The sequence below is a fragment of the Pseudophryne corroboree genome, chromosome 9, assembly GCF_028390025.1.
Source record: "Pseudophryne corroboree isolate aPseCor3 chromosome 9, aPseCor3.hap2, whole genome shotgun sequence".
NCBI classification, from domain to species: domain Eukaryota; kingdom Metazoa; phylum Chordata; class Amphibia; order Anura; family Myobatrachidae; genus Pseudophryne; species Pseudophryne corroboree.
The window spans coordinates 352143054-352215142 of NC_086452.1; the positions used below are offsets into that span (position 1 = coordinate 352143054).

Sequence of the window (72089 nt, forward strand, 5' to 3'; positions counted from 1 at the left end):
TTCCAAATCAAGTACCGCCATGCGCCGGCGAAGCCGACAGTTATCCCCACAGCAACTTGTGACAAAGCCCTCACACTTGTCGACTAACCGATAGTGGGTAAACAAACAGGGAAACAGTGAATCTATGTAATACAACAAGGATTATGCGTCCATTATCAATCATAATGCTATAGGACACCCATATAGCATTAAAAAACACTGTGCCCCCCCTCCTTCTTACTACACAGCAAGTCCTGGTGGGGATCTGAGAAAAATGGCACTGACTCCTCTGTGAGGGCTAAGCTCCGCCCCTTCCCGGCACGCTTAAGCCCGCTCAAATATAAATATATATAACCCTATATTGAGCCGGGGGACCCTATATACAGGAAGATTTACATCTGAGAGGGGCAACATAACACCCAAACACTATGCCCCCCCCCCCCCCCCTTTGTTTGTGCTTTACAAACTCCTTGGCAGGGACAGCAGGGAAAATGGCGCTGACTCTATGTGTGAGTCTAAGCCCCGCCCCTCTCGGCGCGCTATAGCCCCCCTGTATTCAAAAAAAACAAGCAGGTCGAGCACCCTACATAGTGTAAAACACTATACCCACACAGACACCAATGCTGCTGAGGGCGCCCCCCCCCGCGCGCCCGCAGCTCTAATGGCGGGTTGTCATATGCGGCGCCCGGGACCCCCAAAACACCTATGCTGCCCAGGGCGCCACCCCCCCCCCCCCCCGGCGCCCTGCACCCATGGAGGCCGACGGGGGAGACTGGCGCGTAGTGCGCTATAACACGCCGGCAGGGGTCTGTATACGGAGCCCTGGCAGCGCAAGCAGTCAGCTAAAAAACAAACTGACTCGCTGCCCAGAGCGCTCCCCCCTGCGCGCCCTGCACCCGTATAAGCGGCGGCGGGGAAACAAAGGCGCGTAGCGCTAAACCATGCTGGCGGGGGATGAACCACGGTGCCTCGGCACCGAAATGCTTTTATATGCCAGATCACATTAAGAAGACTAGTAACTTGCTGCCCAGGGCGCTCCCCCCCCAGCGCCCTGCACCCTGTGAGTGCGTTGGTGTGTGGGAGCATGGAGCGCAGCGCAACCGCTGTACCTCCGTTACTGAAGTCTTCTGCCGTCTGAAGTCTTCTTTTTTCCAATACTCACCCGGCTTCTTTCTTCTGGCTTCTGTGAGGGGGGTGACGGCGTGGCTCAGGGAACAAGCAGCTAGGCGCACCAAGTGATCGAACCCTCTGGAACTAATGGTGTCCAGTAGCCGAGAAGCAGAGCCTTTAAACTAAGAAGAAGTAGGTCCTGCTTCTCTCCCCTCAGTCCCACGATGCAGGGAGCCTGTAGCCAGCAGGTCTGCCTGAAAATAAAAAACCTAACATAAAGTCTTTCAGAGAAACTCAGGAGAGCTCCCCTAGTGTGTGACCCATCACTCCTGGGCACAAAGTCTAACTGAGGTCTGGAGGAGGGGCATAGAGGGAGGAGCCAGTTCACACCCGGTTTAAGTCTTAATAGTGTGCCCAAGCTCCTGCGGATCCGTCTATACCCCATGGTCCTTTTGGAGTCCCCAGCATCCTCTAGGACGTATGAGAAATTTCCTGCTGCGATCAACTTGGAATTACCCCCAATATGCTGCCATCACCATGTCCGCAGATCTTCAATTCCACTTGCTGCATGCATGCTGCGGCTGCCACCATGACTACCCCCCCCCCCCCCCCCCATATATGTTGCACTTATCCCCTATGCTGCCATCTCCTGCATGCTACTGTAACTAGCTCTGGTCTCTTACATGCTACCTGGCTGCCATCACTAGAACCTGTGATATTTTCTATGCTGCCGTCACTCGCGCTTAATTGCTGTAATCACTTGATCCCATATGCTGCCATCACTAGATCCTGTGATCTCTTGCATGCGACAGTCACCAGCTCTGCTGCAGCCACTGGTCCCGGAACCGTAGGGTTGGCCACTTGCATATATCGCAGCATGTCAAAAACACACTATAACGGGTCCCTTGTGCTCTACATTATACTGGCGCTTATTACTACCGTCTCTAAAGACCCCAGACTCCGGTAAATAATATATATAGATAATTATAGTAGAGCATGTTTGCGCTTCAGCGGCAGGACACTGCTCAGGACTGTACTGTATGGGGTGGTCTTCAGTATACCGACTGACGGGATCCCGCGGCACAGTATACCGGCGAACCCGTAGTATGTTCACCGCAGGCTGCGGTCCTCCCATCACACGGACACGTATCCCCACCTTTATGGTAATATGTACTGCTCTCTGACTGCTACAGGAACACAACTTTATGGTAATGACGTAACGTCTCCGCGTCCTCTCTGCGACACTACTGGCACGTTCTTATCCGGCTGTTTTGGGACAGTACTGGCAGCTTGGTGACGTAAACTGGTCTTCCTTGTCTCTACCCTGCAAAAAGCCGGTACCAGCAGGAAGCGGGCTGGTGATCGGCCTGGGAGGAATCTTCCGCCATCCGCCTAGGAGACCGGTGAGAACAGGTGAGAGGACACCGAGCACGGTGGGACGCGGCAGGCTGAGTGCTTAGAATGAATATTGCTGTGTTATGTCCCCGGGAATACGCGGCCCTGCTATCAGTGAGCGGCAATACTCCGTATCCGGGGCTCCCGGATCTGTAATCGGGGACGTGTTCTGGTAACAGCCGCATATTAACCCAATGAGGGGCAGCCAGATGCTGCTGTGTGACTGAGGGTGAGTGCGGCTGAATGGGTGCAGGTCTTGTATGGGAGCTCCTACTGTTACCCCGCATCAGGCCTGGCCAACCTGCGGCGCTCCAGCTGTTGTGAAACTACACATCCCAGCATGCCCTGCCACAGTTGCAGATTTCCCTAATGGCACTACTGTGGCAGGACATGCTGGGACTTTGTTGTTTTGTTGTAATAGCTGGAAAGCAGGTTTGCCAGGCCTGCCCTACATAATACAGGCACTGTCCACACTGACTAAAGCAGTAGGGGCCCCTACCTACACAGGCACCATTCACACTGGTTAATGCATGGGTACACATGCACCGTGCATACTAGTTTAGGTGCCCCCATGTAAACATGCACCGTGCATACTAGTTTAGGGGCCCCTATGTACAGAAGCACTGTGCACACTAAAACAGGGGCCCCGATGGGGTCAATTCTATTCAGCGACAGTTGAATAGCGCCGGGAATTAGCTCCCGACGCTATTCAATTCAGCTCCAGTTAAGTCGGCGATGGCCCGTTCTCGCCGACTAAACAGGTTGATTTGTCGGGAGAACGGACATTCTCCGACTTAACTCCCCGGCGCGAGGCTGATTCCCGACAGAATCAGCCGCACGGCAGCACTTTTGTCGGGTTTCTTCTCTCATTCCCCGGGGATGAGAGAAGAATTCCTGACGATTGAGGGTCACTCGTCGCTGTATTGAATAGCGCCGGGAGCAAACTCCCGGCACTGTTCAACTGTCAGTGAATTGAATTGACTCCGATGTACAGAGGCATGATGCACACTAAAACAGGGGTCCCCCATGTACACGGGCATGGTGCACACTAAAACAGGGGTCCCCCATGTACACGGTGCACACTAAAACAGGGGTCCCCCATGTACACGGTGCACACTAAAACAGGGGTCCCCCATGTACACGGTGCACACTAAAACACGGGCATTTCCCAGGAAACATAGTTGACTAAAACCCACTTACCGAGAAAAAAACAATGTTATTCTATACCCCACTGAAATATAATGTGGGCAGAGATTTTTTAAGTCATCTGCTCTGTCAGCTTCCTGAATTGTAGTGCAGCACCACATATGACTGCTTTATCACCACTGTCCACTAGTGCAATATTAAAGTAGGACCTGTATGTTGTCCGTCCCTATGGAAAAACAGGATAATTGTAGGGAAGAGATGGTAGAAAACTGGTGACTGACTTAGAGTGCTGGAATAAGCAGTGTGGAGCTTTATTAATGGAGAGTGGCCGTGTGCTCATGGGAGCAGTGAAATTTGTGAGAAGTGGCTGCATAGTGTAAAAGGCAGATCTAATGGTGTGGTGATCAGAAATATAATGAGTTTAGGGCACCAAGTGAGAGAAGGTCCACGGGAGATTATAGACTTCCAATGGATTGATTTGGAGCACTGATGGGGACGAGGGTAATCGGTACATATTATTCTTTATAGAATATTCTTCTGCTTCCAATCCTGTGGGCTTAATGCAGTTAGGAATGAGGAGAGCAAGGTACCATTGCAACTGCGTAGAAATGCTGGCAGTGGCCCCCCTCTTCCTTGTGGCCCAATCTTGGCTTGGACTTGTGGATTGTTGTGCGCCAGTCTTTGGAGCTGCAAACAAAATTCCTAGAGTCTGGTGGTACTGTAAGTGTGGCACTTAATTGCCAGCACAACATAGCTACCTAATTGAATTGAGCCCTTTGTGTGGAACTTTCTCCAGCTGTGTGAATTTGTCCAATTTTGACATCCATGTGGGAAAGCAGAGTGAATAGATTACATACCTGTAGCTATCTTTCATTCTGCAAATTCTCCAAGGTAGGTAGCTCTTAGCTTAGATATAGTTAAGTAAGGAACCATTATCATGTGGCTCCTTGCTGGTTAATCATAGACTCAGATTGGGGTAATGGAGGTGTGAGGTGTGGTGCCTCTGGATGGCTTAAGTGTGGCATACCTTTACATTCTATTAACACTTTTCACACACTAATTTCTTTAACACTATTTCTCCATTTTAATTACATCTCCTTTTTGTATCACCTTCTTAATAGCTTCGGCTTCCTAACACTAATTTTATTAACACTACAGTTTTTTCAGGTATGCTGCCCTGGGCTTTCTGGCTTATACTGGTGTTTTGGGGTGCCACACCCTGCACCTAGATATAGCGCTAGGGATCCCAAATATACAGAGACTCCTTGATGCGGCTTTGGGGCTTATGCATACATTTGCGCAAATATATGTAACCGAGATCTCTGAATTCTAGTATTGTGTGGGATTTACATCTGGTTACTGTTATCATTCAGGGTGCTGGGGGAAACAAAATGCCTTTTTTTATTTTTTTCTTGCTTAGAAAGACCCCTCCCTTTCAAGCACCTGAATGATATCACTAAGCTAACTGAGCATCTGCCACACTATATACACTGCTCAAAAAAAATTAAGGGAACACTTAAACAACACAATGTAATTCCAAGTCGATCACACTTCTGTGAAATCAAACTGTCCACTTAGGAAGCAACACTGATTGACAATCAATTTCACATGCTGTTGTGCAAATGGAATAGACAACAGGTGGGAATTATAGGCAATTAGCAAGACACCCCCAATAAAGGAGTTGTTCTGCAGGTGGGGACCACAGACCACTTCTCAGCTCCTGTGCTTTCTGGCTGATGTTTTGGTCACTTTTGAAAGCTGGCGGTGCTTTCACTCTAGTGGTAGCATGAGACGGAGTCTACAACCCACACAAGTGGCTCGGGTAGTGCAGCTCATCCAGGATGGCACATCAAAGCGAGCTGTGGCAAGAAGGTTTGCTGTGTCTGTCAGCGTAGTGTCCAGAGCATGGAGGCACTACCAGGAAGACAGGCCAGTACATCAGGAGACGTGGAGGAGGCAGTAGGAGGGCAACAACCCAGCAGCAGGACCGCTACCTCCGCCTTTGTGCAAGGAGGAACAGGAGGAGCACTGCCAGAGCCCTGCAAAATGACCTCCAGCAAGCCACAAATGTGCATGTGTTTACTCAAACGATCAGAAACAGACTCCATGAGGGTGGTATGAGGGCCTGACGTCCACAGGTGGGGGTTGTGCATTGGCAAATTCGCCACTGGCGCCTTGTGCTCTTCACAGATAAAAGCAGGTTCTCACTGAGCACATGTGACAGACGTGACAGAGTCTGGAGACGCCAAGGAGAACGTTCTGCTGCCTGCAACATCAGAATCAGCTTTATTGGCCAGGTATACTTGCGTATACTAGGAATTTGTCTTCGGTTTGCTATACAACAGCCAAGTAGGTAACATATAAGCAGGTGGGGGGGGGGGGGGGGGGGGCAAGTAAAGTCACACAGATAGGTATACCGTAGGGACACAAGTTAGTTACATGTGGCAGTACGGATGGTGTAATGGTTAGCATTACTGCCTCACTGCACTGAGGTCATGGGTTCAATTCCCACCATGGCCCTAACTGTGTGGAGTTTGTATATTCTCCCCGTACTTGCGTGGGTTTCCTCCGGGTACTCCGGTTTCCTCCCACAATCCAAAAATATACTGGTAGGTTAATTGGCTCCCAACAAAATTAACCCTAGCATGAATGTGTGTGCGGGATAGGGAATATAGATTGTAAGCTCCACTGGGGCAGGGACTGATGTGAATGGCCAAATATTCTCTGTAAAGCGCTGCGGAATATGTGTGCGCTATATAAATAACTGGTAATAATAATAATAATAATACATGTACGTCTAGTCAGTCAGTGTTCAGGAGTTCAGCAGGCGGACAGCTTGGGGACAGAAACTTTTGAGGCTTCTGGTGGACCTGGCGGGGACGGCCCTGTAACGCCTGCCTGAAGGAAGCAAGTTAAACATGCTGTGGCCGGGGTGTAGCTGGTCTTTTACTATCTTCATTCCTCCAGCATGACCGGTTTGGCAGTGGGTCAGTAATGGTGTGGGGTGGCATTTCTTTGGGGGTCCGCACAGCCCTCCATGTGCTCGCCAGAGGTAGCCTGACTGCCATTAGGTACCGAGATGAGATCCTCAGACCCCTTGTGAGACCATATGCTGGTGCGGTTAGCCCTGGGTTCCTCCTAATGCAAGACAATGCTAGACCTCATGTGGCTGGAGTGTGTCAGCAGTTCTGCAAGACGAAGGCATTGATGCTATGGACTGGCCCGCCCATTCCCCAGACCTGAATCCAATTGAGCACATCTGGGACATCATGTCTCGCTCCACCTACCAACGCCACGTTGCACCACAGACTGTCCAGGTGTTGGCGGATGCTTTAGTCCAGGTCTGGGAGGATATCCCTCAGGAGACCATCCACCACCTCATCAGGAGCATGCCCAGGCGTTGTAGGGAGGTCATACAGGCATGTGGAGGCCACACACACTACTGAGCCTCATTTTGACTTGTTTTAAGGACATTACATCAAAGTTGGATCAGCCTGTAGTGTGTTTTTCCACTTTAATTTTGAGTGTGACTCCAAATCCAGACCTCCATGGGTTGATTAATTTGATTTCCATTGATCATTTTTGTGTGATTTTGTTGTCAGCACATTCAACTATGTAAAGAACAAAGTAATAAGAATATTTAATTCATTCAGATCTAGGATGTGTTATTTTAGTGTTCCCTTTATTTTTTTGAGCAGTGTATATTCTCCAAATAGTCACAAAACAAAATCATGGAGGATAATAACAAAACCTTTTTTTCCTTGAGTGTGTTCAGTTATAAGTAATGTCCAACACACTTACATTAGTTAATATAGAACTTGTTAAAAAAATAGGAGTGGACAGATTTTGTATTATTTGATTACTGAACAGGAACGTTTTTTTTTTTTTCTTCTCTCTCAGGTCTGTCACAATGGCTAAATTTCTGGCTCCTGTGATAAATGATAACCCCCTGGGCTGGGGTCCCTGTGCTGTGCCTGATCAATTTAAAGACATGCCTTACCAACCCTTCAGCAAAGCCGATCGCCTGGGAAAGGTGCCTTATTTTCTGCATTTATCATCTCATTGATATGAATCTGAATGTATTTGCTGGTCCTTCTTTCAGGATGTAGGGGGGGGGGAAATGAAACCGCGTTCCCCTGCTTAGCACAATTGCCCCTTATATTTACATGGGCTGGGGGGTAACTTGCATCCTTTCTGAAGTGTTAATAGGGTGTGTACTTTTTGTTTTCGTTGATAAGGTTGCAGACTGGACGGGGGCCACCTATCAGGACAAGCGATATACCAGTAAGTATGAGTTTTTCCCTATTAGCCTCACACTTACAGTGAGTCAGCTCAATGTGTTTCAGTCCTGCAGTCCACATGATACCAGGGCGGGAAGCATAATCATTGTAAACAGTTTTGGGAAGGAAACTTGTGTTTCATGTATTTAGTATACAATAATGTCTGTTTTATTAATTCTGTACAGCTCCGTTAATAGAAATAAATAGGCTAGATAAGGGGGATAGGGATCGGGCTCCCATGTTGCTACTCTGACCAGGCGATATTGTAAAGGCTCCCATACATTATAGCGATTTCTCCTATGGGAGAAATTGCAGCTGATGCCCTTGAGCTGCCCGCATGCGGTCCTTTTGCCTGTGAGATATCTTGTGTGATCCCGCTACCGGGGCCCACCCGAGACGGTAGTGATCTCCAATCCGATGCGCACGGGATCGTGGATCGGATGTGAAATGCATCCGATTTGGCCACTTTTCACCCGATTTCTCGGCCTGATCCGTCGGAATCGGGTGAAAAGTGGCCATATCGTACACGTGTATGGTCAGCTTAACACTTCACCAAGCAGTTTCTATTTAATTGGTCCACGTTGTCACAGGAAGTATGCTCTTCGTTGGAGATTTTTGTGTACATTAGGACATAAGTTATAAAGCAGAAAATTACCGAAATAAATGACTGGTGGCCATTTTAATGAATGATATCTATAGTGTAGTTGTTTGTAATCTGTTGAAATAAGTTTTACAGTCCTCTAGACCATGGATATTCAACTTGCAGCCAATCCAACTGCTGTGGATCTACACTTCTAGCATGCCTTAATAACAAAGCTTTAGCAGCTCCCGTTGGAACGTGTAGGTCCACAGCAGCTGGAGGGCTGAATGTTGACTACCCCTGCCCCAGACACTTCACTCGCTTGTTTCTCATCCGGCACTCCACATGCCTCCCATGTGTAGGTTGACCCTTTTTTATATTTTATAGTTTGCTCACAGCATTTTCTTTGACCCTATGGCTAGGGACACTTGGTGCCCAATAAATAAAAGGTCATAATCAAATGATATTCTTTCCAGATAAGTATTCTTCCCAGTTTGGTGGCGGCAGTCAGTATGCATATTTCCACGAGGAGGATGAGACAAGCTTCCAGCTGGTGGACACCACCAAGATGCAAAAAACTGCTTACCAGAGGAATAGGCTGCGCTTTGCCCAGGTAATATAACAGCAATGCTAGATATTTTTGTGAGGTTGTATATTACAGGTAATAGTGGGTGTAAAGGTGGCTTACTATTGTGCCGTTTGGTACTGAGGGAAATTCTGTTTGTGGTTGTAGAGACTCGTGCTATAATGTTTCATCATGATAGAGGAAGTTTGTAGATGATGCTTTGTTACAGAATTATTCACATTTTTTTTATTCCAATCTTCTACTTGCAGAGGAATCTGCGTCGTGATAAAGACAGAAGGAATATGCTCCAGTTCAACATGCAGACATTACCGAAGAGTGCCAAGCAAAAGGAGAGGTGAGTGATGCTTTGGGGAAATGTGTGCAGGTGTATAAGGTGTTGTAGGCTGTGCATGCTTTGAGTGGGTTAGTATATTGTAGTTCTGCATTACCACAAAAACTATATATTCAACAATTTTTCAGGGATCGTCTGAGACTCCAGAAAAAATTCCAAAAGCAATTTGGTGTACGTCAAAAGTGGGACCAAAAATCTCAGGTAATGAGTGGCAGACACAGGATTTTTATTAGTATTATTGTAAAGAAGAGAGAGAAAAAGAGAGAGAGGCTCAATTCCCCTCCCCAGATCTGAGACAGAGTTAGAGGGTTGCATCAGAATAGCCCAATAATTTCACAATACCTACTAGTGTAAGGATTTATAGTGATCTGATTCTTTTCATAGCAACCAAGGATACCAAATGGAAGTAAATGCCTGGTTTTAGATGGCTAAGAACTAAATAAGATCAGCTATGACCATATAGTGATCTATACGCGCACACCACTCAGACACTGTAGGGATAACCTTTAGTGGGGGTTTCTGTACATTTTTATTTATCTATCGAGATAGATGTACTCACACATATACATCCCCCTACACTCAGTCGCAGCCTTATTCACACATGTACATCCCCCTACTACAGTGGTCCCACATGTATGTACAGCCACCTGCACTCACATCACAGAATGTCGCACTACTCACATGCCTGGTATCAGCAGGAAGCTGGATGTAGGGAGCAGTGTGTGCAGGCTGCTGCTCTCTCCCCATTTCCTGTCCACATTGTATATTTCCAGTGGATATTCTGCGCTGAAGTCTCTGTGTAGCAGCAGGAAGGTACTGCACAGGGTAATCCGTGCAGTGGCAGCACGATGTCTTACACTTGCAGGCTCACAAGAAGCAGCCAGAGTGAGGAGAGTGTAACAGCTCTGGTCACACTTGCGGTTGGTGCAGAGACTGAGACCAGACTGTTTCCATTCTCTGAAAAACAAATGTAATCCGTCAGGGACCAAATTAATAAGCGCCACTGGTATGCACTAATTAATTTCTCTTTTCTCTATCGTCCTAGTGGATGCTGGGGTTCCTGAAAGGACCATGGGGAATAGCGGCTCCGCAGGAGACAGGGCACAAAAAGTAAAGCTTTAGGATCAGGTGGTGTGCACTGGCTCCTCCCCCTATGACCCTCCTCCAAGCCTCAGTTAGATTTTTGTGCCCGGCCGAGAAGGGTGCAATCTAGGTGGCTCTCCTAAAGAGCTGCTTAGAAAAGTTTAGCTTAGGTTTTTTATTTTGCAGTGAGTCCTGCTGGCAACAGGATCACTGCAACGAGGGACTTAGGGGAGAAGAAGTGAACTCACCTGCGTGCAGGATGGATTGGCTTCTTTGGCTACTGGACATTAGCTCCAGAGGGACGATCACAGGTACAGCCTGGATGGTCACCGGAGCCTCGCCGCCGGCCCCCTTGCAGATGCTGAAACAAGAAGAAGGTCCAGAATCGGCGGCATGAAGACTCCTCAGTCTTCTTAAGGTAGCGCACAGCACTGCAGCTGTGCGCCATTTCCTCTCAGCACACTTCACACGGCAGTCACTGAGGGTGCAGGGCGCTGGGAGGGGGGCGCCCTGGGAGGCAATGAAAACCTATTTTTGGCTAAAAATACCTCACATATAGCCTCCGGGGGCTATATGGAGATATTTAACCCCTGCCAGAATCCGTTAAGAGCGGGAGACGAGGCCGCCGAAAAAGGGGCGGGGCCTATCTCCTCAGCACACAGCGCCATTTTCCCTCACAGAAAGGCTGGAGGGAAGGCTCCCAGGCTCTCCCCTGCACTGCACTACAGAAACAGGGTTAAAACAGAGAGGGGGGGCACTAATTTGGCGTTAGAAATATATAAAAAAGATGCTATAAGGGAAAACACTTATATAAGGTTGTCCCTATATAATTATAGCGTTTTTGGTGTGTGCTGGCAAACTCTCCCTCTGTCTCTCCAAAGGGCTAGTAGGTCCTGTCCTCTATCAGAGCATTCCCTGTGTGTGTGCTGTGTGTCGGTACGTGTGTGTCGACATGTATGAGGACGATGTTGGTGAGGAGGCGGAGCAATTGCCTGTAATGGTGATGTCACTCTCTAGGGAGTCGACACCGGAATGGATGGCTTATTTAGGGAATTACGTGATAATGTCAACACGCGGCAAGGTCGGTTGACGACATGAGACGGCCGACAAACAATTAGTACCGGTCCAGACGTCTCAAAAACACCGTCAGGGGTTTTAAAACGCCCGTTTACTTTAGTCGGTCGACACAGACAGGGACACTGAATCCAGTGTCGACGGTGAATAAACAAACGTATTCCTTATTAGGGCCACACGTTAAGGGCAATGAAGGAGGTGTTACATATTTCTGATACTACAAGTACCACAAAAGAGGGTATTATGTGGGATGTGAAAAAACTACCGTAGTTTTTCCTGAATCAGATAAATTAAATGAAGTGTGTGATGATGCGTGGGTTCCCCCCGATAGAAAATATGGGCGGTATACCCTTTCCCGCCAGAAGTTAGGGCGCGTTGGGAAACACCCCTTAGGGTGGATAAGGCGCTCACACGCTTATCAGAACAAGTGGCGGTACCGTCTATAGATAGGGCCGTCCTCAAGGAGCCAGCTGACAGGAGGCTGGAAAATATCATAAAAAGTATATACACACATACTGGTGTTATACTGCGACCAGCGATCGCCTCAGCCTGGATGTGCAGAGCTGGGGTGGCTTGGTCGGATTCCCTGACTAAAAATATTGATACCCTTGACAGGGACAGTATTTTATTGACTATAGAGCATTTAAAGGATGCATTTCTATATATGCGAGATGCACAGAGGGATATTTGCACTCTGGCATCAAGAGTAAGTGCGATGTCCATATCTGCCAGAAGATGTTTATGGACACGACAGTGGTCAGGTGATGCAGATTCCAAACGGCACAAAGGTGTATTGCCGTATAAAGGAAGAGGAGTTATTTGGGGTCGGTCCATCGGACCTGGTGGCCACGGCAACTGCTGGAAAATCCACCGTTTTTACCCTAAGTCACATCTCTGCAGAAAAAGACACCGTCTTTTCAGCTTCAGTCCTTTCGTCCCTATAAGAGTCATATCTGCCCAGGGATAGAGGAAAGGGAAGAAGACTGCAGCAGGCAGCCCATTCCCAGGAACAGAAGCGTTCCACCGCTTCTGACAAGCTCTCAGCATGACGCTGAGACCGTACAGGACCCCTGGATCCTACAAGTAGTATCCCAGGGGGTACAGATTGGAATGTCGAGACGTTTCCCCTGCGCAGGCTCCTGAAGTCTGCTTTACCAAGGTCTCCCTCCGACAAGGAGGCAGTATGGGAAACAATTCACGAGCTGTATTCCCAGCAGGTGATAATTAAATTACCCCTCCTACAACAAGAAAAGGGGTATTATTCCACACTATATTGTGGTACTGAAGCCAGAAGGCTAGGTGAGACCTATTCTAAATCTAAAAAAAAAAAAAAATTTGAACACTTACAAAGGTTCAAATCAAGATGGAGTCACTCAGAGCAGTGATAACGAACCGGGAAGAAGGGGACTATATGGTGTCCCGAGACATCAGGGATGCTTACCTCCATGTCCCAAATTTGCCCTTATCACTAAGGGTACCTCAGGTTCGTGGTACAGAACTGTCACTATCAGTTTCAGACGCTGCCGTTTGGATTGTCCACGGCACCCCGGGTCTTTACCAAGGTAATGGCCGAAATGATGGTTCTTCTTCGAAGAAAAGGCGTCTTAATTATCCCTTACTTGGACGATCTCCTGATAAGGGCAAAGTCCAGGGAACAGTTGGAGGTCGGAGTAGCACTATCTCGGATACTGTTACAACAGCAGGGGTGGATTCTAAATATTCCAAAATCGCAGCTGATCCCGACAACAAGTCTCCTGTGCTTAGGGATGATTCTGGACACAGTCCAGAAAAAGGTGTTTCTCCCGGAAGAGAAAGCCAGGGAGTTATCCGAGCTAGTCAGGAACCTCCTAAAATCAGTGCATCATTGCACAAGGGCCATGGTAAAAAAAATGGTGACTTCCTTCGAAGCAATTCCAGTCGGCAGATTTCATGCAAGAACTTTTCAGTGGGATCTGCTGGACAAATGGTCCGGATCGCATCTTCAGATGCATCAGCGGATAACCCTATATCCAAGGACAAGGGTGTCTCTCCTGTGGTGGTTACAGAGTGCTCATCTTCTAGAGGGCCGCAGATTCGGCATTCAGTTTTGGATGTTGGTGACCACGGAGGCCAGCCCGAGAGGCTGGGGAGCAGTCACACAAGGAAAAAATTTCCAGGGAGTGTGATCAAGTCTGGAGACTTTTCTCCACATAAATATAGCTAAGGGTAAATTTATAATGCTCTAAGCTTAGCAAGACCTCTGCTTCAAGGTCAGCCGGTATTGATCCAGTGGGATAAAACATCACGGCAGTCGCCCACGTAAATAGACAGGGCGGCACAAGAAGCAGGAGGGCAGTGGCAAAAACTGCAAGGACTTTTCGCTGGGCGGAAAATCATGTGATAGCACTGTCAGCAGTGTTTTCATTCCGGGAATGAAAACTGGGAAGCAGACTTCCTCAGTAGGCACGACCTCCACCCGGCAGAGTGGGAACTTCATGGGGAAGTTTTCCACATGATTGTAAACCGTTGGGAATTACCAAAGGTGGACATGATGGCGTCCCGTCTGAACAAAAAACGGGACAGGTATTGCGCCAGGTTAAGAGACCCTCAGGCAATAGCTGTGGACGTTCTGGTAACACCGTGGGTGTACCAGTCGGTGTATGTGTTCCATCCTCTGCTTTTCATACCTAAGGTACTGAGAATTATAAGACGTAGAGGAGTAAGAACTATACTCATGGCTCCGGATTGGCCAAGAAGGACTTGGTACCCGGAACTTCAAGAGATGCTCACAGAGGACTTATGGCCTCTGCCGCTAAGAAGGGACTTGTTTCAGCAAGTACCATGTCTGTTCCAAGACTTACCGCAGCTGCGTTTGACGGCATGGCGGTGGAACGCCGGATCCTAAGGGAAAAGGCATTCAGGAAGAGGTCATTCCTACCCTGGTCAAAGCCAGAAAGGAGGTGACCGCACAACATTATCACCACATGTGGCGAAAATATGTTGCGTGGTGTGAGGCCAGGAAGGCCCCACGAAGAAATTTCAACTCGGTCGATTCCTGCATTTCCTGCAAACAGGAGTGTCTATGGACCTCAAATTGGGGTCCATTAAGGTTCAAATTTCGGCCCTGTCGATTTTTCTTCCAGAAAGAATTGGCTTCAGTTCCTGAAGTCCAGAAGTTTGTCAAGGGAGTATTGCATATACAACCCCCTTTTGTGCCTCCAGTGGCACTGTGGGATCTCAACGTAGTTCTGGGATTCCTCAAAACACATTGGTTTAAAACCAGTCAAATCTGTGGATTTGAAGCATCTCACATGAAAAGTGAACATGCTCTTGGACCTGGCCTGGACCAGGCGAGTGTCAAATTGGTGGTTTTTTTCTCAAAAAAAGCCCATATCTGTTTGTCCATTCGGACAGGGCAGAGCTGCGGACTCGTCCCCAGTTCTCTCCCTAAGGTGGTGTCAGTGTTTCACCTGAACCAGCTTATTGTGGTGTCTTGCGCCTACTAGGAGGACTCCAAGTTGCTAGATGTGGTCAGGGCCCTGAAAATATAGGTTCCAGGACGGCTGGAGTCAGGAAAACTGACTTGCTGTTATCCTGTATGCACCCAACAAACTGGGTGCTCTTGCTTCTAAGCAGACTTTTGCTAGTTGGATGTGTAATACAATTCAGCTTGCACATTCTGTGGCAGGCCTGCCACAGCCAAAATATGTAAATGCCCATTCCACAAGGAAGGTGGGCTCATCTTGGGCGGCTGCCCGAGGGGTCTCGGCTTTACAACTTTGCCGAGCGGCTATTTAGTCAGGGGCAAACACGTTTGTAAAATCCTACAAATTTGATAACCTGGCTAAGGAGGACCTGGAGTTCTCTCATTCGGTGCTGCAGAGTCATCCGCACTCTCCCGCCCGTTTGGGAGCTTTGGTATAATCCCCATGGTCCTTTCAGGAACCCCAGCATCCACTAGGACGATAGAGAAAATAAGAATTTACTTACCGATAATTCTATTTCTCGGAGTCCGTAGTGGATGCTGGGCGCCCATCCCAAGTGCGGATTATCTGCAATACTTGTACATAGTTACAAAAATCGGGTTATTATTGTTGTGAGCCATCTTTCAGAGTCTCCGCTGTTATCATACTGTTAACTGGGTTCAGATCACAGGTTGTACAGTGTGATTGGTGTGGCTGGTATGAGTCTTACCCGGGATTCATAAATCCTTCCTTATTGTGTACGCTCGTCCGGGCACAGTATCCTAACTGAGGCTTGGAGGAGGGTCATAGGGGGAGGAGCCAGTGCACACCACCTGATCCTAAAGCTTTACTTTTTGTGCCCTGTCTCCTGCGGAGCCGCTATTCCCCATGGTCCTTTCAGGAACCCCAGCATCCACTACGGACTCCGAGAAATAGAATTATCGGTAAGTAAATTCTTATTTTCGTGACGCATAATGGTGCTTTCGTGTTTTATTGTACTGTCTCCTATAGACCCAGCTGAAACCGAGAGATTCCTCTGTAGAGGTGCGCAGTGACTGGGAGGTAAAAGAAGAAATGGATTTCCCCCGGCTGATGAAGATGCGTTATCTCGAGGTGTCTGACCCAGTAGACATGTGAGTTACTGTATAAGGCTTCCCCATTGATTTTTTTTTTTTTTATTTTATTTTTTTCTTTAACAACTAACAGCCAGTGGCAGGAGTAAAGTCTGACATTTCGACCAGTATTTATTGTCTGCGATAAATACATTAATCAGGTATACAGTACTGTGAAAAAGTTTTAGGCAGGTGGGAATAAGAAAGATTCTGCAATGCTGCACAGTAAGAATGCTTTCAAAAGTAGAAGTGTTAATAGTTTATTTTTATCAATTAACAAAATGCAAAGTGAATGAACGGAAGATAAATCTAAATCCAATTAATATTTGGTGTGACCACCCTTTGCGTTTAAAACAGCATCAGTTCTTCTAGGTACACTTGCAAACAGGTTTTGAAGGAACTCTGCAGGGAGGTTGTTCCAAAACATCTTGGAGAACTAATCACAGATCTTCTGTGGATGTTGCTCAAATTCTTCTCTCTTCATGTAATCACAGACAGACTTGTTGATGTTGAGACCTGGGGGAGCTATATCTTCACTTCCAGGACTCCTTGTTCTTCTTTTACCCTGAAAAAACTGCAAGTGTACCTAGAAGAATTGATGCTGTTTTGAAGGCAAAGGGTGTAGTTGATTTGATTTAGATTTATTTCATTCACTTTACATTTTAATTGATAAAAACAAACTAACACTACAGTGTTCTTTTCATTCTTACTTTGTAGCATTTCATCCACACCTGCCTAAAACTTTTGCGAAGTACTGTGTATGTGTTTTATATTGATCACTCCCCAAATTTGTTTTGGGTACAGATTTGGTATGAGTGTATGTGTGTGGATAGTATCCTATTGCGTTAGAAAGTACAGAAAATAAACACTTCAAAGCGATCCATTCCACAACTGCTAAATAACTGATAAGTTGCTTACATGAAGTCGTTGCATAGCCTGTCTGATCTGCTTGGAGTGCCATTGCTGTCCTGCCACAATTATTTCTACTTTTGGAATGCACATAACGTTGAGAGTGGTTCAGTTTCTTTTTAAGGCAAGCATCCACATATCGTATAAATCTACCTAGTGTACAGGGGTGCAAAACGTAGGTCTACTTAAGTTGTGTGTGTGTGTGTGTGTGTGTGTGTGTGTGTGCGTGTCCTCAATGAGTAGAAGACTTTGGAACAAAGTTGCTGTTTTTAAAGACTGTCAATAGGTCATTCTATCAATGTTATTCACAGAATACCCCCTTTATGTTCTAGTATTTATTTAATGGTTGTTGTTGTTGTTGTTGTTGTTGTTAATAAGACGTTTGTTGGTGGAGTCATTAGTCTTTTTCGGTCTAGATGCACTTGTGTTGAGAATTTTGTTCTGGGAAAGGGTTATTATCCCTGGTTATTGGTTAGGAGAAAGTTGGAAAAAAGGGGCAGACTTTATCACAGGCTGCTTATTTTTTCTGTGTGCTACTGTTGTGCTAATACGTAGTGTTCCTTCTAGGCTGTTTCAGCAGGGTGCTGCACCCTGCCCATTTTTGAAATGTGAAAAAGCACCCTGCCCTTTTTCAGTGCACCCTGCAGGACCATAAATCGCCCCCTTGTATACAGAATGCAACAGTCAGTGCATGTTACAATGTAGTTCTCTACTCCTTGCCTACTTCTGAAATTGGAAACAATTTCTATCCTTAATGAAATGGATGGCAGAGGATGCACTGTAAATGGCATTACTGCAGTGGCTGCCGGCATAACACAGCACTCTGATATAGAGGGAAAGAACAGGGTAAGCAGTGAGCATGTACTGCTTACACTATTTCCTTAGTAGAAGAACAGATTTTTATTTTGTACCTATACTGTATATTTTAACCCTCTGCTTAACTTTTCTGTTTTATAATGCGTAAGGATTGTAACTACTTCAGCAGTGGAGGAGACATTTATTATTATCTACTTAATAAATAAATATAAATATATATATATATATATATATATATAATATAATATAATTTTTATTTTATTTTTCTTATGTTTTCTCCCAATGCCAGAGAGTGCTGTGGGAGCATAGAATATTATGACAAAGCTTTTGATCGAATCACCACAAGGAATGAAAGACCATTGAAAAGCATTAAGAGGATCTTCCACACTGTGACCACAACAGATGACCCAGTTATCCGAAAGGTGGGATCCAGTATTTATACTTTTACTCTGACCAAGTATTTCATTGTAATCCATCCAGATCTGAATTATCCTCCCTATCTAATGAAGTAGTAAAATGTATTTATTTTGTCTGTACACAGCTGGCTAAGACCCAGGGCAATGTTTTTGCCACTGATGCAATTCTTGCCACTCTCATGTGCTGCACCCGTTCAGTCAACTCCTGGGACATCGTAGTCCAAAGAGTGGGATCCAAGATTTTCTTTGATAAGAGAGACAACTCTGATTTTGGTGAGAATCCTGATCTTGGTTTCTTGGGGAAGTACACGTTTTGTACAATGTATGTACAGGATGTATGTATAACCCATCTATTTGTTGTAGAGCAAAATGTTAGCAGTCTTTAACCTGGCCAATTGTTGTATTTACGGTCATATTAAGCCCTTCCTTTTACCTTCCTTTATGTCTCTAGATCTGCTGACAGTCAGTGAAACAGCTAATGAGCCCCCGCAGGATGAGGTCAACTCCTTAAACTCTCCCAGAAATCTGGCCATGGAGGCTACATACATAAACCATAACTTCTCCCAGCAATGTCTACAAATGGTAAGCTTGATAGGAGTATAATACTGTTTGAGGTAAAAATGTGCTTTTATAGGGTTATTTAATAATTCAGCGCAAAAGGTAATTGTAACCCAGCGCAGTGAACCAGGCAGCAGTGGATTTGTAAGGCTTACTGACTGACCACATAACGTTATGGCAAGTGGTTTGCTATATATCTCTATTTGTCATGATTGTATACTTTTAACCAGTAAGTATCTATCTCTCTCTAATGCATTGGTTCCCAAACTTTAAAGTATTTTTTTGTTTTGTTTTTACGGCACCCCTAGGCCAAATGTTTCTTAACCCTCAGTCAGGTGCAGCTGGCCTGACAGGCGCTGCAAAGCTGTTCTTGCTCCCCTCTCCGCCCCAAGGGAGCGCAGGGGCCTGTCCCTCCTAGTACCTTCCTATCTCTAGGTGCTGTTCGAAACCCCCTTAGTCAGTTTTCCCGCCGCCTGCGTGGAGTGCAGTAGTGACCCTCCTGGCCTCTCAGGCACACTGCGCCCAAACTCCTCCGACTTTTTTGAAGGTTCGTTTTTCCTTTTTATTTTCATCTATTAATTGTTTATTTTGCTCATTTTATGAATGAAAATGACAAAGGTTGTGGATATTTTGCGGAAATATGTAGGTTTGTCCAGGGGGGCCTCTCAGGCACACTGTGCCCAAACTTATACTCATGTTAGTGTTTTACTCTTTTTTTTTTTTTTTTTTTGCTTCAGATCTGCTGAAATGGCCCGTAACGCCTACGATTTCTCTCTTTGTACGTCCTAATGAAGATCACTGATCACTTTAAGAGCGTTAGAATTGAGTTAATTAGGTGCTAATTACTATTTTCTAACAAGCGCCTGTCAGGCACACTGCACCTGAACCTGGGAATCCCAGAGGTGCGCCTGACGGAGGGTTAAGACATTCAGAGAAAGTAGTTTGTGCTTACTTGTCATTCTTGGGTTTAGTTATGTTGTGGACAGGGTTGCGGTTCTGCATGTCCCCATAGTTTATAATTGGCAGTCACCATCACTGGTTTTGCCTATGAAATTTACCATAAGTTAATTTGATTTGGTCTTGGACCACCAGTTCGGCATGTTTGGGAACCACTGCTGTAAGGTATTTTGTACATGCGGTATATTTCCTGTCCACTAATACAGTCAGCTGGGGTTATGTCTGGTAATATTCAGAATCTCTAGTGAAATGTGCTGCTCTTGATGTCCAAGTTGTCATAAATATTGCTTCATCAAACCTCTTTCCGACTTTTCAAAACTTTGTATAAAACATCCCCATCTTAGCTGGTCCTTTTTATAATTCTCTGAGGTAAGTCTCACAGCCCAAGTATTTTGGTGGGTTCAGGAGAATCTGCAGTCACCCCTGTTCTGCAGCCACTTTTAAAGTTATGACCAAAAATGTAGTGTAGCTTCAAATAGGCTACTAAATCCAAAATACTAGTTGTCTGATATATAATAACGTTCACAATTTGTTTATGTAATGCGTCTCTTACACTGACAGCATTTGAGATACTTTTTAATACTGAATATATCTGTCTTCATGGTTCTTGTTTGAGGAGCACCAAGTTTCAGACCTCTTTACTGAATCTGATCACTAAATGCTGACTTACTTCCACAGGGCAAAGAAAAATACAAATTTCCCAACCCAAACCCCTTTATAGAAGATGATGTGGACAAAAATGAGGTGGCCTCTGTCGCTTATAGGTAAGTTTTCTGCCGCAGTGCTGCGACTATAACAAGGTGACAAATTCCCTTTTTCTATTATTGTACTCCGTGAATGCCGGGTTGAAGGGTCTCTTACCCCCGCTGCTCTTAAGCTGAGTACACACTGGACGACTTTTTGAGCGATATGACCGATTCCGACATTTCTGAATGACAGTGTTGAAATCGGACAGTGGGTACCCACTATATCGTCAACGATGCGCGCTCCTGCGGGTTGCTAGCGGCATCGCCCCTGTTGGCTGTACATGCAGCTTAATCTGGGGATGTTGCAAGCAATGCGCCCCGCTCCGCCCCCACTCCCTCCCAACATGGGCAGATGTGTATGCACTTGACTCTGTCAGCACCCCACCAGGTCCCATCGCAGCCTATATTGCCGGGTACATACATCTTTTAGTGTGTACCCTCCTTAACACTTTGGTGGCACTTTCCAGCAGTACCTACTACCATCTCTCTGTTCCCTGCAGTGGGAGCCACTCCCACTATTCATGTTGTTCTCAGGACCTGCCATAGCTGGTTATTATATAGATACTGAATTTAGTATGTAAGAATGCCAGCACTTGTTCGTGATTTTATTATGGAATATGGTTGAAAGATTGGGAACATCAATTGCAATATTTATTTTTCATCCACTAGGGGTCACTGGAGTACTCTTGGGATATGGACGGCTTCCGCATGAACAGGGCACTGAATATTTAAATTTAGAACACGCCACCCCTCCATATCCCAGAGTACCTCTGTTTTTTCTGTGCTCGACGTAGCAACAAGGCTTGTGTGGAGCTCCCACACTTCTTTTGAATATATTTTTATTTTATTTTTGATTTTTCTTTTTCACTTTATCCACATCCCTTCCCCCCTTCCAAAAGGCGAGGGTCCGGGATAGTGGAAGCTGCTACAAGCAGCTACTGGCGTGTCGGTCCTCACTACAGAGCACCCTCACAGCCAAGTGCAGACTACCTGCAGAAAAGGCTGGACGGAGCTTGCAGAGAAGCCCCGTCATAGCCCTCACCACAGGCGTCCAGGTATGTTGGGGGACAGGGCGGTCAGCTCACGCTGCCGCCCCGCTGTGTGGGGACACTGTTCTGTGAAGCGCCGCCCGCCGCTATGTGAGCCGCCTGCCGCTGCTGATTGATGTTGTGAGCGGATGCCGAAGCTGCTCAGAGCCGCGACAGCCGCACTTTTTTAATCCATAGACGCCGATTCACGGCTCTATGGAGCGCGCTCCCCGGCTCCCTCTAGACGCGCCCCGGTAACTTGTAAGTTCCCTGGTGCCGTGTACTAGACAGCGGTACATGGAGCACAGGGGGGGGGGGGGGGGGGAATCTCACAGCACACGCAGCTGCACGGGGGGGGGGGGGGGGGGGGGGAGTACCCATAGCAGCAGCAGTATACAAGGTTATGAGACAGCATAGGCTATTAAGCCTTTATTAACAGACTTTGTTAGTAAACAGACACTTCCCAGGTTATATATGTGTTTCACAAAATTATAACCTGTACTGTGATTATAACTGTAAGCATGGCATGGGGGCCATTTTAACCATGCTTCCTGTTCTTCCTGTTGATTCCAGAACGTTCCTGTCCTAAATCTATACTCCACCGGAGGCGCAGGGGTGTTAGTGGGAATTTGGGATCACATTTCATATAGGACTGGCCACGTGTACTGCACTTGGCCAGATATATATATATATATATATATATATATATATATATATATATATATATATATATATATATATATATATAGCCACACCTTAGTACTATTTTACTGAGTCGTGCAAGTTGTCTGTTTTTTGGGTATTGTATTGTCTGTCTGCATAATGAGTAAGGCACCAGCAAAAACTAAAAAGCAGTTTCACTGCAATGTCTGTAAGAGTGTCTTACCAGATGGATCTACCACATGTACAGTATGTTTTGTGAATTCAGCTACGAATACAATTTCCGCTCCGGTTTCAAAGCCGGTTTAATTTCCGGACCCTCCATGCTAACATATGTCACGGCTGGATTGCAATCAGAATTGGCCGCCGCTCGACAAGAGCGGGAAGCTGCAAGATCTGAGTCTCGGCTGAGACCGCCAGAACTACTGGAGGCGTCTCAGCCTTGCCAAAAGTCCAAATCCATTTTGGGTAGAAGGGATAAATTTCTTTTGTCTTATGATTTACCAGTTTCTGCTATGTTGCATTCTGACGATTCTATGCCAGACCTCACTGCACAAGAAGAGGGTGAGGAGGGCGAAGTAGACCAGCAGTCAGATAGTGAAGATTTTGACAGCCCAGGCATTGATAATCTCATCAGAGCGGTGCGTCAGTCTCTGAAGTTTACGGAAACTGAGGAACCTCTGACAAATGAAGTCGTCTTTACTAAACGAAAGAGATCTCCAATGTGTTTTCCTGTTTCGGAATCTCTTAATAAGATGTTAGTAGAAACACGAAAGAATCCAGATAAACGGGTTTCTATACTTCGCAGATTTAAGTCTAGTTACCCGTTTCCAGAGTCTGTGACATGTACATGGGAGAATCCGCCAATGGTGGATTCGTCTGTGTCAAAACTTACAAAGAAATTAACCATACCAGTACCAACGGCTACTACACTTAAAGACCCTTCAGATCGTAAAATAGAAGCTATGCTAAAGTCCATGTATATAGCAGCAGGAGTGTTGCTTAGACCTGGGTTGGTTGGCATTTGGGTCACTAAGGCGCTAATTGTATGGATAACAGAACTCAAGTCTGCCCTACATGACGATCACCTTATACTTCTTGCTGATCAAATCTGTGAAGCTGCTGAGTATCTATGTACAGCTTCTACTGACGTCTGTCAGCTCACTTCTGGCATTTCATCGTCGCTAGTTACAGTACGACGAGCACTCTGGCTGCGTTCTTGGCAAGCGGAGGCAGAGGTCAGAAGAGGTATAGAGGCGTAACCTTACGGTTGCGAGAAGTTGTTTGGTCCTGAATTGGACAAATGGATTTCTGAGGCCACGGGAGGAAAGTCTGTTTTCTTACCATTGCCTCCAACGGTACCTAGACGGAAATACTCTGGCCCGGTGTTCAAATCCTTTAGACCTCAGCCCTTTCGAGGCCGTGGTAGAGGAACAGCCACGCCTGGTAGACGAGGTCGAGGACGTGGTTTCCAACAAACCAACACCAGTCGTCAGGACGCTAAGGTCACCGACAAGCCAGTGGCATGACGGGCTCCCAGCCCATCTCAGATCTCCAATTGTGGGAGCACGCCTTCAGACGTTCCATTTGGCGTGGTTCCAGACATCCACAGATGGGTGGATCCGCAATTTAGTGTTAAAAAGTTACAAAATAGAGTTCGACTGTCTCCCGCCACTGCGGTTTTTCAAGACAGGACCTCCTCTGTCGGACGACAAGAGGGCGGTTCTGCAAATTGCCATTCAGTCCCTGCTGGATTCAGCAGTTTTGATTCCGGTCCCTGTACAACAACAAGGTCAAGGTTATTATTCCAGTCTGTTTGTGGTACCAAAGCCGGATGGCTCCGTCAGGCCAATATTGAACTTAAAGGGTCTCGATCAGTACGTCACTTACTACAGATTCAAGATGGAATCTCTGCCGTCAGTAATTGCAGGTTTAGAGCCACAGGAATTCATGATTGCGCTAGATCTCAAGGATGCGTACTTACACATTCCGATTTGGCCACCTCATCAGAGGTTCTTGCGTTTTGCGATACGGCAGAACCATTACCAGTTTCAGGCTCTACCGTTTGGCCTCTCGTCAGCGCCTCGGGTATTCACCAAAGTGATGTCTGTGATGATAGCTCATCTCAGATCCCTGGGAGTGATAGTAGTTCCGTACTTGGACGATCTGCTCATCAAAGCTCCGTCTCAACAGATGCTCCTCGAACATGCGTTGCTAACGTACAATGTACTAGTTCAGCACGGTTGGATTGTCAACTTCAAGAAATCACATCTAATTCCGTCTCAACGACTTCAATTCCTAGGTATGATTCTCGATACGGTAAATCAAAGAATTTACCTACCAGAACAGAAAGTACAGATTATTCGTCATCTGGTACAATTAGTGCTCAAGCCACGCACAGTCTCGGTACATTTGTGCATTCGCCTCTTAGGCACAATGGTGGCGGCTTTCGAAGCGATTCAGTTCGAAAGATTTCACTTGCGTCCTTTTCAACTGGATGAGCTCGCACAGTGGTCGGGCTCGCATCTGCAGATTCACCACAGGGTGAGGTTGTCGCCACGGGCCAGGGTATCTCTACTCTGGCTCAAAGTACACAATCTAACCGCATGAAAACGGTTCGGCGCCTGGAATTGGATAATTCTAACGACGGACGCGAGTCTCAGAGGTTGGGGAGCTGTAGTTCAAAATTGTCAGCTCCAGGGTCTCTGGGCGGATCACGAAAGATTGCTGTCTATAAATGTCCTGGAATTCCGGGCAATTTACAATGCGCTACGACAAGCAGTACACATGCTTCGGTCTCTGACTGTCCAGGTGCAGTCAGACAACGCGACGGCGGTCGCGTTCATCAACAAACAAGGAGGAACGAGAAGCCGCATGGCAATGCGGGAAGTAGCTCGAATCCTAAATTGGGCCGAGCAACACCAAGTGATATTGTCGGCAGTGTTCATTCCGGGAGTGGACAACTGGGAGGCGGATTATCTCAGCCGTCGGGATTTTCATCCAGGAGAATGGGCATTAAATCCAGAAGTGTTTCACATGTTGGTCCAGAGGTGGGGTTACCCTCAAGTGGACCTGATGGCATCTCGACACAATCACCAAACGCCCCAGTATGTCTCCAGATTACGAGATCCAAAGGCAGTGGCGGTGGATGCTCTCACAATCGCGTGGCCTTACAGCCTCGTGTATCTGTTTCCGCTGCTCCCTCTGTGACAGACTCTCTTTTGATCCGTTTTAGCAACAGTCATACTAGTGGCCCCTTATTGGCCTCTGAGAGCTTGGTTCTCGGATCTCCGCAGACTACTCGCAGACGATCCTTGGCCGCTCCCACTACATCCGGACCTGTTACAACAGGGTCCGTTTCTTTACCCCGATTTAGCGCGGCTGCGTTTGACGGGGTGGCTGTTGAGACCGCCATCTTAAGAAGAGAGGGCATTCCATAATTGGTTATACCAACCAAGTTACGAGCTAGGAAGCCAGTTACGGCAGCTCATTATTACAGAATTTGGCATGCCTATATAGGTTGGTGTGAAGCTCGGAAGTTTCCGACATCATCTTTCAAGTTATCCCGTCTTTTGTTATTTCTACAGACTGGATTAGATGGAGGACTGCGTTTATCTACACTAAAGGTGCAGGTATCTGCTTTGTCAATTTACTTTCAAAGACGATTGGCTCTATTGCCGTCTGTGCACACTTTTCTGCAAGGTGTCCTCAGAGTACAGCCTCCATTCATTCCACCTACAGCGCCATGGGACTTGAATCTGGTTTTAGATTTCTTACAGTCTTCATATTTTGAACCCTTACAACAAGTGGATATTAAGTTTCTCACTTGGAAAACAATTTTTCTCCTAGCCGTAGCTTCGGCAAGGCGTATTTCAGATTTTGGTGCCTTGTCATGCAAGCCACCGTATTTGGTGTTTCATGATGACAGAGCGGAACTTCGGACGAATCCCGCTTTCTTACCAAAGGTAGTGTCATCTTTTCACATCAATCAACCAATAGTAGTTCCTGTGTTAACAGGAGATTCTGGAACTTTAGATGTAGTACGCACACTACGCGTTTATGTATCCCGAACGTCTACAGTTCGTGAGACGGATACGTTGTTTGTTCTCTATGATGCTGCCAAGATGGGTTGGCCAGCTTCTAAGCAGACCTTATCCAGATGGATTAAACTGACCATACGTCAGGCTTACCTTCATGCTAGGTTACAGCCGCCTACATCAGTAACAGCTCATTCCACACGTTCTGTGGGAACTTCATGGGCAGCTGGTCGTGGGGCTTCTACGACGCAGCTTTGCCGTGCGGCTACATGGTCATCAGTGCACACAATTGTGCGCTTTTACAAGTTTGATACGTTTGCGGCATCAGCATCTAGCTTTGGCTGCCTAGTGTTACAGGTGCCAAACAACTCTCCCGCCCAAGGGGGAAGCTTTGGTACGTCCCAAGAGTACTCCAGTGACCCCTAGTAGATGAAAAAGAAAATAGGATTTTGGTACTTACCAGGTAAATCCTTTTCTTTGAATCCATAGGGGGCACTGGACGCCCACCCAGAGCAGTTTTACCTGGTTTGTGGTAAGTTCAGGGGATCTTATGGTAACACACTCTCACCGACTGGTTCAAATTATCAAGTTCTATCGGTTATGGTGTCAACTGTTTAGTTGTCAGTAACGTTATGTGTCAACTTTATTGTTGTCAGTAATGTTATATGTTATTCTCCATTGTCAAGCTCTCTATAGCTCCTGTTCGGCTCAGTAAAAAAACACTGAGGTACTCTGGGATATGGAGGGGTGGAGTGTTCTAAATTTAAATATTCAGTGCCCTGTTCCTGCAGAAGCCGTCCATATCCCAAGAGTACTCCAGTACCAAAATTCTATTTTTAATACCATCTATTCTACTCACTGGCATTACTGCTAGAAGAATATATAAAATAGCCTCTAAGAGGTCGCTCTGCTTCATTCTGCACGTACTAATTACAGGTACCGGCGGTGGAAACTTGGAGATGACATTGACTTGGTTGTGCGGTGTGAACATGATGGAGTGATGACTGGTGCAAACGCAGAGGTGTCATTTATAAATATCAAGACCCTAAACGAGTGGGACTCCAGAGTAAGTGATGGTGTCTTATACCTTTTGTTAGAATTCCTGCAATTTACTATGCAAGTCATGATAGAATTGTGGTTTACTGCTAATACATTTTCATTCACCTGTTCCAGCACTGTAATGGTGTGGACTGGAGGCAGAAGCTGGACTCCCAGAGGGGAGCTGTGATCGCTACAGAGCTGAAGAACAACAGCTACAAATTGGCCAGATGGACTTGCTGTGCTTTGCTGGCTGGGTCAGAGTACCTTAAATTGGGGTGAGTTTCTAGTAGTCAACCCTGATATCTTTAGCACTGATTAATACTTTCATAAGGAAAGGAAGCAATTTTCAGCAAGGGTTTTCCACATGTATAATTTATTTATATTTCCTTTTCTAAGGTATGTATCCCGTTATCATGTGAAGGATTCCTCGCGCCATGTAGTCCTTGGCACTCAGCAGTTCAAGCCCAATGAGTTTGCCAATCAAATTAATCTGAGCATGGAGAATGCCTGGGGAATCTTGCGCTGTGTGGTTGACATCTGCATGAAGCTGGATGAAGGCAAATACCTCATCTTGAAGGACCCTAATAAGGTGAGTGTGGACATTGCTGCAGTGACTGATCTCCAGGCTCTGAGCAGGCCATGTATATATTTGGAGAGGAGGCTTTCAATATAAGAGAAGTAATTACCCACAACGGGCCATGCTCTACAGATAATCATGTAGAACAACCTCAGAAGAACTACTGGCCCATTCTATTACAATAATTGCGTATGGTTAAGGAGGGTCGACAAGAGTTAGGTTGACATGGGTTCTAAGTCGACAGGGACTCTAGGTCGACATGAGGGTCCCCCCCCCCACCCACTTTTTTGGATGTCGTTATCTTCGTAAAGTGACCGGGAACCCCAATTAGTGCACCATGTCCCATCGCTTCGCTCGCCATGCTTCGGGCAAGATGCCTTGCTCGGTTACCGCTGCGCTCGGCACAGGTCACCGTTCCCAATTGTAGTCCACGTGGACCGTAAAGTATGAAAAAGTTCAAAGAATGAACAGAAAAAAATGTCAAAAACTTGTGTCGACCATTTGTCATGTCGACCTACTTACTGTCGACCTCGAGATCGGATACCGGGTACGGACAACACCATGGCATGTCTGTAGGATGTTTTGGTATTCAAATGTATTAGATTCGTTTTGAAAACTGGACGCTTTTTTTTTTTTTTTTTTTTTTTTTTAAACCCACTTTAATCAGAGCGCAGGTCAGGATTACATTACGTAGGATATTGTGTAAACATTGAACAAGCCTGACATAGCAGGACCCGAGTTGCCGCCCCCTCAAGCCTTTCTCTGAGATTGTTAAGAAATCTATGGCCTGAAATGGCTCTTAACAAAATGTAGATAAAAGATTAACCCTAATTAGTCCTTCACTAATGGCCCCTGAGTCAGGATTTTAAGATGTACAATTCGGTGCTACTTGCACAGACCGTTCTTATAGTGTGGCTCCATGTTAAGTATATCTAGACTCCTCTTGAACTATTTCTCTCTTACAGCAAGTCATTCGGGTATACAGCCTGCCTGATGGCACATTTAGCTCTGATGAGGATGAGGACGATGATGATGAGGAAGAGGAGGAGGAAGTGGAAGGTAAAAACAGCACGTTTTACATTTTAGCCTGTTCTGTTTGTTTTGCACAAAAAAATTAAGAAAAAAACCTTATTCCAGGGTTCTGAAAAATACTTTAGGGCTGGGTCATTTATTAACATTGGGTTCCATATCTTCACTTAAATCATAGCAACTAATAAAATATTCTAATTGTTCAACTTGCTTATCGCTTAGTGATTGCTGTGGTTTTAGTGTGTATTGATGAATTTTAATAGCCCTCTAAAGTGTTTATAGCATCAGTGATCGTGCTGAGCGATTAAAAAAATTTGGGTCCCAGGGGTCCAATCTCATATGGTGGATGAGGGCAGCCAGCAGTTGGGACAGGTAGAGGCAGGGAGTGGTTGGGGTAGAGGGGGGTAAGGGCAGGCAGCATTTGGGACAGTTCGGGGGGGGGGGCGACTAGTGGCAAGCAGTGCTGGGAATAGGTAGGGGAGAAAGGTAGATAGCAGCTGGGGCAGTACTGGGTGGCAAGGCGGGGGATAGGGTCAAACTACTGTGGGTATGAAAAAGGTAAGGCTAGATATGTATTGGGGGCAATGATTTGGCTATCGGCAGGCAGTGCTGGGGTTAGGGAGGAGGTGGTAAGGGTAGATAGCAGCTACTGGGTTTAAAAGTGGGCACCATAAAAGGGGAAGGGGGGCTCCTGGAAAAGTGGGTGTGGCCTCGCAACAAGGGGCGGTAGGTGGTAAGGTTTGGTAGCTAACAGTGTGAGTGTACGGGGGACATGTCTGGTAGATGATGGTGTCTGTAGAGCGACGTTGTGGGCAGTGGTGGAAGTGGAGAAAACGACTTAGGAAAGTGGCCACTTGAAACAGGAGCGTGCCAGCATGAAACGCCACACGTTTCTCGTCACTCTGGCTGTATTTCTCTCCATTCTATTCCAAATACACCTTACCTACATGGTGGTATCACTGCAACGGGGAACCTCTGGAGAAATGGATCCTCCCTGGGCAGACAGTGCCTTCAATCTCTATTTATTATTCAAGTAGGAGATAACCTGGACGGAAAATGCCTGTTTGTGTAGGCATATAACAGATGTCATCATCAAAGGTTCACCCGGACTTGTTCTCCCTATCTCACTCCCTGCCCCCTGAATCGACTCCAGCCTCTTGTGTCTCTCCAGCCCCCTACCTTTCCAGCTTTCTGCCCCTTGTGTCAAGGTAGCATCTGGGTCCTTTCCAAGATCGAGGAAGTCAATCCAGCCTCCTGTCATTCCAGAACTCCCTCCCGTGTGTCCCTCAGCCTTCCCCCTCACTCTTTGTCTCAGTGCCACTCTGCGTCCCCTTTCCCACCCTGTGCCACTCTGTGTCCCCCCAGCGTTCCTCCAGTCGTCCACCAACCCCCCTTCCTGTTCATCCAGGTGTCCGGCCCCCCTTCCCCTTCCCTTCGTCCAGATGTCTTAAATCCCCGTGCCTCAAGGAGTCCACCCGCCTGTGCCTCCGTGTGATGTTTCATCCCCCCCCCCCCCCCCCCCCCGTGCCTCCAGTTGTCCGTCCACACACCTGTGCCTCTTAGCATCCCCCTGTCACCACACACCAGCTTTCCCGGTTCACTTCACGGTGGTGACGGGCCAGTCCAGGATGCGGAAAGTCAACACTGCGCAGGAAGCCGTATTGCACTGGGATGGAGAGCGCCTGGGCCTAGTGCCGAAGTCCTCCGCTGAGATCATGTATAGCTGCACGGGGAGGGCTGTCAGCAGCAACCTCCTCCATGCAGCTGCGGGAACAGTCTGCAGCGCACCCGACCCACTCGGCTTTGTGATCAGTCGGCAACTGCTCCTCACTTTCCCCTTGCTGCGGGAACACTCGCCCCCCGCTGCCGGGACTGGCTACAGCTGATCGCGTCCTGTGCCCCCCCTCCTTTTGAAAGTGTGAGTCCCCAGTCCTCAAAAGTGGGTAAAATACGCGTTTTTGCAATCATTGTAGCATTGCTAAAAAATTACTCTCAAACTGACAGACTGAAAAGTATTTCCTTCATAAGGAATCTTACTGTTAATAAGACATTGCATGTATTATATATTTTACCTCCTGTATGGTTAGCCACATTGATGAGACTGTATATGTCAGCTAGAAGACCTTACTAATAGGGTGCTTGCTCTGTTTCCTGATGGGGGAAGTACTTACAGGGATCACTGAAATGTCTGTTTTGCCTGGATTTTTTTTGTCTTTATGCGAGGAACGCACACACACGTCTTTGTGTATCACAGATCCAGCAAATTGTTAGACCTGTCAGTATCCTCCTATAAAACAGCAGTTTATTTAGTGTTAATTTTTTCGTTTGTGGCAATACCGTGTCATAGTTATTAGTTGTACCAGACAAGCAGGGACACTTAGCACACCATTATAATGTGCAGAATTTGTGTTCTAATTCCATCCTTTTCTACTTACAGAGGAAGAGAGCGAAGTAGTACTAAGATGTATCTGAATGATCCCTCCTCAGTGTGACATCACGTGCAGACCTTCAACAAGACCTATAATAGACAAATAAAGATTATATACAGACTTAGCCCGCCTTGTGTTTAGCATCATTTCAAAACTTGTGTTCTGCCAACATTATTCATCTGTGTACTATACTACACTGTTTCTAGGATCAGCAGTTCAAATTACCAGCCAAAAAAGTGTGTTTTTACAGTGGACGTTTTATTAAATCCATGCATGCCCAAATTGAATGTGTTTTCGATGCGTAATCTAGTAGTGTATATAGAAAAGTTTATCTTATTTAAAAATTATTTTCATTAATAAAACTCGAGATGCACTCTCTTGCATATGGCTGGGACTAAAGCTGTATATACACGTAAGATTATCGGTCAAATCTTTCTGGTTGGAGTGAAAATCTGGTTATGTATGAGAGAAAATGACAATCAACCATTTGCACCCAAAAGCCGGCAAATGGGCAAAAATGGTGGTTCGGATAAATTGGTTAAATCAAATGGATTTAACCAATTTGTCTGAATGTCCATTTTTGACTGTTTTCCAGTGTGTGGGAGAAAATTGTCAATTTGCTCCCATACAGTATCAGATTTCTTACATCCACTAGGGGACACTGGAGAACTTAGACAGCTGGGGGTGTGAAGGATGCAGACTGGAGGTAGCACAATCTAAATAAAGTATGCACAGCTGGCTCCTCCCCCTTCACGCCCCCCCTGTCTCTCCAGTTCGTAAAATTGTGCTAGGAGGAAGTAGCACAGACTATTCTTTTATTTAAAATAAATTGTTTTTTAGCCCAATCCCACCGTTCTCTGGCTGGGTCCACAGGATAACATTGGGATATTGTCGAGCGACAGCGAAAATGGCACCAACACGGTCACGAGCTTTCTGGCCTCCCAGGATGCATTGGGGCCTCCACTATATAGTCCCGCCCACTGACTCAGTCAGATCAGTTTTTTGCTTGGTGCGGCAGGAAGCCGCATGGTCACAGGGCTGCTGTGAAAGCAGCCTTAAGTTTTCATTAATTTATTTTTATAGACTTACTGTTTTGGTTTTTTGAGCGACTTCTCTTAACAGCGTCTTAAACGCATATTAGACAGAGTCGCAACAACGCTTACCTTCGGGTATCGGTGCTGTCTCGACGGGCGTCTGTGTCGGATGTTCTAGCAGGTCCAGCAGACGTAACCAGGCTGTGGCCGGAGCATGGGGAGACGGTGAGTCTATGGACTTCCTCTTACTAGAGGGGTCAGGACACAGCTACACTGATTTGGGGGAGACTACAAACAGTGTGTTGATGCGCAGAACATCCCGGTGTGACAGCGCTACGCTCTGGGGATCATAGGCGCCAGGACTAGGTGAGGCCGCGATCCTGGGAGTTTAAGTCAACAGGGGGTTTCAGACGCTCTCCTGGCCATCCCTCCTCCGAGTTCATGGCCAGTTCCCGCGTGTCTCTCGTTTCATGAACTGAATGACCTCATTTCCGGCTCAGACGCTACCACGAGGGTACTCGGTCGCAGCTTAGACGCTGCGGTTGTGTACACTGGATATAAACCCGCCCAGACCGAGTCGCAGGCCTTTAGCGTCTGCATACACGTGGAGTCGCTCAGCGTCCGTGTCCGTTGGTGAGCGTCCGTGTCCGTTATCAGTTACCAAAAGCGGCAGTGTACACCAGTAGCGTCTGAATCCACTCAGCGTCTTACGAGCGTATTTGCTTGGATATGGAAGTGTGGTGAGTCTCCCTGTATCCCGCTCTCTGGAGGCAGGGTATACAGTACTAAAAATTCCTTCTACTTTTTAGTATGCATTGTTAATTTTTAGTACCTATTGCATATGAGACCTGTATATTACTGTGTTTTCTGCATGGTATGTTGAAATTAGAACCAGTTAAAACAGAAGTACAATTTTCCTACTTATGTATAAGTTATTATGGAGGTTGTATTCTCATATGACAATGTCTAATGCTTTAACATGTGACTGACTGCTAGTATGTGTGCTGACTTTTCTGTGTAATGTCAGTCCTGTTCTGACCCTCAAATCAGGTGCACTGTGGTCAGATTGATCTCACCTCTATATACTGACATATAGGGTGTTTTTCAGTCACAAAGTGTGTAGTCGATAACAGGTTAATACCATGTCTATGAGCGGCAAAAGTGATGAGGAGAATTTACCAAGCACTCCTATAACCCTAACATGCTTATCTTGTAAGTCAGGGGTAATTGATATGAATCAATTGGTCACTTATGAGGGTTTGTGTGCAAACTGTTTCGCTTTTCAGCGAAGTAAAAAACAGGAGTTAGTTCAACCTCCAGTAGAGCCACCATGGAATATGTTCGCAAAGACTGTCTTCAATAGCGGACAGGTTAGCTCCGGTAGCACCACCTCAAGGGTTAGGTTACACTATGAACCCATACATGCAGCTCCCTTCCTATGGTTTGGTTCCAGTAGCTTCTACAAGCAACCAAGGGGCAGGTAAGACTAAGACAGATACGTCTGTATGGCAGACTACACAAGATGATACATCGGATGATGATGCGGAAACAATAGATTCAACTCCGTATGATGATCAGTCGCAGAGCTTTAGTTCAGAAGATGTAGCTGAACTTATTAATGCAGTGAAGGCTGTGCTTTCTCTGGAAGAGCCAGCCAAGACAGCGTTAAAAGCAAAAGCACCTGTATTTAAGCGAACAAAATCAGTGAAAGCTGAATTTCCAGCGTCAGATGAGTTGACGGAAATGATGGATGAGTCTTAGGCAGCGCCCAGTAAAAAGTATAAGATTCCTAAGAGATGGGATTCTTATTATCCATTTCCTGCTGTGGATTGTTCGAAGAGAGAAGTTCCTGCAAAAGTAGATGCACATGTTCTGCGACTCGTGCATAAATCTGCTTTACCACTGTCATCTACCTCATTGAATGATGTCACAGACAGAAGGGTAGAGAGCCTATTGAAAAATATTTTTTCTCTAGTAGGAGCAGTGGTAAGACCTGCTATGGCTTCGGCCTGGGTAGCAAAGGCAATGGGCGAATGGATAGAGGAACTAGAGAATGACATCCCTTCTCCTACTAGGGAGCAAGAGGATCGTCTTTGCCGTTTAAGACAATCTGCCCAGTATTTAAAAGAAGCAGCAATTGATGTAGGCACTGTTGCTTCTAAAGCTTCAGCCTTGACCGTAGTCGCTCGCAGAGCAGTTTGGCTACGGACCTGGAAGGCGGATGCGGAGTCCAAGAAAGAATTGGAAGCATTGCCTTTCGTGGGTAATATATTATTTGGAAAACCTTTATCGGATATCCTAGAATCAGAGGCTGAATCGAAAAAGGTCAGATTTCCGGCTACCTATAACCCGAAGTCCAAGGGTTTAAAATTTTGCTCATTTCGCTGGCAAAGCTAAAGATGAGCCTAAACAACCCCAGTTTAAATCCAGGGGTAGGAAGCAGTGGACTAGCAAAAAGCCAGCTTCCAAACCTGAACAGAAACCCTCAGCCTGAAGAGACAGGCCTCCGCCTGGAGGATTCCAGGGTTGGGGGCCGACTCCTGCAATTTGCACACATATGGCAACAGTCAACAGCCGATGCCTGGGTGCAGAAGGTAGTATCTCAGGGGTATGGGTTCCCATTCAGGAGGCAGCCTCCTCAAAGATTTTTTTGCACCAGCCCGTCTCGTATAGAGTCGAAGGCCAATGCCCTGCAAGAAGCAGTCCAAAAATTACTGCAGTCAGGTGTGATTGTCCCAGTACCTCCATCACAAAAGGGACAGTGGTATTACTCCAATCTATTTCTAATCCAGAAACCAAATGGGTCATATCGACCAATTCTAAATCTGAAGATGTTGAACAACTACATATGGATCCCGAAGTTCCACATGGAGACGTTACACTCCATAATGTTGGCTATGGAACCGGGAGACTATATGGTATCTCTGGATGTACGGGATGCTTACCTACATGTGCCTATAGCACTATCACATCAGTGTTACCTCAGGTTTGCCATCCTCAAGGAACACCTCCAGTTCCAAGCTCTGCCCTTTGGGCTAGCTACAGCACCCAGGGTGTTTACCAAGATCATGGTGGTTATGGCAGCTTGTCTGCGCAAACAAGGGAAAAGAATATTCCCATATCTAGATGACCTATTAATCTTAGCACAGTCGCAAGATTTACATTTGAGCCATCTCCGACAGACGATAGTTTGTTTACAGAGACACGGGTGGCTCATAAATTGGGAGAAGTCGTCCCTGAATCCGTCACAGCGGATGGTTCATTTGGGAGCCATATTGGATTCAGACCTACAGAGAGTTCTCTCACCAGAGAAAAAAAAATAGTCAAGGTGCAGGTCATGGCTCAGGAAGCGTTGCAAGCCCAGACAATGTCAGTCCATGCAGCAATGCGACTGTTGGGTCTGATGGTATCAACCTTTGACATGGTGGAATATGCGCAATTCCACTCCAGACCGTTGCAGCATCTCATTTTGACCAAATGGAACGGAAATCATCAAACGATAAAGAAGCAGATGATAAAGATTCCAGTAAATGTAAAAAGGTATCTAGCATGGTGGCTACAGACAGACCATTTAAACAAGGGGAGACCCTTTTGGATAAAAGAGTGGCAAGTCCTGACAACAGATGCCAGCCTGCAAGGCTGGGGGGCGGTACTCGGAAGCCTATGGTTCCAGGGAAAATGGACCGCAAGGGAAAGTCACCTGCCGATAAATCTGTTTGAAATAAGAGCCATTTACTTGGTTCAGGCAAAGGACAATCTACAAGGAAGACCAGTCCAGATCCGCTCAGACAATGCGACGGCAGTAGCATACCTCAATCATCAAAGAGGAACTCACAGCAAGAGTCTGATGGAGGAAGTAACCCCCATTCTAAAATGAGCAGAACTCCATCTCCCGGCATTGTCAGCAGTTTTTGTCCCGGGTGTACTAAATTGGGAAGCAGATTTTCTCAGTCGGCACACCATTCAGGAAACCGAATGGGCACTACACCCAGAAGTGTTTCAGACACTGGTGAACAGATGGGGTCTACCGGAGATAGACCTTATGGCGTCTCGTCTAAACAACAAAGTTCCGAGGTACGGATCAAGAACAAGGGACCCAGGAGCGGTCCTGGTAGACGCACTGTCAGTAGAATGGAGGTTTCAGCTGGCATATCTGTTCCCTCCAATATCTCTGTTACCCAGAGTAGTGAGAAAGATAAAACAGGCAAAAGGAGCAATCATTCTAATAGCTCCAGCTTGGCCAAGAAGGCATTGGTACACAGATCTGTTGAGAATGTCCGTGGAAGCACCGATACTGCTCCCTCAACGTCCAGATCTGTTAATGCAGGGTCCTTGTTGTCACAGTCATCTGGATCGCCTGTCTTTGACGGCGTGGCTGTTGAAACCTCTATCTTAGAGGCTAAAGGATTTTCAAAGCAAGTAATCCAAACCATGCTTAGAGCAAGAAAGCCTTTTTCGGCCGTGTATATCATAGAATATGGCAAGCCTATATTCATTGGTGTTCTGGGAAAAATTACAATCCGAGATCTTTTAAAGTAGCTAGAATTTTGGATTTCCTGCAGCCTGCAGGCAGGATTGGATAAAGGGTTGAAGGTTGCTTCCTTGAGGGTGCAAGTCTCAGCGTTGACTGTATGGTTTCAGCAGAAGATTGCTGACCTACAGGATGTACGTACGTTTTTCCAAGGAGTAGTACATATTCAACCTCCATTTGTTCCTCCTGCAGCTCCCTGGGATTTGAATTTAGTTCTTAAATTTCTCCAGGGTCCTTTGTTTGAACCACTTGAGAGAGCAGATCTTAAGTGGTTAACGGTTAAAGTTCTTTTTTTACTGGCAATGGTGTCAGCCAGAAGAGTGTCAGATTTAGGAGCATTATCATGCAAGTCTCCTTTCCTAAGTTTTTTTCCAGACAGAGCAGTTCTCAGAACGAGATCTAGTTATCTTCTAAAGGTGGTATCAAAATTTCACCTGAATGAAGAGATTGTAGTCCCAGCTTTTCAGGTATCGGGACTATCTGCGGGAGAAGCGTCGCTAGACGTGGTCCGGGCTTTAAAAATCTACATAGATCGTACTAGTGCCATCAGGAAAACAGATTCCCTTTTCATCCTCTACGGATTCCATAGAAGAGGATGGCCTGCTAGTAAACAGACGCTGGCGAGATGGCTCCGAATGGTAATATCTGAAGCTTATTCTCATGCAGATCTCCCTATTCCGGCTAATGTCTCTGCACACTCTGCACGTAAGGTAGGTCCTTCTTGGGCAGCACAACAGGGTGCATCAGCAGAACAGATATGTAGGGCAGCCACATGGTCTTCCATAAACACATTCATCAGACATTATGCCTTGGATACTTTTGCCTCTCATGACGCAGACTTCGGGCGAAAGGTCCTCCTGTGCAATCAGGAGCGTCCCCACCACTAAAATGGCTTTGGGAATCCCAATGCTATCCTGTGGATAATCCTGTGGACCCAGCCAGAGAAATGAACGTTATGGTAAGAACTTACTGTTGATAACGTGATTTCTCGTATGTCCACAGGTATCCACAGGGATCCCACCCTGACGCATCTGATTTGAGGATCTAGACAATCACTAAAACCTCTTCCTTCTTGTATGGAAGGGTGTGCATGTGTGTTCTTATCGCCTGTACAGGTCTCTACCTAATGTTCCTGCCTAAAATCGCTGTGGAAAGAACTGATCTGACTGAGTCAGTGGGCGGGACTATATAGTGGAGGCCCCAATGCATCCTGGGAGGCCAGAAAGCTCGTGACCGTGTTGGTGCCATTTTCGCTGTCGCTCGACAATATCCCAATGTTATCCTGTGGACATAAGAGAAATCACGTTATAAACGGTAAGTTCTTACCATAATGTTCATTTCTGAAAGGAGGGTACAGGATGGTACTTGTGAGATAACGATACCGTATGAAGGTATCTGAGGCTCACCCAGTGGATTCCATAACAGTCAGTAGCTAAGGGTAAAACAAGTGCGTAATCTAGTTAGGAAAGGCACATGTGGTTGCAGGATTTAGAGGCTTCTTGGTGCAGGGGCTTGGTCAGGCTCAGAGAACGTTCTGGCAGAGCGGCAGGCAATGGAGCTCTGCTGAGGCGCTGAGCAGCAGAGTCCAGTGGTGACGGCTGTGCTAGCTGGAAATGGAGCTCTGGAGCAGCGATGGGCAGCGGGTTCTTTTGCAGGGGCTCACTTGCGGGCGGCAAGGTCTCAGGATGGCTGGTTGTGACAGCGGTGAGAACAACAGAAGCCGCGGCTATAAGGGGGCGGCAGCCTAATGTTAATCCCTAGGCTGGCAACGAGGTGATTGTAGAATTTCAGGTTTGGACATTTTGTTTTCTGTGATTAGGTGCGCTGGCAGAGCGGGAATCCCCTCAGTAAGGGGGAGGAGTGATATGGGGGACATTTTACACTGCATAGGGAATGGCAGGCTGAGAGAGTTAGACAGGCAGCCATAGATGTTTATAGTTTTTCACTATATTATAGTTGCTCTGGTGCTGGAGGAGGTTAGAAATACTTGGCCTTATTTACCAATGAGTGATAAATTTCACCAGCCAATCCTCTCCTAACTCATTTTTCAAGCACAGCCTGTGACATGGAAGTGAGGAGCCGATTGGCTGGTGCAATTTATCACTCATGGTGAAATGTATCACTCATTGTTAATTAAGGGCAACTGTTTGAGTCCATTTGAATCACTTTGTGATATTAATATTAATTATATATTTCTGCAGCAGGGTACACTGTGTTCCACAGGGAAAACATTGGGTGTAGAGTGTATCTTGATCCAGAGGCACCAACAGGCTAAAGCTTTAGGCCGTCCTAGGATGCATTGGTGCCTCCTCTGTAACCCCACCTCCAGGCACTGTGAGCTCAGTTTTTCAGTTGGTGCTGCAGCAGCAGGTCACCATAAGCCCTGAAAAAGCTTTTTCTGACAGAAAATTTCTTCAAGACTGAGCTATCAGCGCTGTATGTCATGGTGACACTTCAGCGCAGCAGCTCCATCACCTCCCAAGCGGCGTCCCGGGTGCTTGCGGCGGAGACTCTCCGGCTCTAGGCACACGATTGCAGATGCTCTCCTGGTTCACGTGGCTACTACGGGGAGCAGGTAAGATGGTCCCCCAGGTGGCACCCGCCATTAAATCGTGTTCTGATCACTTCTATGGAGACAGACTGCGACGCTGGCATGGACACTGTCGCCGAGCAGGGACCCCACTATATCTGCCAGGGCATAGGAGTACAGGTCGGGTGTACTAACGCCCCTGATAATAAGGTTCTGTAGTACTGGCGGAGAGGCCCAGCATAGGGGAGTTGGCGCTTGACCTGTCGCCCCTCCCAGGGTGACGTCTACTCCAGATTTTCCTGTCCTGGAGCTTCCTCACACACTCCCTGACTGAGATGCTGGGCGCCATCTTAGGTATAGCTGCGGCTGGTCTCCGGGACTGCAGGGCAAGGTCTCCTTTGTAAAACCGCCTGTATACAGCGCTGTGACTTTACAAATACTTGAGAATTCTACATGTCTTTATACAGACAGTGTTAGTTAAGAAAGTGTACCGATTACAGAAGATATTGGCCCTCATTCCGAGTTGTTCGCTCGCAAGTGAATTTTAGCAGATTTGCTCATGCTAAGCCGCCGCCTACTGGGAGTGAATCTTAGCATCTTAAAATTGCGAACGATGTATTCGCAATATTGCGATTACCCACCTCGTAGCAGTTTCTGAGTAGCTCCAGACTTACTCGGCATCTGCGATCATTTCAGTGCTTGTCGTTCCTGGTTTGACGTCACAAACACACCCAGCGTTCGCCCAGACACTCCTCCGTTTCTCCGGCCACTCCTGCGTTTTTTCCGGAAACGGTAGCGTTTTTTCCCACACGCCCATAAAACGGCCTGTTTCCGCCCAGTAACACCCATTTCCTGTCAATCACATTACGATCGTCAGAACGATGAAAAAGCCGTGAGTAAAATTCCTAACTGCATAGCAAATTTACTTGGCGCAGTCGCAGTGCGGACATTGCGCATTAAGCGGAAAATCGCTGCGATGCGAAGATTTTTACCGAGCGAACAACTCGGAATGAGGGCCATTGTACAAGTATTCTGATGTATACCTCTGGTCTAGGACCGCGCTGTGTGTATATAGGTGTGTAAAATATATATATAATTATTATACGTCCTAGAGGGTGCTGGGGACCACATCAAGACCATGGAGTATAGACGGGATCCACAGGAGACGGGCACTCTTAAGACTTTTCATTGGGTGCGAACTGGCTCCTCCCTCTATGCCCCTCCACCAGACCTTAGTTTTAGAAATGTGCCCAGGCAGACTGGATGCACTCTGAGGAGCTCTACTGCAGGCCTGGCCAACCTGTGGCTCTCCAGATGTTGTGAAACTACACATACCAGCATGCCTTGCCACAGTTTTAGCATTCCCTAATAGCAAAACTGTGGCAAAGCATGATGGGACTTGAAGTTTTACAACAGCTGGAGAGCCACAGGTTGGCTAGGCCTGCTCTACTGAGTTTCTCTGAAAAGACTTTTGTTAGGTTTTTTTATTTTCAGGGAGAACTGCTGGCAACAGACTCCCTGCTTCGTGGGACTGAGGGGGCAGAAGCAGAACCAACTTCCTAAAGAGTTTCATGGCTCGGCTTCTGGCTGATAGGACACCATTAGCTCCTGAAGGGTACTGAACGCTAGCCGTGTCTAGATGCTCACTCCCACAGCACGCCGTCACCCCCCTTGCAGAGCCAGAAGACAGGTGAGTATGAGAAGAATGAGCTATCAAGTAAGTGACTGCTGAGGTACGGCGCGGCTGGCGGGAGCGCAGCACGCCATTGCTGCCCACACACACAGGCACTGCTGGGCGCGGGGGGGGGGAACGCCCTGGGCAGCAAGAAATATACCTCAAACTGGCTAAAAGGGGGCATAAGATGCCGCTGGTACAGCCCTACCCCCGCCAGTGTAAATATCATGATGTATGCTGAGTGTAGGGACGCGCCGTTACGGGGGCGGAGCTTCTTCCTCAGGCAGCCAGCACACTACTCAGCGCCATTTTCTCTCCTCAGGCTGCGGAGAACACGCTGGTCCTCTCCTCCACTTCTGACAAGTACAGGGTGCTATTAAGGGGGGGCACAAAGCGATTATGGTGCAATTAATAGTGTGAATTACTGTTTAAAAGCGCTGTTTGGCTATGGGTATTCTGTGTTCACAGGCATACCATGCTGGCGCTGGGATTGTGAACTGGCTGCTCCTATACTGTGTCCCTCTGACAGATTTTACTGTGGATCTACCCCCAAATAAGTCCCAGTGTGTCTGTGAGTGAGCTGTACACGTGTGAGGCATGTCTGAGGCAGGGAGTTCCTCCCCGGAGGAAGCCATTTTAGGGACACAGAGTTGGTGTGCCGGTAGCGCCACCACATTACAAGAGCCTTCATAGGTGAAAGAGATACGTGACATTATGCATCTGATTAACCGAAGATTAGATAAGTCTGAATCTAAGGCTGCATGCTGGAGAAAATCTGTGGAAGATGTGATTTTTCAGGATGCTGTTATTCCTTTTGTAGGCGGCCCCTCTGGGTCACATAGGAGACCATTTGCGAATGTTGTACACACGGATACCGACACGGACTCTGATTCTTGTGTCGACGATAGTGACTCCAGAGAGAGAGATCATAAATTGGCTAAAAGTATACAATATATGATTGTGGCTATAAGGGACGTGTTGGAGATTACAGAAAGCACTCCTGTACCTCAGGAGAAGGCTTATTTATGTAAGGAAAAGAAATCCAAAGTCACGTTCCCTCCTTCACACGAACTAAATGCTCTTTTTGAAGGAATGTGGGTGAATCCTGATAAGAAATTTCGTATTCCCAAAAGGATTCAGATAGCTTACCCTTTCCTGGCTCAGGACAGGAAAAAATGGGAGTCACCCCCTGTGTTAGACAGTGCGCTTTCCATGTTGACAAAGAAGGTAATTCTCCCTGCACCTGGCACGGCTTCACTTAAGGAGCCGGCAGACCGCAAAATGGAAATGACATTGAAATCCATTTATGTTACCAATGGTACACTGCTCAGGCCCACTATTGCCTGCGCGTGAGTGAGTAGCGCTATTGAAAAATGGTCAGAATGCAAGTCATCAGAGATTGACATGATTGATAAAGATGACCTACTCCTTAAGTTAGGGAATATCAAGGAAGCTGCCGCCTACATGCTGGAAGCAATGAAGGATATTGGACTCTTGAGTTTACAAGCCGCTACCATGGCAGTATCGGCTAGGCGGGCGCTGTGGATTCGCCAGTGGAATGCGGATGAAGATTCCAAAAGAAACATGGAGGCGCTCCCATATAAAGGTGAGGCCTTATTTGGCGATGGCCTGGATGCGTTAGTCTCGGCGGCTACCGCAGGTAAGTCGACATTTTATCCCTCTGCGCCTGAACCGGCAAAAAAGACCTATCACCCACAAATGCAGTCCTTTCGGCTCAATAAATACAAAAAGACGAGAGGTTCCCCCTTCTTTGCAGGTAGGGGAAGAGGAAGGGGAAAGAAGCCCACAGCGGCTCCAGGTTCCCAAGAGCAGAAATCTACCCCTACTTCTGCCAAATCCTCAGCATGACGCTGGAGCTCCTTTGCGGGAGGCCGCTCGGGTGGGGGCACGTCTTATACTCTTCAGCCAGGGTTGGATTCTGTCTGGCCTGGATCCCTGGGTGTTGCAAATATTATCCCAGGGATACAAACTGGAGTTTCAAGACGTTCCTCCATGCCGATTTTTCAAATCGAGCTTGCCAGTTTCTCCGCCAGAAAGAGAAGCGCTAACAGCGGCAATCCAAAAATTGTCAGGACCAGGTCATAGTCCTGGTACCGTTTTCACAAGGGCGGGGTTTTTATTCAAGCCTCTTTGTTGTTCCGAAGCCGGACGGCTCGGTCAGACCGATCCTAAATCTAAAAGACCTGAATTACTACCTGAAAAGGTTCAAGTTCAAGATGGAATCACTTCCGGTGGTGATTGCCAGTCTGGAGGAGGGGGACTACTTGGTGTCGGTGGACATAAAGGATGCTTACCTGCATGTTCCCATTTATCCTCACCAGGCTTATCTGAGATTCGCGGTTCAGGATTGCTATTACCAATTCCAGACGTTACCTTTCGGTCTCCACAGCGCCAAGGGTATTCACCAAGGTGATGGCGGTGATGATGGTCCTCCTTCGTCAGAAAGGAGTCAATATAATTCCTTATCTGGACGATCTCCTGATAAAGGCGAGATCCAGGGAGCAGTTGTTACAAAACATATCACTCTCTCTGTCAATACTCCAACTACACGGGTGGATCATAAATTACCCAAAGTCACAATTGGAACCGTCGACAAGGTTGTCTTTCCTCGGGATGATTCTGGACACACAAGCTCAGAGAGTATTTCTTCCGGTGGAAAAGGCTCTGGAAATCCAGAAAATGGTGAAACAGATATTGAAACCATCGAGGGTGTCGATCCATCAGTGCATTCGGTTGTTGGGGAAGATGGTGGCGGCCTACGAGGCCATACAGTTTGGCAGGTTCCATGCCAGAGTATTCCAGTGGGACCTGTTGGACAAGTGGTCGGGGTCACACCTACACATGCACCAAAAGATAATCCTGTCGTCAAAAAACAGGATTTCTCTAACGTCCTAGTGGATGCTGGGGACTCCGTCAGGACCATGGGGAATAGCGGGCTCCGCAGGAGACAGGGCACATCTAAAAAGCTTTTTAGGTCACATGGTGTGCACTGGCTCCTCCCCCTATGACCCCCCTCCAAGCCTCAGTTAGGTTTTTGTGCCCGTCCGAGAAGGGTGCAAACTGGATGGCTCTCTTAAGGAGCTGTTTAGTAAAGTTTTTTTTTAGGTTTCTAATCGGTGATTCCTGCTGGCGACAGGATCACTGCAACGAGGGACTTAGGGGAGAGACTTGCAACTCACCTGCGTGCAGGAGGATTGAAGTTTTAGGCTACTGGACACTGAGCTCCAGAGGGAGTCGGAACACAGGTCAGCCTGGGGTTCGTCCCGGAGCCGCGCCGCCGATCCCCCTTACAGACGCTGAAGAAAGACGGCGGAACGGAGGTCCGGAAACAGGCGGCAGAAGACTTCACAGTCTTCAGAGAGGTAGCGCACAGCACTGCAGCTGTGCGCCATTGTTGCTACACGGCTCACTGACACGGTCACGGAGGGTGCAGGGCGCTGCTGGGGGCGCCCTGGGCAGCAATATAAATACCTATTTGGCAAATAAATACATCACATATAGCCATTAAGGCTATATGTATGTATTTAACCCAGGCCAGTTTTCCTAATAACCGGGAGAAAAGCCCGCCGTGAAAGGGGCGGAGCTTATTCTCCTCAGCACTCAGCGCCATTTTCCTGACCAGCTCCGCTGGTGAGGAAGGCTCCCACTCTCCCCTGCACTACAGAAACAGGGTTAAAGAGAAGGGGGGCATAAATTGGCGATATAATTATATATTAAGAGCCCATATATAGAAACAACACCTTCTAGGGTTGTTATATACATTATGGCGCTTTTGGTGTGTGCTGGCAAACTCTCCCTCTGTCTCCCCAAAGGGCTAGTGGGTCCTGTCCTCTATCAGAGCATTCCCTGTATGTGTGTGCTGTAGGTCGGTACGTGTGTGTCGACATGTATGAGGAAAATGTTGGTGAGGAGACGGAGAAAATTGCCTGTAATGGTGATGTCACTCTCTAGGGAGTCGACACCAGAATGGATGGCTTACTTATGGAATTACGTGATAATGTCAACACGCTGCAAGCCGGTTGACGACATGAGACAGCCGGCGGACAAATTAGTATCGGTCCAGGCGTCTCAGACACCGTCAGGGGCTTGTAAAAACGCCCAATTACCTCAGTCGGTCGACAGACACTGACACGGACACTGACCCCAGTGTCGACGGTGAAGAAACAAACGTATTTTTCCTTTAGGGCCACAAGTTACATGTTAAGGGCAATGAAGGAGGTGTTACGTATTTCTGATACCACAAGTACCACAAATAAGGGTATTTTGTAGGGTGGGAATAAACTACTTGTAGTTTTGCCTGAATCAGATAAATTAAATGAAGTGTGTGATGATACGTGGGGTTCCTCCGACAGAAAGTTATGGGCGGTATACCCTTTTTCCCGCCAGTAGTAAGGGCGAGTTGGAAAACACACCTTAGGGTGGACAAGGCGCTCACACGCTTATAAAAAACATGGCGTTACCGTTTCCAGATACGGCCGCCCTCAAGGAGCCAGCTGATAGGAAGCTGGAAAATATCATAACAGTATATACACACATACTGGTGTTATACTACGACCAGCAATCGCCTCAGCCTGGATGTGCAGCGCTGAGGGGGCTTGGTCGGATTTCCTGACTGAAAATTTTGATACCCTTGACAGGGACAGGATTTTATTGTCTATAGAGCATTTTAAGGATGCATTTCTATATATGTGTGATGCGCAGAGGCATATTTGCATTCTGGCATCAAGAGTAAATGTGATGTACATATCTGCCAGACGAAGACACGACAGTGGTCAGGTGAGGCAGATTCCAGACGGCATATGGAAGTATTGCCGTATAAAGGGGCGGTCCATTGGACCTGGTGGCCATGGCAACAGCTGAAAAATCCACCTTTTGTTACCCCGAGTCACATATTGGCAGAAAAGGACACAGTCTTTTCAGTCTCAGTCCTTTCGTCCCCATACGGGCAGGCGGGCGAAGGCCAGTCATATCTGCCCAGGGGGAGAGGAAAGGGAAGAAGACTGCAGCAAGCAGCTCATTCCCAGGAACAGAAGCTCCTCACGGCTTCTGCCAAGTCCGCAGCATAACGCTGGGGCCGTACAAGCGGACTCAGGTGCGGTAGGGGGTCATCTCAAGAGTTTCAGCAACACTCGCAAGGGAACTCCGGGATCCTACATGTAATATCCCAGGTGTACATTGGAAATTCGAGACGTCTCCCCCTCACACAATTCACAGGCTGTATTCCCAGCAGGTGATAATCAAAGTACCCTTCTTACAACAAGGAAGGGGGTAGTATTCCACACTATATTGTGGTACTGAAGCCAACCGGCTCGGTGAGATCTGAAATATTTGAACACTTACATACAAGCGTTCAAATCAAGATGGAGTCACTCGGAGCAGTGATAGCGAACCAGGAAGAAGGGGACGATATGATGTCACTGGATATCAGGGACGTTTACCTACAGGTCCAAATTTGCCCTTCTCACCAAGGGTACTTCAGGTTCCTGGTACAGAACTGTCACTATCAGTTCAGACGCTGCCGTTTGGATTGTCCACGGCGCCCCGGGTCTTTACCAAGGTAATGGCCGGAATGATGATTTTTCTTAAAAGAAACATGGACGCTTTCCTGATAAGGGCAAGGTCCAGAGAACAGTTGGAGGTCGGAGTAGCACTATCTTAAGTAGTTCTACGACAGCACGAGTGGATTCTAAATATTCCAAAATCGCAGCTTTTTCCGACGACACGTCTACTGTTCCTAGGGAAGATTCTGGACACAGTCCAGAAAAACATGTTTCTCCCAGTGGAAAAAACCAGGGAGTTATCCGAGCTAATCGGGATCCTCCTAAAACCAGGAAAAGTGTCAGTGCATCATTGCACAAGAGTCCTGGTATAAATGGTGGCTTATTACGAAGCAATTCCATTCGGCAGATTTCCCGCAAGAACTCTTCAGTGGGATCTGCTGGACAAATGGTCCGGATCGCATCCTCAGATGCATCAGCGGATAACCCTATATCCAAGGAAAAGGGTGTCTCTCCTGTGGTGATTACAGAGTGCTCATCTTCTAGAGGGCCGCAGATTCGGCATTCAGGATTGGATGCCGGTGACCACGGAGGCCAGCCTGAGAGGCTGGGGAACAGTCACACAGGGAAAAAATTTCCAGGGAAGTGTGATTAAGTCTGGAGAATTCTCTCCGCATAAATAAGCTTAGAGCAAATTTATAATGCTCTAAACTTAGCTAGACCTCTGCTTCAAGGTCAGCCGGTATTGATCCAGTGGGATAACATCACGGCAGTCGCCCACGTAAACAGAAGGGCGGCACAAGAAGCAGGAGGGCAGTGAAAACTGCAAGGATTTTTCGCTAGGCGGAAAATCATGTGATAGCACTGTCAGCAGTGTTCTTTCCGGGAGTGGACGACTGGGAAGCAGACTTCCTCAGCAGGCATGACCTCCACCCGGGAGAGTGGAAACTTCATAGGGAAGTTTTTCAACATGATTGTGGACCGTTGGCAAAGACCAAAGGTGGACATGATGGCGTCCCGCCCGAACAAAAAACGGGACAGGTATTCCGCCAGGTCATGAGACCTTCAGGCGATAGCTGTGGATGTTCTGGTAACACCGTGGGTGTACCAGTCTGTGTATGTGTTCCCTCCTCTGTTTCTCATAACCAGGGTATTGAGAATTATAAGACATAGAGGAGTATGAACTATACTAGTGGCTCCGGATTGGCCAAGAGGGACTTGGTACCCGGAACTTCAAGAAATGCTCACAGAGGACTAAGGGCCTGGGGAGCTAAGAAGGGACTTGATTCAGCAAGTACCATGTCTATTCCAAGACTTACCGCGGCTGCGTTTGACGGCATGGCGGTTGAATGCCGGATCCTGAGGGGAAAAGGCATTCCATAAGAGGTCATACCTACCCCGGTCAAAGCCAGGAAGGAGGTGACCGCACAACGTCATCACCACATGTGGTGAAAATATGTTGCGTGGGTGAGGCCAGGAAGGCTCCACGACGGAAATTCAACTAGGTCGATTTCTACACTTCCTGAAAACAGGAGTGTTTTGGACCTCAAATTGGGGTTCATTAACATTTAAATTTCGGCCCTGTAGATTTTCTTCCAGAAAGAATTGACTTCAGTTCCTGAAGTCCAGATTGTAAAGGATGTATTGCATATACAGCTTTTTTGTGCCCCTAGGGGCACCGTGAGATCTCAACATAGTGTTGGGATTTCTTAAAATCATATTGGTTTGAACCGCTCAAATCTGTGGATTTGAAATATCTCACATGGAAAGTGACCATGCTGTTGACAAATATCTCACATGGGAAGTGACCATGTTGTTAGCCCTGGCCTCGGCCAGGCGATTGTCAGAATGGGCGGCTTTGTCTTACAAAAGCCCATATTAAAATTTTCCATTTGAACAGGACAGAACTGGGACTCGTCTCCAGTTTCTTCATAAAGGGGTGTCAGCGTTTTCACCTGAAACAACCTCTTGTGGTGCCTGCGGCTACTAGGGACTTGGAGGACTCCAAGTTACTAGACGTGGTCAGGGCCCTAAAAATATATATATATATATATATATATATATATATATATATATATATATAGTTAGGACGGCTGGAGTCAGAAAGTCTGACTTGCTGTTTATACTGTATACACCCAACAAGCTGGGTGCTCATGCTTCTAAGCAGTCTATTGCACGCTGGATTTGTAGTACAATTCAGCTTGCACATTCTGTGGCAGGCCTGCCACAGACGAAATATGTAGATACCCATTCCACAAGGAAGGTGGGCTCATCCTGGGCGGCTGCCCGAGGAGTCTCGGCATTACAACTTTGCCGAGCAGCTACGTGGTCAGGGGAGAACACGTTTGTAAAATTTTACAAATTTTGATACTCTGGCTAAGGAGGACCTGGAGTTCTCTTATTCGGTGCTGCAGAGTCATCCGCACTCTCCCGCCCGTTTGGGAGCTTTGGTATAATCCCCATGGTCCTGACGGAGTCCCCAGCATCCACTAGGACGTTAGAGAAAATAAGAATTTACTTACCGATAATTCTATTTCTCGTAGTCCGTAGTGGATGCTGGGCGCCCATCCCAAGTGCGGATTGTCTGCAATGCTTGTACATAGTTATTGTTACAAAAAATCGGGTTATTACTATTGTTGTGAGCCATCTTTTCGGAGGCTACTTCGTTTTGTTATCATACTGTTAACTGGGTTCAGATCACAAGTTGTACGGTGTGATTGGTGTGGCTGGTATGAGTCTTACCCGGGATTCAAGATCCTTCCTTATTGTGTACGCTCGTCCGGGCACAGTACCTGGCTGAGGCTTGGAGGGGGGTCATAGGGGGAGGAGCCAGTGCACACCATGTGACCTAAAAAGCTTTTTAGATGTGCCCTGTCTCCTGCGGAGCCCGCTATTCCCCATGGTCCTGACGGAGTCCCCAGCATCCACTACGGACTACGAGAAATAGAATTATCGGTAAGTAAATTCTTATTTTCTCCGTCCTAGATGATGCTGGGGACTCCAAAAGGACCATGGGGTATAGACGGAATCCGCAGGAGACATAGGCACACTATAAGACTTTGAATGGGTGTGAAATGGCTCCTCCCTCTATGCCGCTCCTCCAGACCTCAGTTAGATTCTGTGCCCAGAGGTCACACACTAGGGGAGCTCTACAGAGTTTCTCTAAAAAGACTTTTTTGTTAGGTTTATTATTTTCAGGGAGCACTGCTGGCAACAGGCTCCCTGCTTCGTGGGACTGAGGGGAGAGAAGCAGACCTACTTCTGTGAGTTGATAGGCTCTGCTTCTTAGGCTACTGGACACCATTAGCTCCAGAGGGTCTGATCACTTGGGTCGCCTAGCTGCTCGTTCCCGGAGCCACGCCGCCGTCCCCCTCACACAGCCAGAAGATAGAAGACAGGTGAGTAACCGAAGCAAAGAAGACATCTGAAGGCGGCAGAAGACTTCAGTCTTCCTGAGGTACCGCGCAGCGCGCCATTGCTCCCGCTCACACAGACACTACATGGGTGCAGGGCACGGGGGTGGTGCCCTGGGCAGCAATAAAAACCTAATTTATAGGGACTGGCAGCTATATACAGTGCATAGGCACTGTTAGAAGACCCCCGCCGGTATAATTAATAGCGGGAACGAAGCGCGCCATGTAGGGGGCGGGGCTTCGTCCTTCAGCTCTGACCAGCGCCATTTTCTCTCCACAGCTTGCTGCAGAGACGCTGCTCCCGGCCTTTCACTGCTGTCACAAGTAACAGGGTGCTAAAAACAAGGGGGGGGCACATAAATTTGGTGTTGGTTATTTATATATAACAAGCGCTTATAGGTCTGGGGCATTGTTGTTTTCTTCAGACCGGTGGGGTGCTGGGTGTGAGCTGGCAAACTCCTTCTCTGTCTCTCTGAAAGGCCTTACTGTGGGTCTGTCCCCTTTAGCCCAGTGTGTTTGGGGGTGTTTAAAAGTGTGTGTCGACATGACAGAAACTGAATGCTCTTCCCAGGAGGAGGTGCGTATGGGAGCTGAACAGAATGAAGGAGTGACTCCGTCGGCACCGCCGACTGCTGATTGGGTTGAGATGTGGAGTGTGTTAATAAGTGTGGCTTTATTGCATAAGAGGTTAGACAAATCTGAGTCTCACAACCAAGCATGGAGACCATCCATGGGTGACGTGGGGCCACACACTCAGACCCCCTCAGGGTCCCAAAAACGTTCATTCACTCAGCTAGCAGACACGGATACCGACATGGATTCCGACAGTGTTGACTATAGTGATGCGAAGTTGCATCCTAAAGTGGCTAAGAGTATTCAATACATGATAGTGGCGATAAATGACGTGTTACATATTATGGAAGACCCCGCTGTCCCTGAGACGAGGGTCTGTATGTTTAAGGGGAAGAAACCGGAGGTAACGTTTCCTCCCTCCCACGAACTGAATGCCCTTTTTGAAAAAGCCTGGGAAACACCAGACAAGAGGTGGCACATTCCCAGGAGGATTGCTATGGCATACCCGTTTCCTTCTCAGGATAGGGTTGGGTGGGAGGCGACACCCACGGTAGACAAAGCTCTGGCGCGATTGTCCAAGAAAGTAGCACTACCGTCTCCTGAAATGGCGACCCTTAAGGATCCTGCTGATCGTAGGCAGGAAGCTACCTTGAAATCTATGTCACGACAGGTACGCTGCTCAGGCCGGCTGTGGCTTCGGCGTGGGTGAGTAACGCGATTTAAAAGTGGGCAGATAACTTGTCATCGGACTTAGACACCCTGGATCGGGATAGCGTGCTTTTGACTCTGGGTCATATCAGGGACGCTGCAGTCTATCTAAAGGAGACGGCGAGAGATATTGGCCTTTTGGGATCAAGAGCCAATGCCATAGCAGTCTCGGCCAGGAGGGCGTTGTGGACTCATCAATGGAATGGTGATGCTGATTCTAAGAAGGCTATGGAGGCTCTGCCCTATAAGGGTGGAGTTTTGTTTGGTGAAGGCCTCGCGGACCTGGTTTCTACAGCTACCGCGGGTAAGTCCTCTTTTCTGCCTTTTGTTCCTCCGCAGCAAAAGAAAACGCCTCCATATCAGATGCAGTCCTTTCAGTCGCAGAAATTCCGGAAAGGACGTGGGTCATCCTTCCTTGCGGCGAGAGGTAAGGGAAAAGGAAAAAGATCGCCGGCTGTGCAAGCTCCCAGGAGCAGAAGTCCTCCCCGGCTTCTGCCAAATCCACCGCATGACGCTGGGGCTCCCCTGCGGGAGTCCGCACCGGTGGGGGCGCGGCTTCAGCTTTTCAGTCAGGTCTGGGTTTTCTCGGGCTTGGATCCTTGGGTGCTGGAAATTGACCCAAGGATACAAGCTGGAGTTTCAAGACGTGCCCCCACACCAATTTTTCAAATCGGCCTTGTCAGCTTCTCTTCCGGAAAGAGAGGTAGTGTGTACGGCAATACAGAAGCTGTGTCACCAGCGAGTCATTGTCGAGGTACCTCCATTACAGCGGGGAGAAGGTTTTTATTCAAGCCTGTTTGTGGTCCCAAAGTCGGATGTCTCGGTAAGGCCGATTCTGAACTTAAAATCCCTCAATGTGTATTTGAAAAGTTTCAAATTCAAGATGGAATCTCTCAGAGCGGTGATCTCCAGTCTGGAGGGGGGGATTTTATGGTGTCAGTCGCCATAAAGGATGCTTACCTACATGTCCGCATTTATCCTCCTCATTAAGCGTACCTGAGGTTCGCTGTTCAGGATTGTCACTACCAATTTCAGACGTTGCCGTTTGGTCTTTCCACGGCCCCGACGATTTTCACCAAGGTAATGGTGGAAATGATGGTGCTCCTGCGCAAGCAAGGGGTCACAATTATCCCGTACTTGGACGATCTCCTGATAAAGGCGAGGTCACAGAAGCAGTTATTAAAAAACGTTGCGCTTTCCCTACAAGAGCTGTAACAGCATGGCTGGCTCCTAAATTTACCAAAGTCGCAGCTGATTCCGACAACTCGGCTGTCGTTTTTGGGCATGATTCTGGACACCGAACTGCAGAGGATCTTTCTCCCGTTGGAAAAAGCTCTGGAAATCCAGAAAATGGTCAAGGAACTTCTGAAACCGCCAAGAGTGTCGATTCATCACTGCACTCGAGTGCTGGGAAAAATGGTGGCGGACTACGAGGCCATTCCGTTTGGCAGGTTCCATGCAAGAACGTTTCAGTGGGACCTGCTGTACAAGTGGTCAGGGTCCCATCTGCAGATGCACCGGAAGATAAGTCTGTCCCCCAGGGCCAGGGTTTCTCTCCTGTGGTGGCTCCAAAGTTCTCACCTTCTAGAGGGTCGCAGGTTCGGGATCCAAGACTGGATTCTGGTGACCACGGACGCGAGTCTCCGAGGTTGGGGAGCAGTCACACGGACAAAATTTCCAGGGAAAATGGTCAGGCCAGGAAGCTTGTCTGCACATAAACGTGCTGGAGTTAAGGGCCATCTACAACGACCTGCGGCAGGCAGAACATCTTCGCGACCTGCCCATCCTGATTCAGTCGGACAACGTCACGGCCGTGGCGCACATAAACCGCCAGGGCGGAACAAAGAGCAGAGTGGCGATGGCGGAGGCCACCAAGATCCTTCACTGGGTGGAAAAACATGCAAGCGCTCTGTCAGCGGTCTTCATTCCAGGAGTGGACAACTGGGAAGCCGACTTCCTCAGCAGACACGATCTCCATCCAGGAGAGTGGGGTCTTCATCAAGAGGTCTTTGCAGAAGTGCCAAGTCGTTGGGGACTTCTTCAAATAGATATGATGGCGTCTCGTCTCAACAAGAAGCTTCAGACATATTGTTCCAGGTAGAGGGACCCTCAAGCAATAGCAGTGGACGCACTAGTGACACCGTGGGTATTTCGGTCGGTCTATGTTTTCACTCCACTTCCACTCATTCCAAAGGTGTTAAGGATCATAAGAAGAACAAGGGTTCAGGCGATATTCGTTGTTCCAGATTGGCCAAGGAGGCCCTGGTATCCGGATCTCCAGGAATTACTCACAGGAGATCCCTGGCCTCTTCCTCTGAGAGAGGATGTGTTACAGCAAGGGCCGTGCGTGTTCCAGGACTTACCGCGGTTGCATTTGACGGCATGGCGGTTGAACGCCAAATCCTAGCTATGAAAGGTATTCCCGGGGAAGTCATCCCCACTCTACTTAAAGCTAGAAAGGAGGTAACGGCGAAGCATTATCACCGTATTTGGAGAAAATATGTGTCTTGGGGTAAATCCAAGCAGGCTCCTACGGAAGAATTTCAGCTGGGGCGTTTTCTCAATTTTTTGCAAGCAGGTGTGGATGCGGGCCTGAAGTTAGGCTCCATTAAAGTGCAGGTGTCGGCTTTATCAATTTTTTTTCAAAAGGAATTAGCCTCGCTTCCAGAAGTACAGACTTTCATAAAAGGCGTACTTCACATCCAACCTCCCATTTGTGCCCCCAGTGGCACCGTGGGACCTTAACGTGGTGTTACAGTTCCTTACATCACATTGGTTTGAACCATTACAAAAGGTTGAGTTGAAATTTCTCACTTGGAAAGTGGTCATGCTTTTGGCCTTGGCGTCCGCAAGGCGGGTGTCCGAATTGGCGGCTTTGTCTCACAAAAGCCCCTATCTGATTTTCCATGAGGATAGAGCGGAGTTGAGAACTCGTCAACAATTTCTACCAACGGTGGTTTCTTCGTTTCACTTGAACCAACCTATTGTGGTGCCTGTGGCTACTGAAGCCTTGGCTGATTTCAAGTCTCTTATTGTGGTCAGAGCCTTGAAAATTTATGTAGCCAGAACGGCTCGGGTTAGGAAAACAGAGGCGCTGTTTATCCTGTACGCGGCCAACAAGGTTGGCGCTCCTGCTTCTAAGCAGACTATTGCGCGCTGGATCTGTAATACGATTCAGCAGGCTCATTCTACGGCTGGATTGCTGTTACCGAAATCGGTGAAAGCCCATTCCACTAGGAAGGTGGGCTCATCTTGGGCGGCTGCCCGAGGCGTCTCGGCATTACAGTTTTGCCGAGCAGCTACTTGGTCGGGTTCAAACACTTTTGCTAAGTTCTACAAGTTTGATACCCTGGCTGATGAGGACCTCATGTTTGCTCAATCGGTGCTGCAGAGTCATCCGCACTCTCCCGCCCGGTTTGGAGCTTTGGTATAATCCCCATGGTCCTTTTGGAGTCCCCAGCATCCTCTAGGACGAAGGAGAAAATAGGATTTTAATACCTAACGGTAAATCCTTTTCTCTTAGTCCGTAGAGGATGCTGGGTGCCCGTCCCAGTGCGGACTCTATCTGCAGTACTTGTATATAGTTATTGCTTGTGTTACACAAAGGTTGTGTTTGGTAGGGGTCAGCCTGTTGCTGATCTGTTTGGTTCACACTGTTAACTGGGTTTAGTTAAATGCCATGTTGTACGGTGCGTTGTGGTGTGAGCTGGTACGTGTCTCACCCTTAGTTTAACAAAATCCTTTTCCTCGAAATGTCCGTCTCCTCTGGGCACAGTTCCTATAACTGAGGTCTGGAGAAGGGCATAGAGGGAAGAGCCAGTTCACACCCATTCAAAGTCTTATAGTGTGCCCATGTCTCCTGCGGATCCCGTCTATACCCCACAGTCCTTTTGGAGTCCCCAGCATCCTCTACGGACTAAGAGAAAAGGATTTACCGGTAGGTATTAAAATCCTATTTTCGCTCCTGTGGTGGTTACACAGCTCTCACCTGCTAGAGGGACGCAGGTTCGGGATTCAGGACTGGGTCCTGGTAACCACGGATGCAAGTCTCCGAGGCTGGGGAGAGGTCTCTCAGGGAGAAAACTTCCAGGGACGTTGGTCACATCAGGAAGCCTGCCTTCACATAAACGTGCTGGCGCTAAGAGCCATTTACAACGGCCTTCAACAAGCGGTACATCTTCTTCAAGACCGTCCCGTGCAGATCCAGGTGGACAATGTAACAGCAGTCGCGTACATAAACAGGCAGGGCGGAACGAAAAGCAGAGCGGCAATGGCAGAGGCGACAAAAATCCTCAGCTGGGCAGAAAAACATCTACAGGCTCTGTCGGCAATATTCATTCCGGGAGTAGACAACTGGGAAGCAGACTTCCTCAGCAGACACGATCTCCATCCAGGAGAGTGGGGCCTCCACCAAGAAGTCTTCGCAGAGGTGACAAGTCTTTGGGGAGTTCCTCAAATAGACATGATGGCGTCTCGCCTCAACAAGAAGCTTCAGAGATACTGTTTCAGGTCGAGATACCCTGAAGCAGTAGCAGTGGATGCACTGGTGACCCAGTGAGTTTTCCAGTCAGTGGTATGTCTTCCCTCCACTCCCGCTTATCCCAAACGTACTCAGGATCATAAGAAAAACAAGGGTTCGAGCAATCTTCATTGCCCCAGACTGGCCGAGGAGGGCTTGGTACCCAGATCTTCAGCAGTTGCTCATAGAAGATCCTCGGCCTCTTCCTCCTCGAGAGGACCTGCTGCAGCAGGGGCCGTGCATGTACCAGGACTTACCACGGCTACGTTTGACGGCATGGCTGTTGAGCGCCGTATCCTAGCCAGGAAGGGTATTCCCAACGAAGTCATCCCCACCCTATTCAGGCCAGAAAAGGAGTAACGTCGAAACATTACCACCGTATTTGGAGAAAATTTGTGTCTTGGTGTGAATCCAAGAAAGCTCCTACGGAAGAGTTTCACTTAGGGCGTTTCCTCCATTTTTTGCAGGATGGTGTGGAGGCGGGCCTCCGATTGGGATCAATCAAGTTTCAGATTTTGGCCTTGTCAGTGTTCTTCCAAAAACAATTGGCCTCTCTTCCAGAGGTTCAGACCTTCGTGAAAGGGGTTCTGCACATCCAGCTTCCATTCGTGCCTCCAGTGGCACCATGATCTGATGAAACCGCCATCTTTGTGGGCGGAGAAACGCGTCAGGTGACTCATTTGCAAGTGAACCGCAAGTGGAACGCAGATCCGGAAGCCCGAAACCGGAAGCCGCAGCACGCGGCATACACTGGCGTTTCCACCATCCCACAGCTGTCGTGGTTATACACGATCCCGTGGATACAGCTACAACCCTTCCATCCCCTGCATTAGACATCAGGGCCCTGGTCATTGGGAACTACTAGGAGGACACACGGGCATCTGTATTACAGGAGCGCTCCTGAGATTCACATATGGGTGAAGTATCCCTCACACCTTCATAACCAGTAACACCCTTCTCTAAGTGGTGTATGCACACTCTAAATCCTGTGATCATTCCAGCTTGAATCAGTGTTAAGCTGGTGTTTTGAGCCAATGTTTACATGTGCGCATGAAATCAAATTAATTTAGCTGAAGGAGAACTATCCTGCTATTCTTCAATTACATAGGTGCATGCAACTAAACTCTCTTTATGCTCTAATCTTTGCACAACTAACAGTCTTTGCTTGGGACTAAAAATCATTTCAACTCTATACATATGTGCATGGAATTTGGCTCTATCTGTTGGAGGAGAATTACCACTTTTTAGATTAGGTGCATGTGGTCAAGTGATTTTTTTGAAGGAGTAATTCACTAATTAATCATTAGCCTGTGTGGATTCTTAACATCATGCGGGATTAATACTTATTACTTGTTGGTCTTATGGTAAATATACCAATTTTGTTTTACTGTGTGTATTTTAAGATTTTACATCTAATTAGCAATAAATTTATAATTTGTATCAAAACAGCAGTCGGTTTTTCTATTTATCTGTGCGCCTTTACCTATTTTTTCTTGGTTGCATATTGCATGTTGGGTGGATCCCCAGGTCCACATTGGGAAGGCAGCCGATTATAGGTTGTCCTCTCTCTTTTTTAAGAGATTAAGTATATATTAATCAGCGCCAGACACTTTGGTTTTGTTGTTTCTTTTTAACGTGGTATTGCAGTTCCTTCAATCGGATTGGTTTGAGCCTCTACAAAAGATAGAGTTGAAGTTTCTCACTTGGAAAGTGGTGATGCTTTTGGCTTTGGCATCTGCAAGACGGGTGTCTGAATTGGGGGCCTTGTCTCACAAGAGCCCTTACCTGATCTTCCATGAAGATAGGGCAGAGTTGAGAACTCGACAACATTTTCTTCCTAAGGTGGTTTCATCTTTTCACATAAACCAACCTATTGTAGTGCCAGTAGTTACTGACACATTCACTGAATCGAAATCTCTAGATGTGGTTAGAGCTTTGAAAATCTATGTTGCTAGAACGGCTTGTATACGGAAAACAGAGGCCCTGTTTGTCCTGTATGCTCACAACAAGATTGGGTGTCCTGCTTCCAAGCAGACTATTGCACGGTGGATCAGAAATACGATTCAGCAAGCTCATACTACGGCTGGATTGCCGTTACCGACGTCGGTGAAGGCCCATTCCACTAGGAAGGTGGGCTCATCCTGGGCGGCTGCCCGGGGGGGTCTCGGCATTACAATTGTGCCGAGCAGCTACTTGGTTGGGGTCAAACACATTTGCTAAGTTCTACAAGTTTGACACCTAGGCCGATGAAGACCTAAAGGTTGGTCAATCGGTGCTGCAGAGTCGTCCGTACTCTCCCGACCGCACTGGAGCTTTGGTATAAACCCCATGGTCTTGATGTGGTCCCCAGCATCCTCTAGGACGTGTGAGAAAATAGGATTTTGATACCTACCGGTAAATCCTTTTCTCCTAGTCCGTAGAGGATGCTGGGCGCCCGTCCCAGTGCGTACTTTACCTGCAGTTTAGTTATTAGTTACACAAGTTGTGTTATCTTCGTTTTTCAGCATGTTGCTGCAATTGTTTCATGCCTGTTGGCATGTGTTATGTTGAATGCCATGTGTGCGGCATGGTTGAGGGTGTGAGTTGGTATGTATCTCACCACTAGTTTTAAAGTAAGTCCTTTCCTCGAAATGTCTGTCTCCCTGGGCACAGTTCCTATAACTGAGGTCTGGAGGAGGGGCATAGAGGGAGAAGCCAGTTTGCACCCAATGAAAAGTCTTAAGAGTGCCCATGTCTCCTGCGGATCCCGTCTATACCCCATGGTCTTGATGTGGTCCCCAGCATTCTCTACGGACTAGGAGAAAAGGATTTACCGGTAGGTATCAAAATCCTATTATGTATGTGTGTGTGTGTGTGTGTGTGTGTGTGTATGTATGTGTGTGTGTGTATATGTTACATACATACATACATACATACAGAGAATGGAAGTGGATCGGCACTCCGTTTTCAATATTCAAAAGTGCGCCGGTGCCCTCTCAGCAGTAATGGATAAACAAACAAGGAAGGATAAGCGGCACTCAGCGTCTTAGTCAAAAATAGAAAAGTGTATTTATAACACTTAGGTTTAAGATGGTGTTATAAATACACTTTTCTATTTTTTATTAAGACGCTGAGTGCCGCTTATCCTTCCTTGTTTATATATATATATATATATATATATATATATATATATATATATATATATATATAAAATATGGCAAAGTGACAGCACTCTATGTCTAAAGTCAAAAATTAATTGGTGCAAGGTCCTAATGATTGATATACACACTCACTTTTCCCATGGCTGAAAAAAGAATTAGACCAGCACTCACGTTTTAGTTGAAGAAAAAAAGGGGGCCCCTGATGAAGACCACCAAGTGTTGAAACGGCTGTTGGGCGTACTGTAAACAGTGGGGTGTATCCTTGACGTATCCTTGATGTCTTATCAGGAATAAAAAAAACCTTTTTTTCTTCAACTAAAACGTGAGTGCTGGTCTAATTCTTTTTTCAGCCATGGGAAAAGTGAGTGTGTATATATATATATATACATATACATTTATTTATGTTCAGTGCAGTTTTATTGTACTATAATTATCTGCATAGCTAATGTGACTGTGCCCATATCTGCTGTGAGGTTTCACTTTCAGTGTTTTCCAGAGATCGATCACTATATTCTGTATCCTAAGGGACTAGGTGCGTCAGGGTCATTTTATATAGTGCGTCACAGTATTTACCTTTTACGTGTATTCTGCTGCGTACTCGGTCACATACTATTGGATTTATTTGTAGGTATTATACTCTAGCTTCATCGTAATAAACCGCTCTGTGTTGCATTTGTGTACAATGTCTAACAGAAAGGGCAGTAAGTCTGTGGACGCTCCTGCATCATGCAGGGTATGCGCCAAGGATTTACCAGATGGGGAAGCTGTGTATGATGGTCTGTGTACTGTGTGCCATACACCCTTAGTCAGTCCACGGCTCCTGTAACCAAACAAGAGCCACCTTGGGCCGCGTTCTCAAACCTACTGGGTACTCTAGTGGAACGTCTAACGCCCCCTATGGGACCACCTGTACTATTACAGCCTCAAATAGTCCCTATGGTCAATCCGCCTTGGGTGGACAACCTGTCTAACCAGTTGCAGCGGTTGACTCATTCCATGGTAAGACAAAAATCTACCCCAGGTCAATTCCGTGTCATCTAAACGGGCTGCTTCCTCCTCACAATCCACAAATCTCTCAGATGTTTTATCTGAAGAAGAGGGGGAACATACTTTCTTGTCAGACACTGAATCAGGCGTTTCTGATGAGGATTCTACAGTGCATGTTAACGTCCTTGCTCTAGTGGTTGCTATTAAGCAAATTCTACCAATCGCTGATGATGATTCCACTACTGTCACCAAGAAAACTGACATGTTTAAACGGCAGAAGGTGGCTAAAAATCTATTACCCCATTCTGACCATTTGGTAGACATCAGGCAGGAACCCTGGTCTAATCCAGGGATGAAATTCCCTCTCTCCAAACGGGCCTTAGCTCGCTATCCTCTCCTGTCAGAGTTATGTAACAAGTGGGAAAATTCACCGCCGGTGTATTCTCATGTCACCCGCCTAGTGGTGTCATCCATTCTGCCTGTCACCACTGTCACTTCACTGAAAGAACCAACAGATAAGCGGGTGGAGGCATGCCTTAAATCTATTTACTCCCTGACAGGTGCTGTACATAGACCCACTATTGCTGCTAAAGGTATTGAAGCATGGGTTCAGGCATTAGAGGGAGAGCTGCCCGAGGATATATCTGACAATGCCAGACAATATCTGTCTCTCATCACCACCGCCTCTTATTATATTCAAGAGGCGTCCTCTGAGGCGGGTGTGTTGGCGGCCAAGGTGTCGACTATGTCCTGGCTCGCTGCATTCTGTGGTTGAGGTCATGGAAGGTGAACCTGGGCTCCAAAAAGACCTTGGAGGTACTGCCTTTTAAGGGAGACATCTTGTTTGGGGAAGACTTGAATTAAATTGTGTCTGAACTGGCGGCTACTAAGACTGTGTCACAACTGAGGGCCTGAGCTGACGGGAGGCAGCCTCAGTTGTAGGGGCTGAGATGTACCGGAACCTGGGAGGTTGTATCAGACCCCTGGACATGTAAGTAACATGAATAATAACTGCCCGAAGGCGTGACCACGACAACTTGGATAAAAGTCAATGATGTTTATTATGACAACTCCGCAACACAGCAGCAGTAAAAGAAAACGTAAAAGTCAGCAAAGAATAAATACAGTTCCTGGGTACTACAGGATGGCAGGAGCCACAGGGCACTGGTAGTGTGAGATAGTTCTTATGATCTTCTAGATGGAAAGTCCTTACCAGGCCCGACTGTAGCAATGGAGATAACCCAGGATTGTGCCAGCTGGTGTTCCAGGAAAAGCTGGGTTGCTGAAGATAAAACAGCTGCTGTGGATACTGGCTGGAACCAGACTGTTGTTAGCACGGAGTGGATACTGGCTGGAACCAGTTAAATAATAAATGAACTTGGGAGCGATGAAATATGAACTGAAATGTAGAACTTGAGAGCGGAGAAATAATAATACCGGTGGAGAGTGGTAAAGTGTAGAAAGGACACCGGCCCTTTAAGGGAAGCTGTACTCTGCTGGAAGCTGAGCTGGAAGCAGGTAATGTTGTAGCTGGAAACAGATGAATCCACAATGGATTGGAGAGTCAGGCTACACCGCAGGTGGAATGCTGGTGCGGGTCTCTATGGTGGAAGTCTTGAGACAGGAGCTGGAACCTGGAAGACAATCACAGGAGAGAGACAAACAGGAACTAGGTTTGACAACCAAAGCACTGACGCCTTCCTTGCTCAGGCACAGTGTATTTATACCTGCAGCAAGGAAGGGATTGGCTAGGCAATTATGCAGATTATCAATACTGAGAACAGATTGGTGGAAATGATCAGCTGACAGAATCCAAGATGGCTGCGCCCATGCAGACACTTGGAGGGAAGTTTGGTTTGTAATCCATGTGGTAATGAAAACAGTAATGGCGGCGCCGGCCACCGGAGACAGGAGGCGCCAGGCTGACAGATGCACATCCAACCACGCGGACACAGCGGAGGCCGCGGCTGACGTAATCGCCACTCAGACACTCTGCATGCAGAAGTTCAGGGACGGCGGCGGAGGCCGCGGGAGACGCCATGCCAGGTGTAATATGGCGTTTACTGTGACAGCGTCCCAGAGTGACAGGAGAGGATACAGGAATGTACACATCAGGATAACAGATGGGATCCGGTCCTGGAGCGCTGAGCCAGCCTTAGGAGGCATCTGATGGGTAAGAAATGGCGTCCAGATACCCGGATCGTGACAGCACCCCCCCCTTTAGGAGTGGCCCCAGGACACTTCTTTGGCTTTTGAGGAAACTTGGAATGGAATCTCCGGACCAAGGCAGGAGCATGGACATCAGAGGCATTGGTCCATGAACGTTCCTCAGGACCATAACCCTTCCAGTCAATAAGATATTGTAGTTGACCGTAACGGTGACGTGAGTCCAGGATCTTGGCCACTTCATACTCAACGCCTCGTTGAGTTTGGACTTTCGGAGTTGGAGGAAGTGAGGAATGAAACCGATTCAAGATCAGCGGTTTCAACAGGGAAACATGGAATGTCCTGGGTATTTTTAAGAAGGGAGGCAACTGGAGTCTGTAAGCAACAGGATTGATGACTTGTTCAATCTTGAAAGGACCGATATAGCGAGGTGCAAACTTCATACTGGGAACTCTTAACCTCAAATTCTTCGTGGATAACCATACCCGATCACCCACCTTGAGAGCAGGAACTGCTCGACGCTTCTTATCCGCAAACTTCTTGTACCTGAACGATGCCTTGAGCAGAGCTGATCGTACGCTCTTCCAGATATTGGCAAACTGATGCAAGGTGATATCCACTGCGGGAACAGAAGTTGCTGGAAGCGGTTGGAACTCAGGGACTTTAGGGTGGAATCCAAAGTTAGTGAAGAATGGTGTTGAAGCAGATGAAGAATGATACTGGTTGTTATGACAGAACTCGGCCCAGGGAAGTAATTGAACCCAGTCATCTTGAGAGGAGGACACATAGATGCGGAGGAAGGCCTCCAAGTCCTGATTCACCCTCTCGGTTTGACCATTGGTCTGAGGATGGTAAGCCGTGGAAAACTTTAGCTTGACTTGGAGGACTTGACATAAACTTCGCCAGAATTTGGCTGTGAATTGAACTCCTCGATCTGAGATAATTTCTTCAGGAAGACCGTGGAGTCGGAAGATCTCTTGTATGAATACTTGAGCCAACTTGGAAGCTGACGGAAGACCGGTGAGAGGAATGAAGTGTGCCATCTTGGTGAACCGGTCAACTACCACCCAGATGGTATTGAACTTGTTGCACATGGGTAAGTCTGTAATGAAATCCATCGACAAGTGGGTCCATGGTCGACGGGGAACGGATAGTGGAACCAGTTGCCCCGCAGGCGACTGGCGGGATACTTTATGTTGGGCACACTTTGGGCAAGATGCAATAAACTCCAAGACGTCCTTTTTCAGAGTTGGCCACCAATAGGACCTAGAGATAAACTCAAGGGTTTTTTGGATACCTGTATGTCCGGCAAAACGGGAAGCATGGGCCCAATGCATGAGCTTCTTCCTTAGCATCGGCTTCACAAAACTTTTCCCTGATGGGGGCGTAGAGTCCATCCCTACCGTGGAGAATGCCAACAGATTTATAATAGGATGCTTGTCTGAAGACCCTGACTCATTTTCTTGCTCCCATGAGCGGGAAAGGGCATCGGCCTTGCGATTCTGAGAGCCCGGACAGAACTGGAGTTTAAAGTCGAACCTGGAAAAGAAAAGTGCCCATCTGGCCTGACGAGGGTTGAGACATTGTGCGCCCTTCAGGTATAAAAGGTTCTTGTGGTCTGTAAGTATGGTGATTGAATGAGAAGCTCCCTCCAACAGATACCTCCACTCTTCTAGAGCGAGCTTGATGGCTAGCAACTCCTGGTCGCCAATGGCATAGTTGCGCTCAGCTGGGGAGAACTTCCGGGAGAAGAAACTGCAAGGGTGTAAATGGCCATCTTTAGCCCTCTGAGATAACACCGCTCCTACTCCAACGGAGGAGGCATCCACCTCTAAGATGAAAGGAGAGTCGATGTCAGGCTGTTTCAGAACAGGCGCAGAGATGAACCTTTGTTTTAAAAGATGGCTTCTTCAGACCACTTGGACGGGTTAGCACCCTTCTTAGTGAAAGCAGTAATAGGCGCCACAATGGTGGAAAAGTCTCGTATAAACTTTCGGTAATAGTTGGCGAACCCTAAGAACCTTTGGACCCCTTTGAGGGTTAAGGGTACCGGCCAATTTTGGATTGCTTGTAGTTTCTCAGGATCCATCTCTAGTCCGGAACCGGACACAATGTACCCTAGAAACGGAATGGACTTGACTTCAAAGACGCATTTTTCTAATTTGCAATAGAGATGATTGACACGGAGACGGGACAGAACCTCTTTAACCCAAAAACGATGTTCCTCTAAATCGTTGGCAAAAATGAGGATATCGTCTAGATAGACCACGACATGACGGTATAGAATGTCTCTGAAGATCTCATTGACAAAATGCTGGAAGACAGCTGGAGCATTGCTCAATCCGAAGGGCATGACGAGGTACTCATAATGTCCGTCACGGGTGTTAAAGGCGGTCTTCCACTCGTCACCCTCACGGATCCGGATGAGATTGTATGCACCTCGCAAGTCCAGCTTTGTAAAGATGGTAGCTCCGCTAACTCTGTCAAAGAGCTCAGTAATCAGGGGTAAAGGATAACGGTTCTTGATGGTAATGTCGTTCAAACCTCTGTAGTCGATGCACGGCCGCAGACCACCATCTTTCTTTTTTACAAAAAAGAAGCCTGCGCCGGCTGGAGAAGAAGAAGGTCGAATGAACCCCTTTGCTAGGTTCTCTTTAATATATTCCTCCATAGAATGCGTCTCAGGCAGAGACAACGGATAAGTTCGGCCTCGAGGTGGAACCTTCCCTGGAACGAGATCAATCGGACAGTCCCATTCTCTATGAGGAGGAAGGATATCAGCAGAAGCTTTACTGAACACATCCGTGAAATCTTGATATGGAGGAGGTGGAACATCAGACGACCTGGGGGAGGAAGAACAGACAGGCAATACTTTAAACAAACATGTCTCAGCACAGGAGGAACCCCATGCCAGGATTTGCGTAGTCGTCCAATCAATTGTAGGATTGTGAAGACGGAGCCATGGAAGGCCCTGGACCACAGGATGTGTGGCTCTTGGAATCACTAAAAAAGAAATAAGTTCGGAATGAAGAACTCCCACTCTCAGACGAACTGGTAGAGTCCTTAAAGAAATAACTGCATCAAAAATTTTGCTGCCATCCACGGCAGTTAAAGAAATGGACAAAGGAAGTCTCTCGGTGGGTAGGGACCACCGTTTAACATAGGCTTCGGTAATAAAGTTCCCAGCTGCTCCGGAATCAAGGAGGGCAATGACGTTCCGATAACGTTGAGCAACTTGAAGCGAGACTGGGAGATTACAATCTTGAGGAGATGGAGAGGAGATCATTACTCCTAGCCGGCCCTCTCCTTGGCGAGCTAGGATTTGGAGTTTCCCGGACGTTTGGGACAGGCATTAATGGTGTGAGACGGAGCTGCACAATAGAGACAGAGAAACTCGGAGAGACGTCTTCGGCGCTCAGCAGGAGTTAAACGGGAACGGCCAAGTTGCATGGGCTCATCTTTAGATGGTGACAGTTGACGAGGAGGAGGAGCAGAAGATTTTGGAGCAGATGATCTTCCACACTCAGTTGCTCTCTCTCTGAAACGTAAATCAACTTTCGTGCAGAGTGAGATTAGCTCATCTAACTTAGAAGGTAAGTCTCTGGTAGCTAACTCATCTTTAATACGCTCAGATAAGCCATGCCAGAATGCAGCATACAGGGCCTCGTCGTTCCATGCCAGTTCGGATGCCAGGATCTGGAACTGTATCAGATATTGTCCTACAGTACGTGACCCCTGGCGTAAACGGAGAATCTCGGATGAAGCTGAGGTTACCCGGCCTGGCTCGTCGAAGATGCGCCTGAATGTTGACACGAAGGCAGTGTAGGAAGATAGCAGGGTGTCGGACCTCTCCCATAACGGTGATGCCCAATCAAGGGCTGAGCCACTGAGAAGAGAAATAATGTAGGCAATTTTTGTACGGTCACTGGGAAAATTGCCAGGTTGTAGCTCAAACTGAATCTCACACTGGTTGAGAAATCCCCTGCAGAATCTTGGAGATCCGTCAAATTTTGCTGGCGTTGGAAGATGAAGACGTGGAGCAGAAATGGGTAAGGTGGGTGGGGTTATAGCTGGAGTCACTGTGGTTGACGCACCAGACGCGCCTGATCCACGGAGAGTTGTCTGAATCCCATCCAGCCGAGTAGAGAGATCCTGGAGACAGCGGATGATGTGGCCCTGTGCAGCCTCCTGATGTTCTAGTCGGGCTGCCAGTTCTTGCATCGGCCTGGCCGCTTGATCCTGGTCTCCGGCTGGATTCATTAGGTCAGTGCTTACTGTCACAACTGAGGGCCTGAGCTGACGGGAGGCAGCCTCAGTTGTAGGGGCTGAGATGTACCGGAACCTGGGAGGTTGTATCAGACCCCTGGACATGTAAGTAACATGAATAATAACTGCCCGAAGGCGTGACCACGACAACTTGGATAAAAGTCAATGATGTTTATTATGACAACTCCGCAACACAGCAGCAGTAAAAGAAAACGTAAAAGTCAGCAAAGAATAAATACAGTTCCTGGGTACTACAGGATGGCAGGAGCCACAGGGCACTGGTAGTGTGAGATAGTTCTTATGATCTTCTAGATGGAAAGTCCTTACCAGGCCCGACTGTAGCAATGGAGATAACCCAGGATTGTGCTAGCTGGTGTTCCAGGAAAAGCTGGGTTGCTGAAGATAAAACAGCTGCTGTGGATACTGGCTGGAACCAGACTGTTGTTAGCACGGAGTGGATACTGGCTGGAACCAGTTAAATAATAAATGAACTTGGGAGCGATGAAATATGAACTGAAATGTAGAACTTGAGAGCGGAGAAATAATAATACCGGTGGAGAGTGGTAAAGTGTAGAAAGGACACCGGCCCTTTAAGGGAAGCTGTACTCTGCTGGAAGCTGAGCTGGAAGCAGGTAATGTTGTAGCTGGAAACAGATGAATCCACAATGGATTGGAGAGTCAGGCTACACCGCAGGTGGAATGCTGGTGCGGGTCTCTATGGTGGAAGTCTTGAGACAGGAGCTGGAACCTGGAAGACAATCACAGGAGAGAGACAAACAGGAACTAGGTTTGACAACCAAAGCACTGACGCCTTCCTTGCTCAGGCACAGTGTATTTATACCTGCAGCAAGGAAGGGATTGGCTAGGCAATTATGCAGATTATCAATACTGAGAACAGATTGGTGGAAATGATCAGCTGACAGAATCCAAGATGGCTGCGCCCATGCAGACACTTGGAGGGAAGTTTGGTTTGTAATCCATGTGGTAATGAAAACAGTAATGGCGGCGCCGGCCACCGGAGACAGGAGGCGCCAGGCTGACAGATGCACATCCAACCACGCGGACACAGCGGAGGCCGCGGCTGACGTAATCGCCACTCAGACACTCTGCATGCAGAAGTTCAGGGATGGCGGCGGAGGCCGCAGGAGACGCCATGCCAGGTGTAATATGGCGTTTACTGTGACAGCGTCCCAGAGTGACAGGAGAGGATACAGGAATGTACACATCAGGATAACAGATGGGATCCGGTCCTGGAGCGCTGAGCCAGCCTTAGGAGGCATCTGATGGGTAAGAAATGGCGTCCAGATACCCGGATCGTGACAGACTGCCTTTCTCCCAAATCCTAATCCTTCTGCACAGAAGGCAAAAGGTACCACTTTTTGTTCCTTTTGACCTCAAGGGAAAGCAAAAGGTCAGGCATATCCGAGACAGTCTCGTGTTTCCAAAACCGCTAAGCCCAAGGCAAAGCAGTCCTGGGCGGCCCATCAGCCTGCTTCTAAACAAGACAAGCCTTCCGCATGACAGGGCGGACCTCCCCTTGGGGGACCCCAGGATGGGAGGCCGACTACTGCAGTTCACCCAGGTCTGGTTAAAGACCACTTCAGACGCATGGGTGTGAGAAGTTCTCTCTCATGGGTACGCACTCTCTTTCAAGAGATGTTCCCCTCGCCAGCTTTGCACCACGGTCATCCCTTCGAATCCACTAAAGGCTCAAACTCTTCAAAAGGTTGTGAGTTCCCTCCTGGATACAGGATTGGTAGTGCCGGTACCTTTGTCCCAAAGGGGCAGTGATTACTACTCGACCCTGTTTCTAGTCCTGAAACCCAATGGGTCATTCCGGCCTATACTCAACCTCAAATCACTAAACAAGTTTGTGTGAGTGTCCAAGTTCCGTATGGAGACGCTGTGCTTAATTGTGCTGGCGATGGAACCCGGACACCATGTATCCCTGGATATTCAGGATATGTACCTGCATATACCTATGGTCAAGTCACAGCAGTATCTGCAGTTTGCTGTTGGCAACCTACACTATCAATTCCATTTGGACTGGCTACAGCTCCTCTAATCTTCACCAAGATCATTGCCGTAATGACGGCACATCTCCGTCGCCACTTAGTCAGGATCCTGCCGTATCTGGGCGACTTGCCGATCCTGGCAAACTCCCACAATGTCCTCAGTCATTTACAACTGACACTTAGCTTCCTACAAGACCACGGGTGGCTCATCAATTGGAAGAAATCCTTGCTGGTCCCAGCTCAGAGCAAGGTGCACCTGGGGGACTCCTGGACACACACAGTCGACGTCTGTTCCTTTCTCCAGAGAAAGTGCTGAAGCTTCAGGACAGGATAAGATGCTTCCTCTGTCGCCCCAGAGTGTCTATACACTTGGTGATGCAAGTACTTGGACTGATGGTGTCAGCATTCGACATGGTAGAGTACGCTTTATTTCATTCCTGCTCTCTGCAGAGGTTAATCCTTTCCAAGTGGGACGGCCTACCTCATCGGATCAGATCTCACATGATTACCTTGACGCCGGAGGTTTGTCAATCGCTGACCTGGTGGCTACAGGACCAGCAATTGAGCAGGTGCCGTCCCTTCTGGATCCCCGACTGGGTCCTGCTGACGATGGATGCCAGTCTTCAGGGATGGGGTGTGGTATTGGAGCAACACTCTTTCCAGGGTCGTTGGACCAAGGAGGAGTCCCTCCTCCCGATAAACATTCTGGAACTGCATGCAGTGTTCAGTGCGTTAACTCTCGCTCTGCCTCTGGTATATTAGAGGCCTGTTCAAGTACGGTCAGACAACACCACCACAGTGGCATACATCAACCATCAAGGTGACACTTGAAGCCGCATGGCAATGTTGTAAGTGTCAAAAATCCTTCAATGGGCAGAAAGCCATCTGCCAGCAATATCGGCAATGTTCATTCCGGGGGTACTAAACTGGGAAGCAGACTTCCTCAGTCGCCAGGATGTACATGCCGGAGAATGGAGTCTTCATCCGGAAGTCTTTCAATTCCTAGTGGACACGTGGGGCCTAACAGATGAAGACACAATCACAAAGTTCCGGTATTCGGATCAAAGACCAGGGATCCTCAAGCAGCGTTCGTGGAATTCTTACTTCACCTGGTGTGCTGATAAGAACTATGAAGCACACAGATTCAAAACATCCAGAATCCTGATTTTCCTGTAACAAGGCCTGGACTTAGGCCTTAGTCTGGCCTTACTCAAGGTTCACATATCTGCCTTGTTGGTGTGTTTTCAGAGAAAAATTGCGTCTATACCTGACGTTCATACATTCACTCAGGGTGTGTTATGGATTCAGCCTCCCTATGTCCCTTCTGTGGCTCCATGGGATCTGTCTGTTGTACTGAACGCCCTGCAAGAGTCTCCATTTGAACCTCTTGAGCAGAGGCGTATCTAGCACGGGGCGAGCAGGGCACGTGCCCTGGGCGCCGTGGAAGCCCCAACAGAAGCCCGCTCGCCCCATGCGACAGGGATTCCGCTGGTGCTACATGCGGCGCTCTCCCTGTCTCCCCAGCTGCTGTGCCTGTCACACTGGACAGGCAGCGGCAGCCAGGAGCCTCCCCTACTCCCCCACCCCTCCTCCCTGCAAATTGTACAGTGCGCGACCTCGGAGGTACACGCGCGTGCGGCCTCGGTGAGCGGGCTAAACAGTTTTTAAAGCTGTTTATACTTTTCTGTCGGAAGAGGGGGGGAGAGGGGAGGGGGGTGCGGGACAGTGTGTGTGTTAATTGTGTGTGGGACAGTGTGAGTGTGTTAATTGTGTGCGTGTGTGTGTGGGACAGTATGAGTGTGTTAATTGTGTGCGTGTGTGTGGGACAGTGTGTGTGTGTGTGTGTGTGTGTGGGACAGTGTGTGTGTGTGTGTGTGTGTGTGTGTGTGGGACAGTGTGAGTGTGTTAATTGTATGTGTGAGGGACAGTGTGTGAATTGTGTGTGTGTTAATTGTCCCGGCGGTGATTGACGTCTACAGTGTGCGCCCCCCGTCCTCCTCCGCTGACAGGAGCGGTGTTGTGCGGCTCTCCCCCTCCTCCGCCGGCTCCGTCCTCCCGCTGACAGGAGCGGCGGTGTGCGGCTCTCCGCCGACTCCGTCCTCCTGGCGTGGCCCTGCAGTGTGTGCGGCTCTCCCCAGCAGCAGCAGCAGGTTAGTCTCTTTCTCTTCCCCCTTCTCTCTCTCCCTCTCTCTCTCCCTCTCCCTCTTCCTGTGGATTGAAGTTTGTGAGTCTAATTTTCATTTTTACAGGTACCCCTATTGGATTCTACTGGACAAGTGGACGTGACTGGCGTGGGATATAGGTAAGTATGTGTGAGTGTGTCAGTGTGTTTTAATACATTTTACTGTCACGGTGTGTGAGTTGTGTTTTTATTTGGCTATTTTTTCTGTTGTAGAACTACAGGTACCAGCGGGCCCATTATTTCCCCGCATGCTGGTACTTGAGGTTCTCCAAGTACCAGCAAGCGGGGGAGACTTGCTGGGCCTTGTAGTTCCACAACAAAAAACAATATTCTTTTTTTTATTACATGGCTATCAGCCTCCCATCCACCGCCCACGGATGGGGGGGGACAGCCTCGGGCTTCACCCCTGGCCCTTGGGTGCCTGGAGGGGGGGGTGACCCCTTGATTTAAGGGGTCCCCACTCCTCCAGTGAACCCCGGCCAGTAGTGACTAGTTGGGGGGGGGTAATGCCACGGCCGCAGGGACCTACAAATGTGTCCCCCGGCTGTGGCATTATGTCCCTGGCTAGTGGAGCCCGGTGCTGGTTTTAAAAATACGGAGGACCCCTACATCTTTTGTCCCCCGTATTTTTGGAATCAGGACCGGACTAAGAGCCCGGTGCTGGTTGTCTAAATACGGGGAACCCCTGTCCAATTTTTTTCCCAGTGTTTAAACAACCAGGACCGGCTCAAAGAGCCAGAGGCTGGTTATACTTAGGAGGGGGGACCTCACGCAATTTTTTTTTACATTTTTTAACCCATTCAGACCCTTCTCCATTAAGATAATGGAAGCCCTGGACAACAAAATTGCATTCATGTCCTACTCCTTTCCCAGTCCCAAACACTAATTATTATTTTTTTCTATAAAAATGTACAATATATCACAAGTATGATGAGCAGGCAGTGGGCATTGGCGGCATCGGACTGAGATGCAAATTAGTGGCGGAGGGCTGGGTCAGTTGATGGTGGGCGGGTTTGTAAGCCATTGGTGGTGGCAGCGGGCATCGGCTCAGAGGCAGTGGCGGGCATTGACTTGGTGGCGGTAGGGGTCATCGGCAGGATTCGGCGGACATTATGGCTGCAGTGGCTCACCAGCCACTGACCTCACCGCATGCCACTGGTGTGTGGGACAGTGTGCGTGGGTGTTTATTGTGTGCGTGTGTTAATTGTGTGTGTGGGACAGTGTGAGTGTGTGTACATTTTTGCAGTCCAGTGTGTGTGGGGGAAGGGAAAGTATGAGAATGTGTGTGTAGTCTAAGTGGGTGGGTGTGGGGTTTGGGGGTGGCCAGTCTGTGTGTAATCTACAGTGTGTGTGTGTAAGTAAGGGGGTGGGGCAGTCTGTGTGTGTGGGCGGGATGTACTAATGGCCATTTACCAAAGAGGGATATGTATTAAACCACGGGCACTGAGATGCCCTTCTCACTCCCCATCCAGCTGGGTGGGCGAGCCGGGCAGGTGGAATGTCAGCAGC

General features: G+C 47.7%; 1 protein-coding gene across 1 annotated transcript; it reads left to right on the top strand.

The window, feature by feature from the left end:
- The first annotated feature begins 2304 nt into the window (after positions 1-2304).
- EIF3D (eukaryotic translation initiation factor 3 subunit D) lies at positions 2305-31446 on the top strand. Its single transcript, XM_063940676.1, has 16 exons — positions 2305-2502; positions 7531-7663; positions 7869-7914; positions 8967-9103; positions 9325-9410; positions 9536-9608; positions 16019-16140; positions 18134-18266; positions 18386-18533; positions 18712-18842; positions 20454-20539; positions 27183-27312; positions 27420-27562; positions 27684-27876; positions 28830-28923; positions 31331-31446. Exons 2-16 carry the CDS (start codon positions 7541-7543, stop codon positions 31363-31365), a joined length of 1680 nt encoding a protein of 559 aa, XP_063796746.1. The 5' UTR covers positions 2305-2502; positions 7531-7540; the 3' UTR covers positions 31366-31446.
- The last annotated feature ends 40643 nt before the right edge of the window (positions 31447-72089 follow it).

Coding starts and splice junctions, on each gene's coding strand:
- EIF3D (XM_063940676.1), top strand. CDS start 7,541: ATGGCTAAATTTCTGGCTCCTGTGATAAATGATAACCCCCTGGGCTGG. Junction 7,915..8,966: donor TCAGGACAAGCGATATACCA/GTAAGTATGAGT, acceptor TATTCTTTCCAG/ATAAGTATTCTTCCCAGTTT. Junction 18,843..20,453: donor CCCAGCAATGTCTACAAATG/GTAAGCTTGATA, acceptor TTACTTCCACAG/GGCAAAGAAAAATACAAATT.